Source organism: Embiotoca jacksoni, unplaced genomic scaffold, assembly GCF_022577435.1.
Source record: "Embiotoca jacksoni isolate LCO1_2020_lvr unplaced genomic scaffold, fEmbJac1.0.p SCAF_55, whole genome shotgun sequence".
In the NCBI taxonomy this organism is placed as follows: domain Eukaryota; kingdom Metazoa; phylum Chordata; class Actinopteri; family Embiotocidae; genus Embiotoca; species Embiotoca jacksoni.
The window spans coordinates 406,210-478,298 of NW_027185409.1; the positions used below are offsets into that span (position 1 = coordinate 406,210).

A 72,089-nucleotide genomic window follows, 5' to 3' on the forward strand; every position below is an offset into this window, starting at 1 on the left:
AGGAGGAGGTGAAAAAGATATTCTGAGCAGATATGAAGACTTGAAGTGAAAAATATGAAGATATATGCAAAGGGAGGAGTGAACACGAGGGGAAAGAAGAACAGAAAGAGAAGTGAAGGTTATACTAATGACTGGGAGAGACGGAGGGAAGGAGGAGAAAGAAGAAATCAAAGAAGAAGAAGAGAGGGAGCGAGTGTCGGGGGATGTTTAAAGAAAGATGGTTTGTTATAAGTAAAAAAAAAAAGTAAAATAGAGGACGGTCTCTTTGTATGTGTGTTTGTGACCTTGAGCGACCAAATCAGGAGCCACATGTAATCTGAGGCGTCTTCGAGAAGTGCAGGAAACACACACACACGCACACACACACACACACACACACACACACACACACACACACACACTCTCACACACACACACACACACACACACACACACACACACACACACACACACACACACACACACACACTCTCACACACACACACACACACACACACACACACACACACACACACACACACTCTCACACACACACACACACACACACACACAAACACACAGACGATCTAACGGAGGCGTAAACGGTCTGCAAGGCTCGTTGCACATGAACGGGATTGATCCAATGTTCAGAGCAGCAATCAGATAAGCAGCGGGAGGTGTGTGTGTGTGTGTGTGTGTGTGTGTGTGTGTGTGTGTGTGTGTGTCTCTGTGTGTGTGTGTGTTAACATCAACATTCCCAGCTTGAAAAGAGTGTGTCACGAACATGCAAAGTTCAGTCTATCACAGCGACTCGTGTGTGTGTGTGTGTTTGTGTGTGTGTGTGTGTGTGTGTGTGTGTGTGTGTGTGTGTGTGTGAGTGAATGTGTGTGGTCACATAAACCAACACACACACACACACACACACACACCCCTTTGCCCCAGCTGTGGCCTGACCTTTTCTCTAATTGACTCCAATCAATCGAGCTCCATCCTTTTCTATCACGCCGCTCTAAAAAGGGAGATAATTCTCCTCTTCGCTCGCTGTGTGTCTCAACCAAGCTTTTATCTGCTCTTAAAAAATCTACCGTTCAAGTGCACTTAAAAGAAAAAAAAAACCCCTCCTGATGTGTCAATCTGAAATGTTCTCCGTAGATCTGCAACGTGAACGGACAGTTGTACTTTTCCACTTTTTTGGTAGTTTTGTCAAACAAAATCCAGTTGTGATATATTTTTAAACCTTCCTGTTTCCAAAGTGGTTCATTAGTTCCTCTTCTACAAACGGGAGTGACACTAATTGCTCTACCAAATAAAAGGTTAGTTTTTCATCAATTTAACTTCGCCGGCTATTTTTGTTATCTTCTGAAACATCCTCAAACAGAATTAACTCGGCTCACAAAAACTAAATCTCAACTCAAGGTCTACTTATTCTCCTCGTCGCAACCTTATTTTTTTCTTAGCTAATTACACTTTTATCTTTGATCAGGTTCAGCTTTTTAGCCACTAGCGGCAGTCATTTTAAGCAAAAATAACTAATAACTAATTAATAAACTTATTAATCGCTGAGATGTGTTTCTCAGTGTTACACAGTTTTAGCTGCGAAGCTCCGAAGCCGAAGCAACAAGTTCTTCTTTTACTTACGTTATTTCATGGAGAATTGCTTTTAGGTGCATCACCGCCCCCTCTGACGGGAGTAATGCGTTACAAGCAGACACCGGTAAAACCAGGGGAAAATATTTCAATGACTATTTGAATATTTGAAAATCATAATCTAACCCTGCAATTGATGATACATCCTAATAGTATTGAGTGAATTTGGACATTTTGATTGGATGAAGACTGTTTGATGCGGTGAAAAGGTTGACTAATGAGGAAGTGAATATGGAAGCCAGACATTTTTTGGGAGCTCACGTGGGTCCGGTATCCAATTCTCCTTCATACTGTCATTTTCATTGGTATGGTTCTGGTTTTTCTGTATTATTTGTTTTGCCCACTAGAGATCACCATTGTCCTTTTGGCCACGCCCACCTCACCTGCTCCCAGTCCCCCGATCTGCTCACCTGCAGCCACACTGCCAGTCATCTATCTTACTATATGTACTCCTGTAGTCGGCCACTTACATATATTTCCAGATTTTCATGTTGCACATTGTATTTGCGCCTTCAGAAGTCCTTATCGCCTGCCGTTCTCTCTTGTTTGTGTCAGACCTTATACCTGCATTTTTGGATTCAGTTATTTTTTTTTGTATTTGTTTTGCCTCCCTGGTTTGGTACCTGCAGCTTCTTGTAAGTAAAACTCACCTTCTGTTCAACTTTCTGCCTCACTGGCATGTTAAAATGTAAGAGATGACAAATGTGGCAAGTGACTCAGTGGAGTCCTTCATGTCACTGACTGGTTACAGGTGTGTATATTTAAATATATACACACACACACACAAATGATAAAATAACTTCTCGCTGTGTGAAACTTCATTCATTTTTTTGCCTGCAGTGTTACACGAGAGAAGAGGCTGTTTGACGAATTTCTAACAAAGTCGGATCTCAGCAGAGGATCCTATAGCTCTGTTTGAGAGCTGTAGGGTCTAGTGGTGCAAACACACACACACACACACACACACACACACACACACACACACACACACAGAGACACACACACACACACACACACACACACACACACACACACACACACACACACACACACACACACACACACATATATTAGGAACTCTTAGAGCAACATCCACTGTGGTCCCAAACCCTCCTCTGGTGCTCACACTGGGAGCCACTCGATCCCTGATCAATACTGTACTTTCTGCCTACTATTCTCTTTTACACACACACACACACACACACACACACACACACACACACACACACACACACACACACACACACACACACACACACAAATGTGCCTGTGCTGTATCCAGTGTTAATGGTGGACCTCTGAAACCCTCACCACCCTCCTCTACATCCTCCTCTCCTGTATTTTATCTTCTTCTTCTTCTTCTTCTTCTTCTTCTTCTTCTTCTTCTTCTTCTTCTTCTTCTTCTTCTTCGTCTTGCCTTCCTTCATCTCATCACATGGATGACAACTGACTGTCAAACAATTTCCTCTAAAAGCACAAATACAAGATGTGTGATAGACTTACGTCTTGTGGGACATCCCTCTTTCGGGTCTGTAAGTGTGTGTGTGTGTGTGTGTGTGTGTGTGTGTGTGTGTGTGTGTGTGTGTGTGTGTGTCTGTATTTTGAAAGCCATAAAACACTTATCGTGAACGCTGCCACAGTCCAGGTATGCTGCTGAGCCACGAGGGACGCAACTGATATGTGTGTGTGTGTGTGTGTGTGTGTGTGTGTGTGTGTGTGTGTGTGTCTGTGTGTTTGTTGCGATCAAGAGAGTGTAAACACCCCCTCCTCCCAAAAAAAAAGCATGTGTGAGAAAGTGTGCATGTATATACAGGTACGAATGTGTGTGTGTGTGTGTGTGTGTGTGTGTGTGTGTGTGTGTGTGTGTGTGTGTGTGTAAAAGTGGAAAGAGAGTTAAAACAGGAAAAGGGAGCGCAGAGCAGTTAAGAGTCTCCCCAGTGTGTGTGTGTGTGTGTGTGTGTGTGTGTGTGTGTGTGTGTGTGTGTGTGTGTGTGTGTGTGTGTACGGGTTAGTATAAGGTGGCTGTGATTAATTTCCCTCTGTAGCTGTGGCTCTAATTCCCGGTTGAGGTGGGAATGGTCCCTGAAAGAGTCCCAGTGGAAATCACAGTAGGCAGGCAGGCAGACAGCAGCTCGTAGAAACACTGATGAATTATCCATAGAGAAGAGAGAGAGGGGGGAGGGGGGATGAGGGGGTGAGGATGGTGAGAGAGATAGAAGTGGTGGAAGGTGGAGGAGACAGGAAGGGAGGTGAATGGAAGAAGAAGGAAGGACGGCTGACGGACGGAGGGGAGACGTGAAAGCCACATGTTTTCATCTTCTGGAAAATTCACAGTTTAGTGCCCCTATATATAAATATATATATAAATCTTCAGGTTCCATCTCCACGGTGAATACTCGAAGCTCGTCTCGGAGGAAAGCAAAACAAATCCACACTGAAAATATTTCAGCGCAGGGAGCAAAGGTCAAAGGAAAAAGATATGGACATCTTGGATCTCCGCGGAGGAATCTGCATTGGAAGTCGACGTGTTTTACAACCAGCAGTGGGATGTAGTTGAGTATATTTAAAGAACGTGAGTGCAGTTTTATGGTACTTTTTATGTTTCTTTGTACTTTTTCTCAACTATATTTCCGAAGAAATGACTGTACTCGCTACATTATCCCTTAATCCGTTTTAAATCTTTTAAAAGACCTCCCCGAACTTAATCAGCCCCACAACTGTACGACTCCCAATGAACAACCTTGGGCTCGTTGGATCATTTTGAAACACAGTAAGTCTCCTTCATCCAGCATCACAACGCCTGAGTAAGAAACTGAAAGACTCCTGCACTGTAAATGCCAGTTTGACAACAATGAGTCAATGACACTGGAGCGATTCAAAAGGTCGTGAAAAATTATCGACTGAATTTCAGCCGCTCAACAAATGCAGCAAAGTAGTTCCAGGAGGCCTTTTCATTGAATGTTCCTCTAAAGAGGGCAGCGGCTTGAGTAGTTATAATGGATATAGCTCAGTTCAGGTTGGAAAGGGTTAAACTTGCTTTATTCAGTAGCTTTACTGTTGTTACTAACCATCAAATAGGCCTTTTTTTCACAGTGAACACGTAGACAGGTGTAAAAAGTCGGTTAACATTCGGTTGTTTCCCTTTTAACATGATGGGAAACTGTCACGGGAAACTTTAATAAAATATCATATGTAGATACTTTCAAGTGAGCTCATAAGAAAGATGCATTTTTACAACTTCACCTCCGTTAAAGTAAGCTCCATCTCGTCTAACTACAAATTCAAAACGCTGTTTACAGGTTAATGCATCAGCATCACAGCGGTTTCTGATTCTTACAGCTAACTGTTGTTTCGCCCGATTCTCACCGCTCTCGCTCGGCTTTGACAAAAAAGCTTCCATAAATCCGCTGTTAACTACCAGCTTAAATAACAAACAGTTCATTAGCTTGTTGCTAACTACTGCTGGTGACTAATGAGCTGGTAAACGTGGTTTACTGGAATTTAGTAGCTAAAGAGACATTAGAAAAAAGATTTTTAGTTGGTGGAGACCAAAAACGGAGCTAAAAGAGGAGTGAATATTGGGTTTCTGTGAATATGTACATAAGCAACTTTTGCAAACGCAACTTTACAGGCTTTCAATAGGTCAGTGTTGTGCTTGCTGCTCGTTGTGCACCCCGAACATGGCGAATAATAATAACGGTGCAGCAATATTAATAATGTAACTGCTTTCAGTTCAAAGGAAGACATTTGTCAGTAATGAAGTATTTTTTTATTACTTATTTAACTTAAGCAATGATTAATTCTTCCACTACTTTGTGCAAACAATCGTGTATTAGGCAGTTTTAATAACCAAATGTTTCATATGTTCATCAATTTGTAATTATATATAAGATTTAATAGTGTAAAAGTAATTCTATAGATAGGTATCAATAATGAAATATGTGTATTTGCATTCATTGTTGCAGCACGCTGACGTGAGCATGGCTAACATATCTGATATACATATTTTATCATTTCATAAGGCCTAATTTATGTATTTTTTTTATACCATTCGACGTGAAACTGTAAAATATGTACATTTGGAGATGTACGATGTGCAGTAAGCGTGTTTGTGCGCCTCATAGTGATTTCTCTTTCCTCCGGTTTAATGAACATTAAGCTCAGTCAGGGGAATGTAATTAAACCACGCCGTTGATCTGCAGCGTGAATCATATGAAGTACAACGTGTTTGACCAAGAAACGTCTGCTTGTCGCTCGTCGGGGCGTTCCTCCGTGACCCGGAGTCCTTGGTTTACATTCAGCGCGCTGGTTTTTGCTTCATTATTATTACATTGGAAAGTTACATACAATCGTTCATCGCCGTGATACATTATGGATCCGTAATGACTTCGTTACGAGGGTGTTACCCACACAGTCCCCTCAGAAGCTACTCAGCGGCCTCCAGCTTTTAGACATTGTGCAAATTGCACAGAAGATTATTATATCATGATAATTTTGCCTGTAATGAACTCATAAGCTGCTTTTAATGTCTAATGGCCGGTGCTTAGAGAGAAGGGCGCAGGCATTTACCAAAATACAGGACGTGAGGTATCGTGCTCTGGTTAGAGCTCTGCAGATGTGACAGGAGGAAAGTTTGCCGTTGGGGAGGTTAAAGGCCTGTTTTTAAAACAGAACATGAAGGAAGTGGTGAGTAAAAGGTATGTCGGTGTTTTATTCCAGGACCTCTGTGACAAATGCTTCACCCAAACTATGCCCCTGACACCTCCTTATTTTTGGATTTCGCCACTTTCAGAAGATGGCTTTACTGCCTGCTCAAATCCCCGAGCACAAAACCTCCACCGCCTCAGTTATGTAGATGAGGAGACGTGGCTACAAAGCCACACCACCCCAAACGCAGCTTTACCCCGGATTTACAGCCTCGTTCAGTCGCTCGCTGCACCGACGCCATCTTCATCTCTTCTTCCTCATCTCGTACATCTTCCCGTGGCAGAAAGAACCCCACAAACGATATATAGTCCTTCGAGTATTGCGCCGCGATACTGGGTCAAATGTTAAACTGCCACTGACTGTCTCAGATGGGAATATATGGTACTGGCCCACCAGTGTTCCCAATCTCTGGCCTTCGTACACGGTGAACCTCATTCAACATTCAGAGCTGACTGCAGGCTGGATTTTCTACACGACTGTTGTGAAGAAAGAAGGTCGGTCACTGGTATACACGTATACGTTCGTTTGATGCACGTTAACCTTTTTCCAGAATCAAGATCTCCACACCTTTTCACCGGTCTTGTCGGTACACTGTGTGCTGGACTCCTTCTTCTGTTTCCACTCAGTATTGAGAGCACGCTCCCATAATATCATCTTTCCACTCCAATCAAACTTTAGCACATTTGAATCTCTTTATTCAGCGAGGCGTAGATAACCCGAAAGACTACGTCTGCAAAGAGAAAGTGTGAGCCGTTTCCAAACAAATTAGATAACCCTCTTCTAATCTAACATTGATCTCTCTGTTTTTTCCACTTTTCCTGATACAGCTGTGCTCCTGGGTTCAGGGATTTATTCAACCTCTTAGGCTAATTCTTGCAACACCAATCAAATAATGTAAAAAGAAAAATGCATCATCATCAAGCAAAAGTTGTGCTTCTTTCTTACATTTGCAACTGTCTGTTTGATGACTGATGAATGGAAATCGATTTCCAACCCACAGCTCGCTCTTACAACCATCAGTCACATTAAATGTTTAATTATCATGCTGTTGTGGAAGACGAGTGGATTTCTGTGGCTTGGAGATGGATTTTAACCAGGGTCCAGTTCATCCACTTCATCCGCCGCGCAAACCTCTTCGGCTTCGAACTCTCGGTAAATTAAGAACTAAATCTAAAGGCAGACTCCCCAAACGTTCTGGACTTTGTGTGACAGCGCGCTGAGATTATGATGCAGCTCAGCGCAACTTCAATCAGGAAGCCACCTGTCCTTTCGCCCGTTCATCCTTAATTCTCTCACACTCTCGTCTGCCAGCTTTTTGTCTGTTGGCTTTCTGGCCACGAGATCTGGCCGCGATCTCAGTCGGCCAATTGCGCTGCGTCTGTCAAACTTGAAATATGTCCTCGTCTCTTCTAAATCAAATCTAATCTCGGTGCGTGTTGTTGCTGCGGCCAAAACTTCTTATCCAGGCCCGGTCCACCACGGGGGGATTCTCTCTTAGTCGAGTCCCTCCTGATTGAACTGTGTCTGAGCGCAGTTTGAGAGTAAACTTCGTAAAGACAAAAAGATGACGAGAGTCGGTGGCTTCACTCGGGGGTTGTTTTGATGTTAACCGAATGACGTGTTGCCTTTCAAGAGTTTTATTTTACACCTCGGTTGAGAATCAGAAAGGAAACAGAAACATTTTCAGGCCTGAGTTTTTGGTCTTTATGTGGTCACTGCTTGTCTTTGATTTACAAGTTTCATGCTTCAATTTTAGGCATAAAACGTTGTTGTATGAGATGTCGACGGTTTGTTTGTTCGTGTTTTTGGAGGTTGTGTCAGCGGTCTGTGTTTCTGCTTGTTGCTTGTCCAGGTGAATTTGTGAAAACGTGCGTTTGTAGGTTTTTCTTATGAATCGATAGAATAAAACCACACGATCTTTCCGAGGTTGGCGGTCCAGTCCAGCATATCGCGAAGTTTGAAATTGCTACGGCCTAAAAGTAATGTGTTTTTTTTTATCACATTTGTTTCTACTTGCAGTGGTGCTCATATAAAATGCTCAAAACTCGGCTTTAAAAGCAGCGGTGGAGTAAATGTGGTCCCTCTCCACATCTGTGTCTTCGGGTTTCTGAAAACCCGTCTGCTCTATTTATCTTTGTCTGCCTCTGGATCCCTCTGAGCCGGCATCTCCTGGCTGGATGCTAATAAATTAACACCAATACCCACTCTGCACTGCTCAGGAGTTCCTAAGTACTTCATCACTGAAGTTGCTTCCTTATCCACCTTTTAACGAAAGTGGTTCATCAGGCCCCAAGTTTAACTGGAGTAACTTGTTTCTTTTACTTAATGCTATCTAAAATAGTGCTTTTTTACAAGTCTCTCCTCTCTCTAGTGTTTTAATTGGACGATCGTTGGCCCAGACGTGGTTGTGTCTTCCCGTCACTGCTGTGTTTCTGTCACTCGGCTCGTTTTAACAGTCAGCATACGACTTCTTTTGACTTTGTGGAGGTCAGCTGGTCATTTTACATTCAGCGTCTGATAATTTCCCAAAAAAGTTGAGATATCAGTCCATCTGTTTGGAGTGCCGTCTGTGGATGACAAATTCAAGGATAATCCAGAATAAATTAGTCACTTAAAAAATTAAAAAATTAAAAACTATCTCATTGTACTATTGTACGACTACCAAAACCCATCAGCCTGCTGTCATCCATTACTAACATTAGAATATTTTTCCCATCAATTTGTTCGTTATGTTTTATCCATTTTCTGTGTAAAAGTGTATTCATCATTTCCTATCTGTTTCTACTGAATCTCCTCGTATGGAATTAGTTGCACTCGCCGTGAGTAAATACAAACCAAACTTGGCAAGTTAAGTAGAGATTTCTGCATTAATAAATTAAATATTATTGTACCACAGTTCTCACGTAGAGATGTGTTTTTTTTTTATCAATTATTTACACCCACCATCTGCCAGGGGTAACGAAGCTACTGTGATGCTAATGTTTGGTAATGTAATGTTAGCGTTAGCGCTTGTCTTTTTATCTCTAACTATATAATGTTCGCTAACTGAACTTGCTCGCGTTAATTGCCAGATGGCCGACATACATTTATTTATATGTAAAAGTCCGGTACTTAAGTACGTAATATTGCGGTTATACAACACGTTGCCATCTAAATAAAATATGTAATCAAAATGTATCTAATTCGCTCTTAAAACATGAACTTTTTGTTAGTGCGATCTCCGTTTCCATGGCAACACACGGGGGTAATGACTAACAACTGGAAAACCATCAGTCGCCTCAGTAGAAGCGAATGTAACGTATGCGATGTATACCACTTTGGGAAGTAGTCCGACCCGTAGCAACGACCCCTAGCAACAGAGACGAGATCTAGTTTGGTTTATTGCTTTCTAGAGATCGTTTCTCAAACTGAAGAAATACCACATACAGAAACACTAAACTGCTCAGCGAGCTCAGTCTGGTTGTGACTAAGATATCTGATGAAAAAAGAAATCGATGGACTCGTGTATTTTTAAGATTTGACCACCGTGTCGTGTTAAAACAAGCTGGCCGCCGCTAGGATTTAAAGTGCGTGATTATCCGCGGTGTTACGGTACGGTTCCACAAATACGAACATTATATTGCAAATTATATGAAATTCAATTCCAATTCAATATTCCCATTGAGATGGCGGAGTGATATTTCCAGTGATGAGCAGGGTGTGTTGTCATGGTGATTTGAGCACGTGCCAAACGTTCAGTTGACCAATCAGATCGCTGGGTCGGAGCTACTTGTTGTATAATATAGGTTTAAAATATTGAAAGATTTAATATTTCAGCTTTTTAGAATCTCGACAAGTTGGGACTTTTATTTACATCGTCGGTGGTTATTTGACAAGTGTCTCTAATCGTGCAATCAAATTTAGCAAATCATCATTTTGAACTTGAAATATGAACTTTTGCATGTTACTAAGAATGTAAAAATAACTTTTTTTATTTATACTTTTAAAGATTTATTGTTAAACTTTCTAGTTTATGTCTTGTAATGCTTAAACTTCTCAAAGTGATGTCCCTACAAATTGTCTGTTAGTCCACCGGTCTCTGGACAGTTGTTGGTGTAGTAACAGCTGTGTTTAATTGTGCGAACACCTCCAACTTGAATTTGAAGTTACACCGGGGACCTTGACTCCGCTCAAATACGTCCCTGGTGATTTATAGAAATCCCCTAAACAGCAAGTAATAAAAAAAACGTTACACACGGAAGATCTTTGTGGCCATCAGCCGGACAATTAAAGTTAACGCCATATGTGCACAATTCAACCGGGACCAAGCGCTGTCTCCGTGACACCTGCCACGTAGATGCTGCAACCCTTCTGACAAAAATAGACCCCCAAAAAAAAAAATCACTGTAATCTTCTTATAATGTTCCCCCGGAAACGAATAGCTATAGCTCGCGGGGGTCGATAATATTCTTACAAGGAGCGCGTTGTACTTTATTTTTATCTCCTGCGGTGTCGGTATGGTATTCATACAATATTCCTTCAGGGACTTATGGTGATCAATAGCGAGTTTACGATGACCCGATTGTACTGACGACATGCAGCGGTGGCCTCTGGTTCTCCTGGGGGATCCCCCCCCCCGTCCCCCCTTTCACCCCGTCCCTTCACCCCCCCCCCTCTCCCCCCCCCGCCACAGTAGAGAGACAAAACATGCAGAAATAGCAATATCCTCCAACATCTGACACATTGGATTGGATGTGATTTTCTAGAGTTTCCTCCTCTCGTCCCCAAACACTGGCTCATCGTTCACTGGCTTTAAAGCTCTTACAAACGGGGGGAGGGGGGGGGGGAGCATCATAGGGATATTAATGGAGACACAGATGGAGTCAATTGAGCTTTTAATAGAGCATCCAACCCCCCCCCCCCTCCCCCTCCCCCCTATGGATAAATAATACGTCTGTCAGCGAATTCACATCTTATAGATGATGTTGACCTTTGAGGGAGAAGAAAAAAAAAAATCAGAGTGATGCGGGAGGAATAAGACACGAGTGTCAATAGAAGCAGTAGACAAAGCAGCTTAATCGGAGTGCGACAAAGCGGTGATCAATCACGAGGATGACGATGTGTGCGGAGCCCCCCTCCCTCCCTCCCACCCCTCTCTTCCCCCATGACCTCAGCTGCACTGCAGATAGAGAGGCTGGACGGGCAGCAAGAGCCCTCAGAGACTCTCCTCCTCTTCCTCCTCCTCCTCCTCTTTCTCCTCCTCCTCCTCTTCTCTCTTTTTATCCTCGACTCTTTTGTCTCATCTGTTCTCTCTCTCCCTCCTGGCTGCGTTGTGTCCTCCTCCATCTCTCTCCTATCTCCCCTCTTTCCATTTTGATTACTCTCTGCTGCTTCATCTCTCTGCCATCTCCCCTCTCCTTCCTTTTCTTTCTCCCTTTCCTATATATTTCTGTCTGGTAGCCGCCATCTGTCATCCGTCATCCTCCTCCGTCACCCCCGCCGCTCATTTTCACTCCCTCAATCCAATTCAAGGAGCTTTTATTGGCATCGTAAGATGAATTTTACTGTCTCTCTCTGTCTGTCCTCCTGGAACATTTGTCTTCCTGTTTGCTAATCCTCCACTTTTTAAATGCTGCTCCACAAAACTTGTACGAGTCACGGTCGGTCCAGGGACAGTCTATTACATCAATATGGGAAGTCAAGGACATATATTCTTTATGACCTCACTCATGAAACGCTGCATGGTGGAAGCATGTGAAGGAACTGTCATTGTAATAAAAAACAGCTGAAAAAAGTAGGAGTTCGATGACGGCCCTGATGTGACTTTTATGAATACAGTGACACCGTGTGGAAAAGGCCGGTAACAGATTTAAAAACATCTGTATCGTGAGGATGATAAAATAAGACTTCATTGAGTAAATTTAGTCGTCACAACAGCGTTAAGAATACAGGAAGATGACATTACAAAATACGCATGCAATTAAAAACAATTATTTTTAGAAAACTGTAAAAAAAAAACAATGTATAAATACACACACACAAGAAATACACAAGAAATAAATCATTGCAATAATCATTGCACGTAGGTGATTAAAAAATATATTGTTAATTGTAAATTTTCAGGATATATTGAATATCGGGCAGAAATTACGCATCACTGATAGAGATTTCTTTATGAGTAATGTGCATAGACTGTTTATATTATACAGTATAGTACAGTATAAATGTTCAGAAAAAAAAATATAGTATAAAATGTATGAGGTATATATTTGTGTGCAAACTAGTAACAATATTCTATTAAATATGATATATCATATCATATCATATCATATCATATCATATCATATCATATCATATCATATCATATCATATCATATATACACTGACACCCGACTCAATAAGTAGTGACTGCAAATCTATGTTTAAATAAAGCCAAAATATAGATTCAAACCACTTGAAATTGACCCAAAATGGAAACATGTGTCTGCACACACGCAGTTTCATAAACACGCGTCTTAACATATGTTTGAGTCGTATAAGTGATGTTTTGATGGGCAGAGTAGTGAAGAAGTTTTGAGTTTTATCTTCACGTCTGGCTGATTTGATCCGAAGACCTCCGGGTGTCCCAAAGAGAAGCCCGATGCTCACCCAACCGCATAAAGAAATAACCAAAACTAACCTTAATCTATCATTTGAATATGAACTCCAGATCATTCATGTGTAACTCAGAGGACTCAGATGAAACATCACAAATTCTCTCAGATGTTGTTTCTTGAGGGTGGAGGTGGGTGGGAGGAGGAGGGGGGGGGGGTGATCATATCAAGTGAGGGTCAGATAGGAGTCAACCAATGTGGAAGTACTCCAACCTGAATTTAGCTGGAAACGTGCCTCCCAGACTTTTCTAGTACTTTTCCAAGACAGAAGTCAGCAGTTTGTCAGGGACTTCGCTCCGTATCCAGGAAGTGACGAAGAGGACTCGATGAGGGTCGAAACCAGCCGAGGGAGGTCGTCCCGTCCCTGTTACAAAAAAATAAAAAACAGGAAGAAAAAAAAACAAAAAAAAGTTGGGTGGAAGTGGAGAGATGCGTTCAGTTAGACACCGACAGGTAGAGGTGCACAGGAAGTCGAACGATTGGGCCTTCAAAATAAAGTGGCATTTGCCTTGGCGACGTTTAGACCACGCATAAAGGGAACATTTCTGGGAATAAATGTCAATGAGACGTCTTCTCTCTCAACGACTAGTTTTCTGTCTCCTTGTGGTCATTTTTTTCTTTTACTTTGCACTTCAACTTAATTTATTTATTTATAAATAAAGTATTTACATGTCTTTGCATGATTATTTTGTGTCTGTGTACTGACTTATTGTAGTTTTAGTTTTTCTGGTCATTTTACATCTCCCTATAGTTTTTTGTTTGGCTTGTCTTTTTGGTCATTTTGTGTCTACGGGTCCCTTTGATTTCTCTTTGTAGTTGCTTTATGTCTGTTTGTGGTCTTTCTCACTAAACAATCAATTTCCATCTCTTGTAAGTCATTTTGTGTCCTGTAGTGATCGCTTTTTGTCCTTTAATTGAGCAATCTGTCAAAAACTGAAATTTTGATAGTTTCTTGATACAGGAGGCTAAACAAAACAAACAAACAAACAAACATGTAGCTGTCACAAGGACAGATACAGGAGATCATTCCTGCCGACCGCAATAAGACTGTACAATAACTCACCTCTGGCAAAATCCATCACATAACAATAACACTGTTGACTGTGTTTCTTGGTTGTTTGTATATAAAATATATAGATATATACTCTATATACTGTGCATTTTATATTTTATATTTTTTACTGCTATTTTATTGCTTTTCTGTTATTCTATTATTATCTTATTGCTTCTGTATGCTGCTGTAGCGAATTTTTTTCCCCCTGTCTGTCTATCTTAGTTCCACCTAAAAGGCTTGCTGTTTTCCTCAAGTCTTTTATTTTGAAAGAGTGAACCGGAACCTCCCCCTGCTTGCAGCCCGTCCGTCGTCCCGTCTGTCCGGCTGTGGGGAAGGTCGACAAAACACCGTCCAGAAAAAGCAACCGACGGGGCAAAAACTTCTCACGTGTTTTTCTTTTTTCCCCTCCGCTCTTCTTCAACATCTCCCCGCAAAAAAAACAACAACATTTAAAACAAAACAAAAAAACACCAAAACTTCGGCGCCGACACGGAAGCGCTGCCAACGGAGGGCCGCGAGGGATTTGACTTGTTTGTCCTCGGGAGTAAAAAAAAAAAAAAGAAAAGTTGTTAAACTCCGAGGTGGAAATGGAGAGCCCAGCTGAGTGAGGCTGGAGGCTGGAGGAGGCTGGATTTGGCAAAAAGAACAAGTTGGGAGTCCTGCCCTGCTGCTAGCAGGCTAGTTAGCATGCTAAGACACTCCGCTACCTCGGGTAAGTTCAGAGATTTAAAGAGAACAAAACAAAAGTCTTTTTTTTTACTTTTTAATGTCAGATGAGTGTGAAACTGTCCGGATACAAGACAAATCAACTGAAGTAGACTTCGAGAACACATTAACATGAGTAAGGCCTGCTCTTTTTTCTTCTTCTTCTTCTTCTTTATACATCTAAAACTCAACTAAAGTGTCATTGTGCGTTAAGTTTCCAAAATAAAAGTACTTAATTTTAAACATGTAGGGCATTTGGAACTTTGTTTTGAAGGCTGTTTCCGGTCAATTCTCCCCTCGCGCTAAGTCTTTTAAAACAGAAAACAACTTTTAAACAATAAATCAAGCTGCCTTCCAGCTCGGATATGAGTGACCATCTGGGACAGTCCCGTTATTTGGGTTATTTTTCCCACAATGGGCAAAGCAGTGCCGTGTTTTGTTTTTTTTGGGGCCATTTCAACACATGTCTGGAAGGGCTTTGATCACGTTTCATTTCTTTGGGCTGAAAGTCTCAATATGGCTTCATCACACCGCTTCCACGTTAAAGAGCCGGTGTGGGACTTTAGTGTTTAACAAGACAAGACAAAACAAAACAAACAAAAATAGCTGCTGCAACATAACTCCTGTCATGTGTACAGTTTAAATGTTAATAGACACACAACCCCCCCCCCCACCCCCCCCCACCTAGAGACTTGGATTCATATTTCACTTTTGTGTTTTGCATTTCACAGCCTCCCTCCGCCGCCGCTGCTCTCCAGCCTGTGATTCTCCGGGGGAGCTGCTTTATCTGTGGCAAGACCGCTGCTGACATTGCAGCTTTCCCCCCCCTACCCCCCTCCCCGCCCCCCCCATCCCCCTCCCCCCCTCCTCCCCACCCCGATGGATCGAAGTGTAGTTGAGGATCTTATTTTCCGTGGGAGTTCTGCCTGAGTCCCGAGGATAACTTTGCACCCCGCCCCTCCCCTCTCGCCCCTCCGCCCCCTCCCCCCACCCCCCTTTTCCTCTATCCCACTTAAGCTTTCTTTGTAGAGAGGCTGGATGCCGCGGGGCCAGCCGCTACCCTCCCCAACCCCCCCGAGCAATCTTTTTATTTTTGTGTGTGCCGTGAGCATCCATACTGACTGCGCTCGGGCAATTTTCTCTGCATATGACACCATCTGAGATGGGGTCCTGGTAGGCTTCCTCGAGGGGGGGGCTTGAGGTACCGCCTGCCAGCCGGACCGTGTGCCAGACCTTCTGGTTAAAAGGGACACTTTAACAAAACAAACAAAAACAACAACAAACAATGTCTTTGTGAACTCTTGGGAGTTGTTAAACCGGGCTCGGTCGCGTTGGTGAACTGTGGCTTGCGGACGCCGGCTCGTCGGGACTTCGGGCGTAATCAGCTTCATTCATGAGCCCCGTGCCCGAGTCAGCGTACAGCCTGGATGTTGGACGTCCCGAGTGTGTGGAATCAGCTGTTGTGGTGATGAGGCAGGGCTCCTGGTGGCCTGTGTGGCTGGCTGGGCAGCGGCCCGAGGTGATGTGATGGGGTGCCGTAACAGCAAGGTCCTCCCGGAGCCTCCAGGGGACGTTCAGTTGGACCTCGTCAAAAAGGTCAGTACAAGGGCTGCGTAACCGACGGCGACAGCGTTGGTTAGCGACGCAGACGCGATGCCGTTAAATGCTGCCGTGTACATATTTCATTATAAAAGATATCTTCACCAAGTTCTACAGCTAAGGATTATTTTTTTACCCGTTCATCAATTTAGTCTGTACTTTATTATTTCTGTATTTGTTAACGAGTTAGATTTTTTTCTTTCGTCCCGCCTGTGATTGACGGTGTTCCCGCATTTCCCAGGTCGATCCTCCGCAGCCTCCTCAGACAGATATCTACAAGCACTTCATACGAGGCGACGGCACCGGAAGCAAGGTGGGCGTGGCCGGCGGGAGGGCGGGCGAAAAGGCCGACTTCGCCTCCCCGGCCCAGGCGGCCACGCCCACCGCCTCCGCCCCGCCCCCCAGGGACCCGTCCGACCTGTCGGACCCTCAGCGCAAGAAGGTGGCGAAGTACCGGGCCAAGTTCGACCCCCGGGTCACCGCCAAGTACGACATCAAAGCCCTGATCGGCCGCGGCAGCTTCAGCCGGGTGGTGCGGGTGGAGCACAAGAGCACGCGGCAGCCGTACGCCATCAAGATGATCGAGACGCGCTACCGGGAGGGGCGGGAGGTGTGCGAGTCGGAGCTGTGCGTGCTGCGCCGCGTCCGCCACGCCAACATCATCCAGCTGATGGAGGTGTTCGAGACGGCGGAGCGCGTCTACATGGTGATGGAGCTGGCCACCGGCGGCGAGCTCTTCGACCGCATCATCGCCCGCGGCTCCTTCACGGAGCGCGACGCCACGCGGGTGCTGCAGATGGTGCTGGACGGCGTCAAGTACCTGCACACGCTGGGCATCACCCACCGGGACCTGAAGCCCGAGAACCTGCTCTACTACCACCCGGGCGCCGACTCCAAGATCATCATCACCGACTTCGGCCTGGCCAGCAGCAGGAAGAAGGGCGACGAGTGCCTGATGAAGACCACCTGCGGCACGCCGGAGTACATCGCCCCCGAGATCCTGGTGAGGAAGCCGTACACCAACGCGGTGGACATGTGGGCGCTGGGCGTGATCTCGTACATCCTGCTGAGCGGCACGATGCCCTTCGAGGACGACAACCGCATGAGGCTCTACCGGCAGATCCTGAAGGGGAAGTACAGCTTCTCCGGAGAGGTGAGGAGGTTTTTTCCCGACGCGTTCCTCGCGCCTCCAGATTTCCCGAGAGGTCCACGTGGTCGCAACGCACCTTTTGACCCCTCGGCCGCCATTTTGTTTCCTCGTCCTTAAAGCGCACGCTCGCTGATTTACGCCGCTGACAGAGGCGTCCGTTTCATAGCGTGGGATGTGAAGGGTCGAAATAAGTCCCAGCGAAACTACGTTCTGGTCTGACGTGCGTACGGGCACGTTTCGTAGTTGGAAAAAAAAATTCGATAAAAAAAATGCGAGCCTGCGGTGAGAACGTTTCCCTCTTTTACAGCTGTGATAAATAACCTTCAACGTTTAACAGCTGTAGCCCAGGAAATAATCACAGGCCAGACGTGTGTGTGTGTGTGTGTGTGTGTGTGTGTGTGTGTGTGTGTGGAGGGGGGGTGTGTGTGTGTGTCGTGTCTCCTCTGCTGATTTACCTGCTGTGTGAAGAGGAATCTACAGGGAGACTAGAAATACAGCTGGTTGCCAAGCATACACAAACTCTGTGTGTGTGTGTGTGTGTGTGTGTGTGTGTGTGTGTGTGTGTGTGTGTGTGTGTGTGTGTGTGTAAAAGCACGCAGCCCTGATATTCCCAACTCCCGTCTTATGTAGGGAGTCGAGTTTGACTCGCCTCCGGTCACTAAATGTCTCAGAGAGTCAACAGCAGTTACCAGAAACATTTGCTTTACGGGATGTTTGACCCGTTTTGGAAACCGCGATTCTCTAATTGTTTCCTTTGACGATATCGAAAGGATCAAAAAAACAACCCGCTGACTCGAGTAAAACAAAACAAAAACAAAACAACACGACCCGGTTAAACGTTTTCTTTCTCGCCGGTACAACAAGACGTTGAGCTTCGTGCTTCTGCTGCCATCTTGTGTCCCAACAGGTGAAACTCGGCAAACAAACCATACAAGTTTCAGGAATTGTAATTTGCTTCAGCAGCTTATTTAATTTGCTTATTCAGCAAATATAATAATTCAGAAATAAAAAGTGGATGTCTTTCATGGTTCTATTATATCACAAAAAATATTGGCTTTTATTAGATGTTGCCACGCTGTATTTATTGACATTTGCATAATCCTTTTAACGTATATTGGTAAATTCAGTTGATTTATAAGAAATTATGTACAATTTTTAACTTCATATTTTGTTGGGGATATTTTTGCTGCTAATCACTTTTTGCTGTCTGAAAACACATCTGAACAGGAACTTTTATATAATCAGGGAAAAAAATGTGAATAAGAAAGTTACAATTTTATATTTTAATCAAATTTCTGCTCACTATCAAAAAGAAAAAGTTTATTCTTGTGTGCTTTCTCACTATATTCTTCACACATTGTGAACAGCACATGTTCCAGGTATTATTACAATGTGGTGAAATCAAAGCCAAACAGTGGCCAGTTTATTAGGCACGCCCAGCTAAGACTAACCGTGTAATACAAGAAACCATTAAATTGTTCATTTGACGCCACTATTACGACGTAAGCCTCATCAGATTTAAATAATGTGTGAAGGAAGAGGCTCTTATTGAACATAGAAATTAGATTAGAGTTCACAAAAAAAAACGGTTCAGGTGCAGAAATGACATATAGACAACTAAAATACACAATGACATGACCAATTCTCCTGATGAGATGATGTCATCGTGATGGAAATATGACACTTCTGTTGGTTTCATGCAGCTGTTTTCATATAAATAAATGCAAACAAACCTAATGACTATAAAAAATGATTGATATTGATCATTTCGACGGACCTACTTTCCAAAGACCTTCTCAAAGGCAGAGATTTATAACAGTTATGCGTGTATATATTACTGTTGATGACAGCCTTCCCCCCCCCCCCCCCCCCCCTCACCCCCTCCATGCAGCCGTGGCCCAGCGTGTCCAACCTGGCCAAGGACTTCGTGGAGCGCATCCTGACGGTGGACCCCGGCGAGCGGCTGACGGCCGGCCAGGCCCTGAAGCACCCGTGGGTGGTGAGCATGGCGGCCTCCTCCTCCATGAAGAACCTGCAGCGCTGCATCTCGCAGAACCTGCTGAAGCGGGCGTCGTCGCGCTGCCACAGCACCAAGTCGGCGCAGTCCACGCGCTCCAGCCGCTCCACCAAGTCCAACAAGGCCCGGCGGGTGCGCGAGAAGGAGCTGCGCGAGCTGAACCGCCGCTATCAGCAGCAGTACAACGGCTGAGACGACTTGTCTTTGGTGTGTGTGTGTGTGTGTGTGTGTGTGTGTGTGTGTGTGTGTGTGTGTGTGTGTGTGTGTGTGTGGAAACGACTCTGGAGCTGAAGTTGTGTTTCGAGGCCAAAAATGGCTGCTTTCAAAAACAAGAACGATGACTTGACTGAAAAAGCGGAAGAGTCGCTTGCTGCCTTGGAGACTTTCAAAACAAAAAAAAACTATGAAATTCCTGAACTCCCGATGACACACCCGTAGACTCATGGTCTCTCCATCCGTTCCCTCACCCCCCCCCCCCCTTTTTTCCCCGGATGGTGCCTTCCTCCTCCTTTTTCCTTCGTCGTCCTCCCGATCTCCGTGTCGCTACGTGTTTATTTATTATTGTTGATGATTAGTCTCCATTCAGACGGTCGCTGGTTAATGACCTTCCACAAGGATCTGTTGAACAGAGTTCTGGATACTGAAGTTTCGAAGAGGAGATTCTTCCGATCGGTCGGGGAGGAGGAAACGGACCCCCCCCCCCCCCCTTCCCTCCCTCCCCCACACTCCTCCCCTTCGCTCGTTTCTGATCGAAAAAAACAAACGAAAAAAGTGCTGTGAATTTATTACTTTACTAATTGTACAGACCTTGTCTTTAAAGATGTCGGTTCATCATGTCACGCTGCGACGTAATCGCACCTTTCCAAAAGGCCAAAATGAAGGCGCTTTTTTTTTTAATGTTTTTTTTATTTTTTTGGGTCAATTCTAAGCTAATCATCAAATCTTGCCATTTAAAAAAAAAAAAAAAAAAAATTAGCTCTTATGTCAAAAATATTGTGAAGCTGTTTTAATCTTTTAACATCTTTTTTTAATTAGATAATAATTGGTCACATTCCCTCACGAAGTACCAGCTCTCGAGTCACCGTCGGTTTCTCCTCGGTTACGATGGCACGACTTCTCAAAGCAGCGATGAAGGCAAAGATCTTGGTTACGCAAAGTCGGTCCAGACTGAGCCTTTTTTTTTTAAATTTTTTAAGGTAAATATAAAATGCCAAATTAAAGCAGATTCTACAAAACAAACTAGTTCTTACGTAGAGATTATCGTGGCCGCCCCCTGAAAATGTGCTTTTTTCCCCCATGTTGTCGGAATCATAGATAAAAGTGTTCGTAGCTTCCGGGTCTGAAACATGAGGCCGATGCCGAAGTGCCTTAAGATGCAATACCACCGAGCGCCACTAGAGGTCCTAAGTTTTCCGGCTCCATAGACTCCCGTTCAACTTCTTTTATGAAATAATTTTTTTTAAACACGTTATCTCGGTGTTGTTAGCTAAAGTCGCTCCTTCTTAGTTTTCTGGAGGTCCGTCTGCAAATAATCCCTCATTCATTAGAAAATAAACTTCAAAAAGACCTATTTTTGGGCTCTTTGATTGACAGGTGAAGGTTACAGCTATCGGTGGGCGGGACGTAGTGTCGTCGGGTGTCCGGTCAGATCGAATCCACCCCAGTTCGTCCAAATATGGTCACCTGTGACTCCGAACCACTACGAACTAGCGAGAAGGGGACGGCCACGATCCGAACTCGAAGGCTTCACAAACCGACTGGCGGCGTTTGGTCGGGAATACAAAAAAAAAGAAGTGACAAAACAACCTCGTCGGCCTCCACATATAAACCAACACAGGAATTCAAAAATGGAGCTCAGGAACTCGTATTATTTGTACACTACATTTCTACGTGTTTTGATGTACTGATGTTTCAACAGGGAGGCCAGGCTAACCGAATGTGGCTGTTTCACCTCATTTTCGGACAAAGTCCATTTCTTCCTTTTCACCTGAAACAACGCCGCCGCGTCAACTGACGTCAAACCTCCTTCTCGAAATGCTCTCGAAAAGCCTCCCACTTTCCCTGATGGGATATTCAACAGGCGTTAAGGTGGATTTTTTTTTTCCCACTCTGAAGACTAAAAGAGGAGAAGGGTTCGCATACGGTTGAACAAAATGCTGTTTAATAACCACGTAGTCTTGGAAGACTTTTAGTGACATTTCACTAATTATCTAATAATCGTCTTTCTCTCCGCTTTAAAACTTCGTCAATTCTACTGATTCTGATACAGTAAATTTTTTTTATGTGCGCTTACATAAAGAAAACAAAAGCCAAACCCACAAAAAGGATTTGAAGATATTTCTTTTGCGCCATAAAACTTATTTTTGGACGTTTTGTCACAGGTTGCCACGGTGACTTTTCAAAACAGTCTTAAAACATTTAAACGGCACAATGCAGCTTATTAAATGTTACTAAACCTCTATAAGGTCTCTAAATTTATGATTAGCTGGTGCAACTCCACCCTGATCCCGATCAATCCCTTTGATCCGCGAATATGTTCCGCGAATCATATGCATGATTTTAACTAACGGTACAAAACTGAGCACAATGCAACCATACAGTCTCACACACAAGGCTTCTTTTAATTTGAAAGGATTATTTGTACTTCCTCTTGTAGGTGCACTTAATTGATTCCGAAGCCTCCGTTGTGGACGAACTCGTCAGATCTGCAGTGATCTCGTATCCCGGCAACGTCACCTGTGGACGAACTCATCAAAGCTCCGATGATGATCGGTTGATTAGAAATGATTTATTCCAGCTTGGGTTTTTTTTTCCCCAAAAGTTGCTGAACTTAAATACTGCTAAAAAAATATTGTCCTTTTTTTTTTGTTGTTGCTATGTTTGTATCTGTCGAAGCACTTCATGTACAGACTTTTAATTGATTTTCATTACCTGTTTATTGAATCTGTTCACTGTGTTTTTATGTATTTTGATCTCTTTTTTTTTTTTTTTTTTTTGCTGTGATCTGCCCTGCAGTTAAAAAAAAAATCATGCTGTCGTGAATTTTTTTAATTTTTTTTTTTAATTTTTTTTTTTAACGTGTACTGGAAACCGAATCGAGCCATGTCAGCTGACCTCAGTTTTTTTTTTTTTCTTCCAGGATGCTTTATTTTAATTTTTTTGTCATCTTTCGACTCTTTTTCCAATTTTTTCGTCGACCCTTTCTGTTCTTTGGTCTCGCTGCTGTTTTTCTGTCCTGATTTCTTGCCTCCTGAGAGTAAATTGCTTCTTTTCTAAAAGACCTCTGGTGAGGATTTTTTTTCATCAGAACTGATAACAGGTACACTTAAAAATCTTCACTCTTCACCCAAAATATCTCTCTTTTTTTTTTTGACATCAAATGCAAACTCTGCAGGCTTTAAAGAGAGCATTTCAGACATTTTTTTTTTTTTTTTTTTTTTTTTTTTTTAGTGAGAAAGACATTGTGGTCGCATAAAAAAAATAAAAAATACCATTTTGGGTGAAAAATTCACACGTCCTGCCAAACATCCAGTAGTTAGTTTACTGATTTTTGTCAATAACACGGCATCTATGAAATGTCACGAAAGGTAATCATTTGGACTTGAAGGAGTCAACATCAGTGTTGAGTGCTCATTGTGCGCCACGTTCACTGAATCAGTTCGCTCTGCAGAACATCTGCACATTTGTAAAAGTGTTTCCTGTCATGGTTTTTTGTGATTTTTTTAAATTTTTTATATATATATATATATAAATGCTGTGGTCCTAAATGAAGTAGCTAGCTCAACACTGTTACCTGAAAACAGTCGTTCGTCTTGTGTCGTCGTGTCTAAATGAATAACGCGTTGATTCCTATACCATTAACTCTTTAATTTTTTTAATTTTTTTTTTTTTTAAACGGTGAGTTGTGTGTGCCAATAAAGCACTCGAACCTGAACTGATGGTTTTTTTTTTTTTTTTACTCTTATCCGTGTTTTTCACGGCTCTTTTATTACACTGTGGTGGGAAGTACTGTAAATATCAGCCTCATTTGCTGTTCTGTTTCCTGTCGGTAAACAGCGCCCACTGCTGGCAAACACGCGGCATGGCGGGGAAGGCTGGACCAAAGTGCTGGACTGGAGGCCTGCTGGGTTGCCAGGTTTGATAGACAGCGTCCCACAAAGGTGTCTTTTATTTGGGAAAAGGAATAAGAAAGTGTAGATGGATAGGTTTATTTTTTAATTTTAATAATAGCAGTAATCATAGAGTTGTAAAAGTGGAAAATGATGTTGAATAATTACATCAAAGATAGAACATAAAAAAAAAAACGTGTAGGCTGAAGCCCAAAGCTTATTATAGCAACGCTTGATACTCGACCCAAATTAGTAACGAAACATGACAAATAAGGAACAAAAAAAAACCCAAAATACAATAAAGTAAAACCGCCAGTAAAGTCAGAAAACAGGCAATCAAACAAAGAAAGGTTTAAAGTGAGTTATTTCTCATTGCCAGTCACATTTTATGAACATTTTACTACTTTCATTCAGCTCATTATTAAAACCATACCATAATTTGACCTCTTCACATCTTCCTGCTCTCTCGAGTTTTATCTGTAACATTTTTAAAGGAGTCGGATTAGATGAGTCGTTTATAATCAGCCTTATTAACGATTATTATGTCCCCTTTTTTTTTTTTAATGTTTTTTTTTTGCAGAATAAAGATGGTTTAATCGTCGTCAGGAGCAGGTTGTGGCAGCTGCTGCTGCTCGAGGGGGATAAACTACTCAAACCTGGCAACCCCCCCCCCCCCTTCAGGGGACGTCAGTGGTCTGCGGCTGTGAACGTTCACTGGAGGGTTGTTGTTTTTTTTTGCTGCTTAGCTTTTTGTTCGAGGGACGTCAAAGCGGCAGAACCGAGCAGCCAGCAGAAAAACGACCGACAGCACCGGACATTAAACGGTCCAAACCGACCGGGTCGGAGCGAAGCGGCCGAACTCGGTGAGTTTAACACTCACGTATTCAGCTCACAACCCGCCGAGGAGCACCGCGAAGCTAAAGCAGGCTAGCGGTGGACATGTGATAGACCGCTTCGGCTCCGGGAGGAAAACAAATCTATGAGCGCGTCTGCAAAACACAACAACAACAACAACAACAACACAAACACGGTTTCAGATGGCGAAATGTCGCTTTCGGGATATTTCCTCCTTTTAATTAAGGTCATTTTGAACAACTGTCCTTCTCTGATGCTGTTACCTTTTAGCTTAGCATCTGCTCATGCTCGCCTGTGTTTATGCTCCCAGCTTTGTTTTGTTATCCGGCTTCACGAGAACATCGTTTCCAGGTTCAATATGCAGCATTTAGAGTCGCGGTGTTATTAAATCAGGTAAATGATGTCTGTTTAAGTCATCTTAAACGCTACAGCTTTTTATTCGCTGTCTAATGTAAATTACAGGCATCCCAAGTGTGTGTTTTAGAGAGTTGGGTTTGCTCAAGGAGTCAACCACAGATCTGCATAGTACAATTCAAATAAACTTCAGGAGAGAGGCACATTAAAGACCTGCATACACTCTGTTTCAGACCTTTTTAAATGCCAGTATTCAGGTCAAAGTACACTGTAAATACTCCACTATAAGTAAAAGTACACTGTAAATACTCCACTATGAGTAAAAGTACACTGTAAATACTCCACTATGAGTAAAAGTACACTGTAAATACCCTACTATAAGTAAAAGTACACTGTAAATACTCCACAATGAGTGAAAGTACACTGTAAATACCCTACTATAAGTAAAAGTACACTGTAAATACTCCACTATGAGTAAAAGTACACTGTAAATACTCCACTATAAGTAAACGTACACTGTAAATACTCCACTATGAGTAAAAGTACACTGTAAATACCCTACTATAAGTAAAAGTACACTGTAAATACTCCACAATGAGTGAAAGTACACTGTAAATACCCTACTATAAGTAAAAGTACACTGTAAATACTCCACAATGAGTGAAAGTACACTGTAAATACCCTACTATAAGTAAAAGTACACTGTAAATACTCCACTATGAGTAAAAGTACACTGTAAATACTCCACTATAAGTAAACGTACACTGTAAATACTCCACAATAAGTAAAAGTAATGCACGAAAGTACATAAAAAGGAAGTGTTATCAGCAAAAGTACAAGTACACACACTGTCTGATGTTTTTAGATTAGTAGTGTTGTTGAATTAAGAGTTATTTTCACCACATGTGCGGTTGGTGAGTTTAACTGACATTAATGCATCACATTCTGTAAGATTATCACATGTTTTGTATTAATTTCCGGTCTGTAAGAAGTTCCTCTTGGAGAAAGAAAAAAAAAAGTGAACAAAGAAAATAAAACACAAATACTTTCCGTTTCAATACCAGTACAAATATTTGGTTGTTGTGTTGCCTCCATGTGAAGCTTAATAGATTCCTGCATGTTTATATCAACAAAGCAGCGCTCTTGTCTTTCTCGTATTTTCCCCCTGACTTGCACTGATTGATAACCCTGCTGCGTGTGTGTGTGTGTGTGTGTGTGTGCGTGCGTGTGTGTGTGTGTGTGAGTGTGTGTGTGTGTGTGTTGAGGTTTGATGCCATTTTTTGTGGCTCGTTGTCATGTTGACACAAGTGGTCCCAGCCTGTCTTCTTTTCTTTCTTTCTCTTTTTTTGGGAGCCCGGCCCTAAAAACCAGAGGGACTATTTTTACAACCCTCTGCGTCTCAACCAGTCGTTTACAGCCGAATGTGTGCGTGTTGGTGTTTCTGCAGCTTCGTTGCAGCTTCGCAACGTTTCCTAATGAGGTTTTAGTAGTTTTGAAGCAGCGTGCAGTGTGTAAAGTAGCTTCATCGAGTTAAGGAAATCGGCTAATTTTGGTTGTGTTTTGCTCGGTGTCGCCACCCAGTGGTTCTGTTGAACGGCCGTCGCGCGGTATTTTAGCCGTCGTCCATCTTTTGGTAGTTCAGAGCGGCTTTGTGAGCCGGTAGCGACCACATTTGATCTGATTGGAAGTACTACGTCCCGCCCACCGATAGCCGTAAACCTGACTGCACCACAGGCCTGTCAATCAAACAGACACGCCCAAAAATAAAAACCCACCTCTTTTTGAAGCTTATTTTCTCATAAATTACGGGATTATTTTCAGATGGATCTCCAGAACAACAACAAATAAAGCGACTTTAGCGAATGGCATACAGAAAACTTATTGAATGGAAATTTCATGTGGGAAGTTGAATGGGAGTCTATGGAGACTTTTTTTTGGAGCCGCCCCTCTAGTGGCACCCGGTGGTATTGCAGCTTAAGGCGCTTTGGCATCGGAACCATTTTCCGTTGCCGGAAACTACGAACTCTTTTGTATACAGTCTGTGGTTAGCTCTTAGGGGAAACTCGTCGTTACTTCGGATTTGATAAGGGTTTTTTTATTAAAAGATGGGTGTGATCCCATTATCCTGTTAAAGGTGTGGCAGGTTGTGTTTCTGCAGCGTTTATTTCCCCCCCAAAAAAACGGATACAGAAAAGGAGAAGACGCTCGTTTCTCACCGCTAACTCTCGCAGGAGTCCGTTTTAGTGCAAAGTGGTGCCCATAATTTATATTTTGGGACCAGATCGAGGTGGATATGATCTTTATTGTTCTTGAAACCAATTTGAAAGCAATGCTGTGTGACATTTAGATTAAAAAAAAAAAATAGCTCTATTATCCTTTTACAAATGAAAAACTGAGTTTACACGCAGTAAACACAACTCAATGTTCCCAAACTTGAATTAAAAGTTGTTTTGTTATTACTGTTATTGCGCTTCTGTGGGGTTTTTTTGTGTTATTTTTCTCTATATTGACATTTTGCAATCTTTAGCGAAAATTGAGCCCAAGTTTGTGTTTTATTTATTTAGTCTTGAATAATAAAAGTCATCGCTCATCTGTAAAATATCCTGAAAAAAATCTTTAGCACTTTGGAAGATCCATCGGTCAACATGCCAGATGTATCGTGATAAACTGTACTGGTTTTGTTTTTTTAAGTTGATTTTGCTGTGCTCTGTTCTGAATTCTGGATTTCTGCCATCACACTCGGTTCCATATTTCAAGAGTTTGTGTTTGCAGGGTCACAAAATCAATTCACCCATTAATCTCAAGCGATAGAATTAAAGTTGTAATAGCATTTTTTTTTTTTTTTAATCGCTCCGTGCTGCTCGAAGTCGTTGTTTTTTTTGTATCGCGTTCGTCCATTCAAGCGTCAACAAGCTTTGTTCCCGCTTTTCATTTTGTGTGTTTTTCATCCTGACTTTACAGATAAGAACCGAAAGGATCGCGGAGGAACTCCAGCATCTTTTCTCCATCGCTGCTCCCCACCTTCCTTCCATCCATCCATCCATCCATCCATCCATCCTCAGCTCTTCACGGTCACCCGCCCTCCTCTAAGTCATCGCCATGGAGACGATGTTCCTCGTCTGGCAGTGCCGCTGAGCCGCCGCCGCCGCCGCGCTGGACCACCACCATGGAGAGGAAACGCAGAAAGAAATTAATCTAGCTGCTCGGGCTGTTCGCAGTATGGACTCATTTTCGGAGATGTGGACCTGAAATGCTTCGTCCCTAAACCCCCCCGCCCCCTCCACCCTCCGCCCCCGCCCCTCCCACCCCGAACCCCTGAACCAGGTGTTTAGCTGCTATTTTCAAAAGGGGTCAAACCGATTGGTTCACACCAACTTCACACCTCAAACATGCTCCTGTTTCCCTTGTGGGCGTCCGTGCTTTTGGGGCTGCTGGCGGGCTTCCTGCCCGCCGTAGGGACGGAGCCGGAGGGAGGAGGAGGAGCCAAATCGGACTCTGACCGCCACGCCCCCATCACGGAGCCCCTCCCCCCGCCGTCTGGCTCCAACTGCTCCGAGTTGACCGTCAAACTGGAGTTCTCCTCGAAGGTGGTGGAACACGGTACGAAACTGTTAGAACTGGTTGATATTATTTTTTAGTGTCTTTTTTTAAGATGTACTTAAGTATTTAAAAACATGTCTTGTTATACAACCACAACCTGTAATGTAAAAATGGACGTAGTGTCTGGAAAGTGAAACCAATGGGAAAGTGCCTTAAAGTGCAATACCACCGATGGCCACTTGGGGCCGGCTCCAAAAATACCGTGTAGCTCCAGTAGACTCCCATTCAAAAAGCATCAACTTCTCTCTTAAAATACAAAGTCAGTAAATGTTTTGAACGAGTTGTTGCGGTGTCATTAGATTAATTCCCTCCTTCTGATCAGGGTTGTGATGGTCCTTCGGAAAATATTTCCATCATTAATAAGATATTAGCCTTCAAAGAGAGCTACGTCCAAGTATTGTCATCGCCGGCTCCAAAAAACAAAAAAACAACCAAGACGGCGCCAGACAAAATGCCAGACTGGTGGATTACAAAATGGTCGATTCTTTTCTTATGGAGGATTTAATGAACTTGATGATACCTGTAACTGATAAGACTCCAGGAAGTGATCGCAATCAGCCCTGAAGCAGCGCCAACACACGCTGTAAAACTTCACATTTATCGTCTTTATTACTGCCCTTAAACAAATGGTGATGCAACAAGTTGAATAGTGTCTCCCGTCTTTGTGCTAAGCTCCTCTTACGAACGGTGAGATATTTACAGACCGCTCTTTCCGTCAGTTTATTTGCCGACTCGAGTTCCTCAAACGTCAGAGAAAATCCGAGGGAAGCGTTTGTTTGTTTAAGTTTAACGGTCAAGATGCAGTTAAAAAGAAAAAATGGGACTGAAATTCATTTCATAAGACATTAATTTTGTATTATCCTTGCTGTAGATGTTTGGAGAGACAACAGGTTCACTGGATATTTTCAGATGATAGTGAACCTGAGTAATAAGATTGAGATCAGCTGTTTACATAAAAGATGGTGAGCCGGAAAAAAAGATCCGAGCCCGGACGTCTCTCCTGTACAGACGGGCGAGGCATCCCGAAGGAGTTCCCCTCCGGATGTCGGACTTCATTTTCTCTTATCTCTAAAGGTCGCTCGTATCTGGGATCTAATTATTTTCGCTCACGAGCCGAAGCATCACGAGCGTGACCTCCTGTTGCTTTGAAAACTTTCCCTTCCCGCTCAGCTTCTTCAGAGACGCCATTTTAATATCGTTTATTTTAAGGAATAGAAGTTTGAATGGTTGCAGACCTCGGGACTTATCTGATAAGCATTTGACCATTCGTTACCTCACTTCACATCATAACAGCTGCAGCTGTGTAGTTATCGTGTTAAACTGAGGATGCGACACGCCTCATCCAAGTGTTTTTTTTTTATTTGACCCGACTTGATATTCAGGCCGCATCTTCATATCGCTCTGGCACAAGATTCAACTCCGATATTAAAAACCGGACTCGTTTATCCAGTTTGGAAACCAAACAGGTGTTTTTTTTCCACCAAATCATCTGAATACTTTATATAAAACACCAGATATCAAATCATTCTTAATAACCAACCAGAGTTGAGCTTATGATGTAATACTGTGTTGATTTTTTTTGGGGGGTGGGACATTTTTGCGGATGTGCGGGATGTCGGATTAACAGAGCTTGAACTTTAACCGGTTTCGTGGATCCAACAATAACACGCAGCTTGTTTGTTTTCCGCTGACTCGTCTCTCTCCAGAGTACATCGTGGCGTTTACGGGGTACTTCTCGGCCAAAGCTCGCGGCCTGTACATCCGGAGCGCCCTGCGGAGCGCCGGCTCGGCCGGCTCGGCGCTGCTGGAGTGGCACATCGTTCCCCGGGAGAACCCCGCCTCCGACTTCCCCAGCGACTTCGAGCTGGTGCACATCCGTCAGGCGTCGCCCAGCAGCCTGCTGACCTTGGAGGACCACCCGTACATCAAGAGGGTGACGCCGCAGCGCAAAGTGTTCCGCTCGCTCAAGTACATCCCCTGTAAGTCCGACAATACACCGGCGGTGTTGTTGTTGTTGGTTGTGGCGGGTGAATAATGAGCGCAGTGTTTTCTGGCAGTTTTCTGGCACCTCTGTCCAAAGAAACATAAAACTGTGGAACGAGATACGGGAATCTGGTCGGCCCACAGAAACGTCTCTTTGTTCGGTTCCCAAGATGCATTTCTGTCTCCGCCATGTTTGTGGTGTAGAACAGGATTGTATATCTTACTGTGAGCAACTCCGGAGGTGTGTGTGTGTGTGTGTGTGTGAGTGTGAGTGTGAGTGAGTGTGTGTGTGGTGTCGAGGGAGGTGTCGAGGGAGAGGAAGGACAGAGGGAGTCTGTGTTTGTTCACCCTGGGAGGGAGTAGGTGAGTCAGTGTGGTGGGACTTGCCTGGACTAAGGGAGTGGGTGGTGGTGGTGGGGAGGGGAGGGGGCACGCCCTGAGTCTGGCACTGGATGAAAGACCTCAGTGTGCCCCCCCCTCCCCTCTCCTCCCCCAGCCTGCGTATACACATGCAGTATGAGCGTGGAGTCCAAGTGAACTTGAAAACAGTTTTAAAGTTTCGCTTTCAAGTTTTAAAATCTCAAAGAAAGTAAATATAAAAATCCCCTTTTTTGAAAGAATGGATTGTTCTTGGTTTTTACATATTACAATAGTCATAAAAAATATTTTAAAAAAATCTGTTATTGAAATGCTCATTATCTTTCACACTTTAGGAAGTCGGCAACATTTTAGTGTGCATTATTTGAATTTAAATGACCTGATGTTTGGTTTTTTACACATGAATCATTTTTTTTTTTTTTTTTTTTTTTTTTTTTTTTAGCTTTCATAGATTTTCTGTTTCCTCGGTTCAAGTTTCAAATTCAAATTTTAATCGAAACGCCTGAAGAAGCATTTTGTGCACGTCAGAATTAAGCAGCAGCTTCGCAGCCCAGGCGCTGAAATAATCTAATACAATCAATAAAAAAAAACGTTTGTGGGCTGGGACTGTTTTAATTGGAGATTATTTGCATTGAAAAAATGGAAACAAAAATTGTGTTTTCATCATTTTGGAAAATGTTTTTTTTTTTCTCAGCTTCCTCGTAAGTGTAGATTTTTTTTTTTTTTCTGACTTGCAAAACACCTGAGAACGTCCACATTCACTGTGTTTGAAACCATGACTCAGCTATTTTAGATGCGAGAGAAGACTTTACCTCCGCGCTGTGATTCCTACTTTAAAGGCATCAAAAGCAGCTGCGGAGGCTCATGTTTGCTAATGACCCGATTAGCTTTTCTTTTTTTTTCTGTCCGAGTGAGTCCAATTGTGAAAGGCTTAGATGAGGCTGCTGTGATCGGCCTCACATCTTTAGCTAATAGATGGAAAGAGGACGAGATGTAATGAAGGAAGACTCCGTTTTCATACTGAAATACATAGTTTATGATTTTATAAATAGTTTTGAGTAATGTTTCGGGGCTCGGTTCTGTTTTTATTGTCGTTTCCCTTTTTTCTAATATTTCATTTCGGCGGTTTCTATTAGTGTAATTGTGGATTTTTTTATTCAGTTTATGTTGTGGATTTTTATTATTTCTTGTGCCGAAAAATTCATTTTGCATTTATAAAATTTTTTTGATTAAAGAAGATACAAAAAAAAGTTGTCGCACTGCGAGATATCCGCGATGTTAAACGCTTTTTAATTCCCGGTTTCCCGTCTCCGCAGCGCCCGAGCCGGCCGCGCCCTGCAACGCCACCCAGAAGGTTCAGTCGTGGCAGTCGTCCCGCCCCTTCAGACGATCCAGCCTGTCGCTCGGCTCGGGCTTCTGGCACGCCACCGGACGCCACTCCAGCCGCCGCCTGCTGCGCGCCATCCCCCGCCACGTCGCCCAGATCCTGCAGGCCGACGTCCTCTGGCAGATGGGACACACCGGTGAGGACAACCTTACCGTTTGACGTCTCGGCTGCTTCAAAACATCCCCAATGGAGTTTGGAGTTATAACTGTCTAAACTGTCTTTGTGTGTGTGTGTGTGTGTGTGTGTGTGTGTGTGTGTGTGTGTGTGTGTGTGTGCGCGTGCGCGCGCAGGCTCCGGTGTGAAGGTGGCCGTGTTCGATACGGGCCTGAGCGAGAAGCACCCGCATTTTAAGAACGTGAAGGAAAGAACCAACTGGACCAACGAGAAGACGCTGGACGACGGTGAGGAAGGACGAAGCGGCCGATCTCGGTTTGAGCTTCCTCAGGTGTGGGCGGGCGAGAGGATGATAATTAGATGCTGATTCAGTGTTGTTTTTTTTACAGGCCTGGGTCACGGTACGTTTGTGGCCGGAGTGATAGCCAGTATGAGGGAGTGTCAGGGCTTCGCCCCTGACTCGGAGCTGCACATCTTCAGAGTGTTCACCAACAACCAGGTAGACGTTTCTGCCAGCGTTTATCTGAAAATCCACCAGAATGTCGTCCCTCAATATCCTGCTGCTGTTGTTGTTGGTTTTCGATGGTGAAAATAAACCAGGAGATTTTATCGGTCTCTTCTCACCTCGCAGGTCTCGTACACCTCGTGGTTCCTGGACGCCTTCAACTACGCCATCCTGAAGAAGATCGACGTCCTCAACCTCAGCATCGGGGGCCCCGACTTCATGGACCACCCCTTCGTTGATAAGGTGACAACCCACAAACACGGATGTTTTTTTTTAAAATTTGGCCACACAGGTGGAGGCTGCTGGTGGAACAAACCCACAGATGTTTTCGTTGCTCCCAAACCTGACTGGCCTCGTTTTACTGCTCGATAACTCCGTCGGTTCATCTCTTTCTATCTCTCTTTATTTATTTTCTTTGATTGGCAGGTGTGGGAGCTGACTGCCAACAGAGTCATCATGGTTTCTGCCATCGGCAACGACGGACCTCTTTACGGGTACGTCGAACTCTCGAAGGCATTCATCTTTATAAAAAACTAATTAAAAAAAAAAAAATTTTTTAGAAGGGATACGAAATCTTTTAATTATAGATGATCTTATTTCTGCTGATTCGGCGGATGGTAGAATGATGTTTGCGACACCAGCGGAGATGCAGCAGGTTGGCTACTGAGGTTTTCTTTCGGACATTTGAACGGCTAAATCAAAGTCAACTTTGTCATCAATTCACCAAAGACATGCAGAGAGATTGAAATATTGTTTCTCACAGTCCCACAGGGGTGAAAAATAAAAAGGTGAAACAAGAAAAGTATAAATATGTAACAATAAAAACAGACCACACCCACAGGGAAATATATATATATATATAAACATACATGTATATATAGAGCTGGAAAAGGGGTGTGATGAAGGGAGAGGGGGGGAAGGTTTTATATAGTATAAATTATATATAGGGTAAATAATAATGATAAGAATAATAACTTTATATGTATGTCACCTTTGAGCTGCATTTCTTGTATTAAAGTGCTTTACAGCAAGAAAATGACATACAGTGATTCACACATAAAGGAAGATTTAAAAATATAGAAAAAAAAAGACAAATTTTGACGTATTATTCTTTCTATAATCAGGAAGTTGAATTTCTTGCGTGCTCATCTCTGATCCGACCGTCGTATCTATTGTTAGAAACACTTGAGTTTATTTTCTGAGAGTCTTTTCCCAGTCGTGCCTCTATTACAACAGCTCAGTGTTTTAGCGAGATGCTCAACAGTAGCAGCGTTGTCCTACACTGTGCAGAAGAATGTTAATAGAGAGCAGTGTCCATTGTTTGTCTCCTAATACTGCGTCTAACTTCTTTATGTGGAAATAAAACGGTGAACTGTCCCTTTTTTTTTAAGTCGTGTTAAATTTCAAGCACGTTTGTCTCTCAGGACGCTGAACAACCCGGCGGACCAGATGGATGTGATCGGGGTCGGCGGGATCGACTTCGAGGACAACATCGCCAGGTTTTCCTCCAGGGGCATGACCACATGGGTGTGTTGCTGCAGGAAAACACACACACACACACACACACACACACACACACACACACACACACACACACACACACACACACACACACACCATCATCTCCAGAGACATCTACCCCTGAGATCTGCCCTCTGCTTTATAAGCAACCATAATGTAAGCTCCTGATCCCTCATCCGCATCCCATCAGCCAACTACTACACACACACACACACACACACACACACACACACACACACACACACACACACACACACACACACACACACACACACACACAGCGTTTTTATCAGTCGTCGCCCAGAGCAGACATCTGATTTAGACTTCATTCAGTCGGTGTCTGTCTCGTTTCCTTCAACCCTCGCGCATCAGAAAACGTAAAAGAAAAAGAAAAAATCACCGCTTTTTATTTCTCAGTCTTCTTCTTCTGCTTTAAAAGTTCCAGTTTGCTCGTTGCTGTTTTATTTTATTTTGTTGTGTGTGTTTTAAAATCAGCCCTGATGTTTGAAACAGTCATGGAGTTTTTGGGAGAGTTGCTGTTAAACTCCGCTCTGACCGCAGTGTGACTTCACGGTGTGGGCGTAATGACACCAGCTGAATTTCTGAATTACAGCTTTTGTCCAAAACACAGCCTGTGTGTGTGTGTGTGTGTGTGTGTGTGTGTGTGTGTGTGTGTGTGTATAAATGTATAAGAGAGGCAGAGTATGCAGGTATTTTTGTCTTTTTTTCATACAAGCAAAAACAACAGTTTGGAAAGCAAATTTCTCGCAGTGCGATCTAAAATCAAGTTTGTAAGTAAAAATATATAAATTGAGAATCTAATTATTTGCATCGCAAACAACAAATTTGCTTTTACAGTTTTGGTCACAGAATCAAAACTTTTGCTTTCAAAGACGGGATCGCCACGACAACGTGAAATATAACCAAAGTGAAAGCCGAGTCGTCACTTTTAAAGCATTTCACGAGGAACGAGCGATATAACTCAAACAGACCTCTGACGTAGCTCGACACATCGGGCGGCAGCCGGTCCACCAATAGAAAGTCCCGTCTCCTGCGTATGCCCCGCCCCCTACATCACAGCAAATAATTATATTCTCAGTTTCTATATATTTACTGACAAACTTGATTTTTTTTTTTTGATTGCAGTGTGAGAAGTTTGCTTCCAAACCTTTTTTTTTTTTTGCTTGTATAAATAATAAAGACACCAAAAACTGCCATCATAGCCGATCAGAATCCCTCTCAACCTTTTTTTTTTTTTATAAAACCAAACTCTTGTCTGGATGTCGGTGCAGGAGCTGCCGGGCGGTTACGGCCGAGTGAAGCCCGACATCGTCACCTACGGCTCCGGCGTCAGAGGCTCCGGGATGAAGGAGGGATGCCGCTCTCTGTCCGGCACCAGCGTGGCCTCTCCCGTGGTGGCGGGGGCCGTCACACTCCTGGCCAGGTCCGTTGCACCAGATTCACTTTAAACGTTTGTTCTGGAGTCCGAATTAAAAGTAAATGCAGAAGTTAGCCGCCTCAAAGGACCATTTCTTCTAACTGCTGTTTAAACCGATCGCCGGTCTTCTTCATCACACGGACTTTAAAGAGTGCCGAGTCAGCAGCCACATTCATGTTAAATACATAGAGTTTAAATAAACCTGAATGATTCTTTAAGTCGGACTTAGTGTGAGTAGATCCGGTAGATCTTTTTTCACTGAGGTTAGCTGTTGAGAATCATTTGTGCTGCAGTTATCTGTGATTTAGTTTTTTAGTATTAATGATTTTTTTTTTGTGGGTCAAATCAGAAAAAAAGGCAGAAGACACTTTTAGAAACCCCCAAAAAACGAAGTCTTATAAACTTATAAAAGCACATTTTGAGGCTGGCGATGGGAGTTGCTGACCTCGGGGGGGAAAGACCGACTGTTAAAGTTTATTTGACTTCTGTATCGAAACTTCTTTGTGTTTTTTTGTGTCTGGCCTCTTTGCAGCTGGTAGACATGCAGTCAGGCGGATACTTTGCTGACTCATCTTGAGGTCTTCCAGCTCCGGGAAAGATTTTTTTAAATGTTTTTAAACTGCGTGAGTTAGTTTTGGGTGAAGCGTGGCGCACTCCCATGTCATCGTTCCATTTAGTGCTCCGTAGAGGACACGCGTGTAGTACGACGCCGAACAGCGTGACGCTATAAATCCTCCTGAAATGTGTCTCCGGAGGAAGCGCATTCATGTTCGTTTCTTTTTGTTTTTTTATTCTCAAGTCTGCCGGTGAGAAAGCTCTCCTTGTTTGCCGAGCTGTAACCGAGCCGGTCTGTGAGCTCATGATTAAAGATCACACTGCCCTTGTTGACACCCGGCACCTCGCCCTTCCCCCGGGGGAGGGAGGCGGAGTCACGCACTTCGCTCAAATACTTCCAGCACATCCCTCGTCTATCCTGCTGCGCTTGTTCTCAATTAAAAAGCAATCTGACACCACGTGTACAAAAAGTCTGTCCTCCTTCTCGATGTCTTGTCCCACAGCACCGTCCAGAACCGGGAGCTGGTGAACCCGGCCTCCATGAAGCAGGCGCTCATCGCCTCGGCCCGCAGGCTGCCTGGGGTCAACATGTTCGAGCAGGGCCACGGGAAGCTGGACCTGATCAGGGCCTATCAGATCCTCAACAGCTACAGACCTCAGGCCAGGTACGCCGCTCGACACCGAGCACCGACTCACAGACACTTTGTGGATGAAGAAACCCATGAGATCATGTAAATGTTGTCCTGCGTTCACAAGTAATCACCACAGACTTTATGTAGAAGTGTTCGTAGCTTCCGGCTCTGAAAAATGGTTCCGATGCAGAAGTGTCTTCAGCTGCAATACCAGCGAGTGCCACTAGAGGTCGGCTCCAAAAAGCCTCCGGCTCCATAGACTCCCATTCAACTTCTCTCATCAAATCCAAAGTGAATAAAATGTGTCCATCAGTTATCTCGGTGTTGTTAGCTAAAGTCACTCCTTCTTATTAGTTTTCTGGAGGTCCATCTGAAAATAATCCCTCATTCATTAGAAAAGAAGATTCAAGAAGACCTGTTTTGGGGGGCGTGTCTGTTTGATTGACGGGCCTGCAGTGCAGTCAGGTTACAGCTATCGGTGGGCGGGGACGTGGTATCGTCGGGATCCCAATCAGATCAGTCAGATCCACCCTCCCCCATTTTGTCCAAATATGGTCACTTCCTGCTCCAAACCGCTGCGAACTAGCAAAGATGGCGACGGACAAAATCTGAACTGGAGGTGTTGCGTGAAGTCAACAAACATCCCAAGTCCAACTTTTAAATTTACCAACTTCTATACAAAATACTCGACCAGACCAGAAACACATTGTTGGGACCGTGTTTTTATCGTTTCCATTGTTTCGTTGTTGTCACGACTCTGATCTTGAGTTTCTGAATCTCTAATCTGTAAAAAAAACAAAAACATCTGAGCGTCGTCCAAATTTGTCCCCCCCGTCCGTCTCCTAATCTGTCCCCGTCCGTCCGTCGTCCTAATCTGTCCCCTTGTCCGTCTCCTCCCAGTCTGTCTCCCAGCTACATCGACCTGACCGAGTGTCCGTACATGTGGCCTTACTGCTCGCAGCCCATCTACTACGGAGGCATGCCCACCATCGTCAACGTGACCATCCTCAACGGGATGGGCGTCACCGGCCGGATCGTCGACAAGGTGAGCACAAAAAAAAAAAAAAAAAAAGATCCTCCACATCCAAACTTCTTCCACGTGAGCCCACGAAAGGTTTCCTTCTCGTTACTTTTTTTTAATTTTTTTTCAGCCCATCTGGCAGCCGTACCTCCCCCAGAACGGCGACCACATCGACGTGGCGGTCTCGTACTCCCCGGTGCTGTGGCCGTGGGCCGGCTACCTGGCCGTGTCCATCTCCGTGGCCAAGAAGGCGGCGTCGTGGGAAGGGGTCGCTCAAGGTCACGTGATGGTCACTGTGGCGTCGCCGGCGGAGAACGACGTGAGTCGCCGCAACACCCCGAAACAGCTCAAGAATTTGAGCCGTTTCAACTGTTTTTGTTATTTTAGCTTAATTATTGAAAATTACTTTGAGCTAACTATTTCAACAGTTTATGGATTAATTTAAAATAAATGTTTCAGCCATTATTAGATTACGTTTAATTGTTTCAGCTTCATTCATTTGAACACATTATTATAACTTTTAGCTTTTTATCCACACATTTTATTTATTTCAATTGTTTATACATTTTTTCTGGCTAAATATTTCAGCTATTTATCAAGTAATTGAATCTATTTGTTACTTTTACCTAAATATTCAAATTGTTTATGAATGACTTTTATCCATTTCTGCATCTCCATTAGCTTTTAATACTTTTAGCAAAGTATTATATGACTTCTTCACCTTTCTCCGTCCTCGGCAGTCGGAGGTGGGGGGGGAGCTGACCTCCACCGTCAAGCTGCCCATCAAGGTGAAGATCGTGCCGACTCCCCCGCGCAGTAAGCGGGTGCTGTGGGACCAGTACCACAACCTGCGCTACCCGCCGGGCTACTTCCCCCGAGACAACCTCCGCATGAAGAACGACCCGCTGGACTGGTGCGTCTCTTTTTTTTTTTTTTCCTGACAGTTTGGATGGAAAAATACTTTACTAATCCCACGGTGGGGAAATTTAGTCGTCACGGCGGCGTAGAAACACAGTTAGGGAAAGAAAAAAAAAATTACAAATACATATACGATAAAATAAGAAAAAGTAACGCCAATGAATAAATACACACGAAAAAAATAAATAAATACAACTTGGGATGAAAAGACAGTGTGACATGCAGCTCCAGTATATTAGGCTGGTCGGGACAAACGACCTCATATTCATCACCTTTCTGTTTTTGAACCCGTTTCCCAGGAACGGAGACCACATCCACACCAACTTCAGGGACATGTACCAGCACCTGAGGAGCATGGGCTACTTCGTGGAGGTGCTGGGATCTCCCATCACCTGCTTTGATGCCAGCCAGTACGGTACGGAGCTTCTGAGGCCTAAAAAAAAATCACACAAGAAAACGGTGTCAAGTTTCTACCGATTTGTTTATGAGACCGATGAATTTGTTGCTGTTTTTATTTTTGCCTTCTGCAGGCACGCTGCTGATGGTGGACAGCGAGGAGGAGTATTTTCCCGAAGAGATCACCAAGCTGCGGAGGGACATCGACAACGGCCTGTCGCTCATCGTCTTCAGCGACTGGTACAACACGTCGGTCATGAGGAAGGTGAAGTTCTACGACGAGAACACCAGGTACCCAAAATCTACTCAACAATGTGCTCCTTCTTGGTCGATATTAAAGCAGAAAAACACCACTGAAACCCAATTTATTAGGTCTTATTATGAATGACGGGGTCGTACATATTTAAACATAAAATGCTTTTTATGTTGATGTTAAAGTAATATTTCTTTTTTTAAAGTTTGTGTACTAAAACATCTGCTTTTAAAGGAAATTTGAATTTATTGCATCACACAACACGGACAACTGAAGATTTGTTATTAAGCATTATTTGATGCCTGATGCATCGACATCAACCTCAACATTTAAAATAACTGATGAAGATGGTTGAATATTTTACTTTTGGTCCAAGCAGTTGTTGTTGTTTTCTGTCATTTCCTTCAATTTCTTTTGATTCAAGTTCACTTCAAACGTTTTATACTCCGTTTAAAATCCCATGAAAACTGGGCTTCAGATCTTTCCCTCTTTCTATACTGCTAGATATCCATGACTAAATAAGTGCATTATTTACTTACACTCAGCTAATCTGCTTCAGCAGGACTTCAGATCAGTGAGGGGGGAAAAAAACACCAAATCCCATCATGGAAACGTGTTATTCTGTAGATTATTGTGTAAAACGCATTCAGCACAAAACTGGCTCCGACTCGAGAAGCTTCACTTTTCCAAAGAAAACTCATGACAATCTTTTTTTTTTTTCTTTTTTTTTGTAAGTGGTATCGCAGCTCCGCAGCAGAACTCAGTAATTCTGCTCTTGTTGTTTCTGCCACCACTTCAATCATTAAAACAGCCATTAACCTCGCAAATGCTTTCACCAGGAGCTCCATCATGTATCGATCACAGCGTCATAAACCACGTCTCTTTATTTATGCCGCCGTACATCACGACTTCTCCGCGGAGATAACAATTACTCACAGCTCCGTTCACAATCCCCGCACAAGCTGTCAGGGGGATTAAAAAAAAGCCTTAAACGCAGTTAAATATAGTCTTTTGTGGCTTCTAAATATTATGCTGAGTAATTCACTTTTAATTGAATGGGCGGCGGTTCATTTGTGGGCTTTTCATTCGCAGCTGCCTTTTTCTGGACAGAACTGAATTCGAAAACTACAATGTGCCGCTATTATGAAGGTTTCTTTTTTGTTTTGTTTTGTTGCCTTCATTGTGTTCAAAGGATTTATTTAAAAGTTGCCATTTTATTCTTTAGAGACCTGCTGACATCTTTGAAGCATTTTGAGACCGATTTTGTTGGATTTGTATCTCAAGTCGCTGCCGTTAAAGTCTCTGTTTCCTTATTTTCTGCAGTCAAACCTGAAATGAAAGTTTGTGTAGCCTTCTGAAAATGTTTATTTTAAAGTGTATTTATATTCCTCTTAATGAAGTGGATGTGATATTTTTTTCTGGCCTGCAGGCAGTGGTGGATGCCGGACACAGGGGGCGCTAACGTACCGGCTCTGAACGACCTGATCTCCGTGTGGGGGATGGCGTTCAGCGACGGGCTGTACGAGGGAGACTTCAGCTTGGCTGATCATGACAGTAAGACGCACACTTCTTTTATTTTGAAACTGACATCATTCCTCTGCTCACGTTCAGGTTTTTTTTTTGTTTTTTTTTTCACAAAATAAAGATTTTGTTGTTGTTGTCTCTTTTCCTCTTAGTGTACTACGCCTCAGGCTGCAGCATTGCCCGTTTCCCAGAGGACGGGATAGTGATTGCCAAGAACCTGAAGGACCAAGGTACAACCCCCCCCACCCCCCCCACACACACACCCCAACACAGAGAGCTGAACCCAGCTTAGTGTATCACAGCGCTGGCCGGCAGCCACGCAGGCAAACTTTTTAATCCATGTGTCCTTAGTTCAGATGTAACACTACTACTCTTTGTGTGTGTGTGTGTGTGTGTGTGTGTGTGTGTGTGTGTGTCTCTCTCCCAGGTCTGGAAGTGTTGAAGCAGGAGACGGCGGTGGTGGAGGGTGTTCCCATCCTCGGACTGTACCAAACGCCGTCGGACGGGGGAGGTCGCATCGCTCTGTACGGAGACTCCAACTGCATCGACGACAGCCACCGACAGAAAGGTGACGGCCGTTCACGTCGAAAAGCTCCGACGACCTCCCTCGGCAACGCTCTCCGCTAACGTTCCCGCGTGTTTTTTGGGGGTTTTCAGACTGTTTCTGGCTGCTCGACGCCCTGCTGCAGTACACGTCCTACAGCATGACCCCGCCGAGTCTGAGCCACTCCCACAGCAGAGTGGCTCCTCCCACGGGCACCGAGCGCCCGCTGCCACAGAGGCTGGAAGGTGAGGAGGGAGCTTACGCAACTATACCAGCCGCGGATGTTTTGTACTACCAGGGGGGACGTATTAAAGTATTAAGATTACTCGGACTAAGAGTTCCTAATAGTGACAAAAGTGGAAGGAAATTATTCGAATTGTGACATTTTTGAAGAATATCCCCTTAAAGTTAAAACTAGATTAACATAGAAAGTATTCACAAAACATCTTCACCTTTATTTATTCCACTCAACGACTTTAGCTAACAACACCGAGATAACTGATGGAGACATTTTATCGACTGAGAATTTCATGAGAAGTTGAATGGGAGTCTACGGAGGCTTTTCGGAGCCGCCTCTAGTGGCACTCGGTGGTATTGCAGCTTAAGACACTTCTGTAATCGGCCTCATTTTTCAGACCCGGAATCTACGAACACTTCTACAAACAGTCTGCGGTCTTATAATTCCTCCCTTTCTTCCAGGCAACCATCTCTACCGCTACTCCAAGGTTCTCGAGGCTCACCTGGGAGACCCTAAGCCCCGCCCCCTCCCGGCCTGCCCCCACCTGTCTTGGGCAAAGCCGCAGCCCGTCAATGAGACGGCGCCCAGGTAGACAAAAACACTCGTCTCCTCGGTCGTTCAAGTCTTTGTACTACACGTCACTCAAACATCGAATTGAGTGCTACGATGAAGTGTTTTTTTCTGTTTTTTTGTCCTCCCTGTCGTGCTCTCAGTAACCTGTGGAAACACCAGAAGCTTCTCTCCGTGGATCTGGACAAGGTGGCTCTGCCCAACGTGAGGGCGTACCGGCCCCAGGTCCGACCTCTGTCTCCGGGGGAGAGCGGGGCCTGGGACATCCCCGGAGGTAACGGAAAACCTTCAGAGCTTCTGCGGTGGAAATGGTTTTAATACGAGACGTGTCTCTTAATATGAAATATGGGACGATACAATTTTTTCTTTTATCCAAGTAGCTGCTTATTACAAATAAAAATGAGAGAGCAGCTTAATTTCATTCTGTCGTCATTTTGTCTCATTACCGTCGTTTTTTTTTTTGTTACTGTTTATATCTTGTGAACAACTTTCGAGGCTGGCAGCTGTCACCATTTTTGTGTACGGTAACCATGGTTACAGGGCCAGGTTTACTAGTCCGACGCGGGCCCGTCGCAGTTATTGCACAACGGCGTCGTCGCAACAGCTGCATGAAACTTTAACAAAGACGTCATATTTCCATGTTTTAGGTTTGACTTTGATAATATTCGACCAATCACGAGCGTCCGTTGATGTTTAACGTCGTGGATCAAATACCACAGCCCCAAAAGAAAATGTTCATTATTATTGTGTATACTATAATAGTGGCATAAAACTAGAAACAATTAAACAAGTCAATTACAATTAATTATGTGATAATTAATGTACAACCACTTTTAGGGATAATGCCCGGCCGCTACAACCAGGAAGTGGGCCAGACCATCCCGGTGTTCGCCTTCCTGGGAGCGATGGTCGTCCTGTCCTTCTTCGTGGTGCAGCTCACGAAGGCCAAGAGCAAACCCAAGCGCAGGAAACCGCGCATCAAGCGGCCGACGTACCTCCAGCAGCAGCAGCAGCAGCAGACCACCACCACCACGACGGGGGGGAAGAACCCGACGGTCTGACGGCCGATCTGCCGCTCGGAAATACTGAGACGCTGTGAAACGGACGACTTGTGTTGACGTCGGAGGTTTTGTAAGTAAAACGGACTCCAGCGAAGTCTCTTTTTTTTTTTTTTTTTTTTTTTAACTGCCGGACACGAGCGTCCTCCAGGACGCCTCCAGGACGCCGAAGCAGTTTTTGTGCCTCTTGTCTGTCGAAGGTGTGTGTGTGTGTGTGTGTGTGTGTGTGTGTGTGTGTGTGTGTGTGTGTGTGCGTGTGTGTGTGTGTGTGTGTGTGGACCAATGAACAGTATTAAATGTAAAAAAGAAAAAAAAAACACACACACACCCCACCTGCTCCAGACAACGTGTTGCTCCTCCTCTTCCTCCTCTTCCTCCTCCTCCTCGACCAAACAGTTTCTTTACGAATGAAACGTGTGACTTTTATATTTATTAAATTTGTTCGTACCCTAAAACACACACACACACATATACACACTCAGAAGCTCACATGAACACACAAAGTCAAATGTTCAGTATAAAGTTTACACACACACACACACACACACACACACACACGATCATGCAGATGTTTCCAGTACGAGGACCGCCGGATCATCGAGTTGTCTGTCCCTGGTTTTTGTACGTCGCCGCCCGTCTCGTGTCTTTTCATTGTTTTTATACTTTATATAATGAATGAATGAACTCTGGCCAGGCGTCCCGATGATGTCATCCTTCGTGATCTCTCGCGGCCAACCAAGTAGCATTGACAGACTTGTTCAGATATATTCCATCAATTAAAAAATAAAACATAATCAAAGTGATCCGATTGACTTGTTCTTTTAAATCGGTTTATTAAAAATGAACTGTTATTGTGGTCGGTTTTCCCGTAAAAGCCGCCAGACTCTGAGATTACCCACAATGCACCTCAACGGCGTTGAGCTTCTGGCCTGCCAATCAGAAGTGAGGAGAGGACCGGAAAACTCTTGGAAGGTTGGTGCTAGATTGGATCAGCCGGAAGGAGGGCATGCTGTAGTGTGATTGGTTGTTTCACTGTCAATCAACTGGTCCCGAAGCCTGAACTTTCATTGGTACGCTACAAATAAAAGATGGATGGAATTGAACCCTCCCACAACCTCTTAACAGCCAATCACAAGCAGAGCCTCCCTCCCGCCGAACTTTGCAGGACTTTTTAAAGAGTATGATTGTCATGAAATGTGTTGGTTCTTTGACCCATTCCAGCTGTATTACTATAATATGCACTGCTGCCTGTAGGAGCCGATAGAAACTCTTCCATTAGTTCACAGACAGCTCAGGTCTCGCAGCATCATGAATTCTCTTTTTCTTCAAGCAGCTGTTTTTCTTTTTTTCTTATTTTGTCCCCCTCTGAATAAAGTCTACGAGTTATTCCAATAATCGTAAGTTTTATATCAATATTTGTGAGCACAAACGCATCTCCCATCACTAAAAACGGGGAAAAAAAGACCGTGTCAGCAGTTTCATGTTAAAAGGCAACACCTGCAGGCGACGTGAACATCTTTAAATGGTCTCGGAGAACACGATCGGATCAAATCTCCAGTGGGAATAAATACATTAAGGAATAAATGGGAATTGCTTAGTCGGCATCACACTTTTAATCTTTATATATATTTTTTTGCACGTTAGTCCGTCGCTGCTTTTGTGACAAAAGAGGCGATGAAACCTTGACGAAACATTTCACTACGAGCTCGTCAGAGTAAAATGATGAATAAAGAGTGACGTAAGTGAGGTAATTCCTTTTTCCTTCTGCAGGGAAATTAAAAAACAACAAAACATTTAGTCTTTTTATTTCTGTGCCAAACTGTTGAGAAGAAATAATTGCATTCCTTTGAGTCGTAATCGTAGATTGAACGGACTAATTCCATCCCACTCGAGGGGGGTTTAGTTCTGGTTCTGGGCTGAATTCAGTGATGCAGGTTGATTTCATCCAAGATGATGTGCGCCGGTGTGCTCGGGGGAGGGGGAGGTGGGGAAGGAGGGGTGAGGGGGGGGCGGGTCTGAGCTTTGGCTCCTTATCCGAGCCTAATAGGCCAGATCAGCCTGTGAATCTGTCACCCGTCTTCTTGGATGACGGGCCCCCACCGGACGACTAATCTCCCTCGGTACCTTGGGAAACTGGGGGAAATGACCCCGGAGTCGACTAGCTGCGCTAACGAGATTTGGGAAAAGCCGGCGGCGAGCGGAGGTCACATGCCCTCTTCCCTCCGCGGTTCCCAGATGCCGGTGGACTTCCTGTCGGGCCGATCAGGTCGCCCCGCTTCACATCCCGGTCAGGCAGTTGAAAGAGACGCGGCGGCGGCGGCGGCTCTGAGCCGAGTTCTCAACACCACACTGATCCGTGGGTTCCTCCCTCGTCACCCGTCCCAGCGGGCCGTTAACGCTCCGCCGGCCCACCTCTGTCTGCCGGCTAACGTCTCTCCCCACACGTCCTCTCAGCAGGACTCCCGTCTGTCACTTCAACTTTGATTTTAGTTTTGGAAAATATATATTTTAAATGAGTCATGTGACTGAAGTTCCCACGAGTTGGAATCAAGTTACATTTCAAGTCATGAATTTTAATGCCAATTAAACTTTGACTTAAAAACAAAAAAAACAAAACAACAGTCTTTTGGACTTCATCTTTTTGTTTTGAAATGATTTACATGTCCAAAGATTAAGAATGATTTATGACATGAGGCTCGGAGCAGCGGGGTCGTATTCACCGTGTTCACGAGAAGAGTCCGTATGAACGGCGCCCTCTTGTGGTATCCAGGACGTTGGACCGAAGCCTGTAATGCACCCATCAGCCCACTAGAGGGCGTTTTGCCTCCGCTAAAGTAAAGTGCCTGAGGTTTGACACCAAAACACCCACGTGGTTCGGTTCAGAAATATATCATGGTTTCAGTTGAAATATGTAGTTTTACATACGTTGCATTATAAAAAAAAATTAAAACGTACTCACGAAACAAACTCCAATATAAATGTTGAAAGTCTCCCGTGTTTGTTGCATCCAACCAACCCTCCTATCCTTGTCTCCACTTGGATTTTTATCACTTTTAATACTTCGTCACGTGACCGCCCTTCTTCGACCCCGGTCACGTATAAGCGTGTAGTTTTCACGCCCAGTCGAGGCAAAACGTGACACTGACACGTTTTTCTCTGATGAACCAACGGCTGTAAATCAACCCGTTGGTATAAAATCTAGGCTGCAGAAATCAGATGGCAAAAAACATGTGGTGAATATTTTTCAGCAACACTGCAGATGCTTTGACATAGAGCACTTTCAGTGTAGTAAATGTGTTTTGCATCACCCCCCCCCCTCGCCCCTCCACCCTCATCCCCCACAGCTTTTCTGCGCTCTTGTAATTGCAGCTCGTGCCTGTGATGACTAAGCTGTGTAAGGACCCCCATTAACGCAGCTCATCTTCCTCATTATCTCCGAGCGCGGTCCTGGTGTTGGACTCGCAGAGAATTTGCGAGATTAATTTGCTTTCTCCTCCGCTTCCCTTTTTAAATTGTAAACACGAGGGTTTGTCCACGCAAATCAACAAACTGCCGCCTGCTTCAGTCTGTCTCTTCTTGTTCTTCCTCTCAGTCACCACGCTGGCTGCAACCCGCCGGGTGAAATCCGTTACCCTCCAATTTCACCACAGGAAATTGGTTTGTGTAGCTTTTTTCTTTTTTTAAAATGAAATGAAAAGTCAGAAACTCAATTTTCACAAGTGAAATAAAATGATGTACGTTTCAGAGGACCTCAAACTGCAAACCAATTTCGTGAATGAAATTTTCCAGTTGATGTGGTCGTGCTTCTTCTGCTGGACACTTGTAGACCCTTCGGAGATGTTTACTTCTCCTTCCAGGCCGGACGAGCTGCAGCCGAGCGGCAACCAGCAGTGATGTCACCCGTTTGGTTTGTGAACGGCCGTTGTGAAGCCTCGAGTTCGGATATCGGCCGGCGCCATCATATCACAGACTGTATACAAAAGTGGAGTGCAGCTTCCGCCGTCTGAAAAATGAGGCCGATGCAGAGGAGGCTTTTTGGGGCGACATCTAGTGGCAGTCGGTGGTACTGCAGATTAAGGCGCCTCCGCATAGGCCTCATTTTTCAGACCCACGTCCACTTTTATATACAGTGAAAAGGCTGCAGCAGGATGAGTTGTAGACACGATCAGGCGGGAATCCAAAGACGATGAGAGTTTTTACAGGAAGAGGGAAGACGGAGGAAGTGGCAGGAAAAATAAAGGTGTAGCGACTCCTACCGCCGATAAACAACACGGAACAAGAACAGAAAGGCCAGATTCATTGACTATAATCCGGTTTAACATGTTTTATAACCTAAAGCATAATCAGATTGGTTTAATCGCAGCTTAGACCAGAACTGTTAAAAACATTTTTTTCATATCCGCATTTCAAGACCACCTCGGCTTGCTTTCACTGCATGTGATGTCCAGACCGGCGGGGCGGGACACGAGAATCTGACCCCACAGAGGCCTCCTCACACCTTTCCTCCTCCTCGTCCTCCTCCTCCTCCTCGTCCTCGTCCTCCTTCTTCTCCTCCTCCTCCTTCTCCTCCTCCTCCTCCTCCTCCTCCTCCTCCTTCCTCCAATTCCCTGCAGTCTCGTTGCTCTCATTGAGTCGCGTCTGTCTTTTTAACAGACAGCCCGGAGAACATTTTAAACGCGTCTCTGACGCTGCTTTTATCCGGCTTCCCCTTCAGTCATGGAGCTTTCACATTCCTGCTCCCCACATTTTCTTCTCCCTCATTTACTGACATCACCGCATTTGACAGTGAGCCAGGAAACACACACACACACACACACACACACACACACACACACACACACACACACACACACACACACATGTCTCTTTGTGGGTATACTCAGGATAATGAACAAAGGTGCCAACCTTGACTTTTATTCTTCATAATTAGTAAAGGAAAGTTGGCCACATTCAGCTCCGACTACGAACACCACCCTCCGTCTTTTCCTGCCTTACAAGAGTGTGTTGACCCGTGTAACTGATGGTGCTCACTCTTAAAACGTATTATTTTATTGTCAGGACATTTAGGATGAGACATCCTCTGAAAAAATGTACAGTAATATTTGTTTCGAATAAATAAAAAAAGTAAACATAAATTATAGTGTAAACGCTTTATAAATCTCTGAGACAGATTAAATATTGGTGCACATTTCTTACTATTAATAAGCAAAACAGACAGAATATAATTCACTAATTCAGTGATTAAAAGTTTCAATTGTGGTTATTGTAGGAAATGTCACCTTTCAGGCTACAAAATGATTATTAAAAAAGTTGTTTTTACTTTTTTTCTTGTGATATACAAACTAATTTGAACAAAACAAATTCAGTCACAGAGTATTGATGAGCTTTTAATAGATTCATTAAAGTGTGTGATTCCTAGATTTTCCAAAGTTGTGACTAATTTAATAATCATCATCATTATTATTATTACAAAATTTAAATAAAAAAAGGACTAACAATCAAATAAGCTAAATAAACAAATACATGCGTCATGATAAATATAAAACAGCCCACGACACCTTCTGACCACTGCATCAAAAGTTGAAGAGTAAAAGTTTCCGAGCAGCCCCTGAAGGCAGCAGCGGCGGCACCTCCATCAGACCCACCCTTCCCCCCTCCCTCCACCCGGCTCACCTCGCTCGGTGGGCGGCTGCGGCCCTCAGAGCGCAGCGGCGCTCGCGGAGCAGCAGAGAGCTGACGGAGCGACCATCCACCTGTCCGCGTCCCGCTGCGAAAGCCTCGCGCCGGTCAGAGCGATGGAGGAGCTGGCCAGAGAGAGCATCAGCCTGCTGACTTCGGCCTCGGCCTCGGCCAACCCCCCGCTGCACGTGGGGCCCCGGCTCGGCTCCATGGGGGCCATTTTCATCATGCTGAAGTCCGCCCTGGGCGCCGGGCTCCTCAACTTCCCCTGGGCCTTCGAGAGAGCCGGAGGGATCCGCAGCGCGATCTCCGTGGAGCTGGTGGGCATTTATTCGTTTATTTACTTATTCTGACGTCATAAAAAAAAATATGAAGTCTTTCTGCTTTTCTGACTTCTGGCATCTCAAACTGCTTCTTCAAAGCTTCGTTATCAGCATATTTATTGATATTGGGAGTTTATTTCTGAGGATATGAATCTTCTGTCCTGACAGCTGAGCTCCTCTGAGATCAGTTGGGCAGATTGTGATCTGTTCCACCTGACAGGAGAGGTCACGTTTGACTTAACCTCTCCACTTTTGGCTGCACTTTCTCCTTATCGGCCCGACTTTGTTTTTTTTTCTTCCACTTCTCACATCTTCTTTTTCCAGTCCGTCGCTCACACGGCTGCAGTGCAACTTTTTTTTGAATCCTGAGAAAAATGGAAGTGATTCTGCGAAGAGTCACCGTGAATTCCTGTTCCACTTGTTCTCCTCAGATCAAACCGGTGTTGGATGGAAAATATAAATCACGGCGTTATTCTCCGGCTGTCCCCGGCTGCCCTCCTTTTCTAACTTTGACAGTCTTTGTGGATAAATCACCAGCCAGTGAAAGATGGTAGAGGATCTGTTACTTTCTTCTCTGAAAAAAAAAGAAGAAAAAAGATTGAGTTTCTGTGTCCTCTGTTTGCCTTTAATGTCGGCAGGACCATCTGTTTTCTGCCTGCTCCTCAGACGCGTCCTCCAGTTTCAAAGTTGGATTCAAATCTTGCCCTGAAACAAAGTTTTTGTCGCACAAAAACCTTTAAAATATATTTCAGTGACGATTTTGATTTTATTTAAAGCTGCATTAATTCATTTTCGGCCACCAGGGGGCAGAAAAAAAGCATTAAATAGCAAGATTTCAGATAATAAAACTTTTTTTTTTTTTTTAAATGGGCAATGCATCAGCAAACATGCTTAGCCTGCAGGAGGCGTTTAGGGAACGTCGGTAAATAGTAGCACCTACTGTTATTCTACGTGCAAGAAATTGTAGTCTGTTTGTGAGGCGTTTAGGGGACGTCTGTAAATAGTAGCATCTACTGATAGTCTAAGGGAAGTCCGTAAATTGTATCATCGACTGACCGTCTGTATTTGAGGCGTTTAGGGGACGTCTGTAAATTGTGACATCTACTGATTGTCTGTAAATTGATAGGTGTGGGTGTGAGACGTTTAGGGAACATCTGTAAATATTAGCATTTTCTCTTAGTCTGCATGTTTTTATTTTTTTTATCTCCTCTGGGAAACGTTTTAAGTTTTTTTTTATATTCTTTTTTTTTTCCATTGGTGTCATTTTTCATTTGAATCCAGTAAGTATTTTTAAAATTTTTTTTATTAAGTAGACTTAACGTCCAACATTCATCCATGTGTTTCCCATCACAGCCGTTTGCTGTAATTTACATGAAGATTAATTAAAAAAAAGTGAATTCTTGCCCAGAAACAAGTAAAAACAGAAATGTTTTTACAAATAGGCAAACAAATCTGTAATCTGAGTCCAGATGACCGATTTTCTTTGACCTTCCTCAGATCTCGCTCGTCTTCCTGGTCAGCGGCCTGATCATCCTGGGCTACTCGTCGTCCATCAGCGGCCAGTGCACCTACCAGGCGGTGGTGAAGGAGGTGTGCGGGCCGTCCATCGGGCAGCTGTGCGAGGTCTGCTTCGTCTTCAACCTCTTCATGATCTCCGTGGCCTTCCTGGTCATCCTGGACGACCAGCTGGAGAAGTGTGAGTCGGCTTTTTTTTTTTTTAATTTACAGAAAGGCGGAAATCTATAAATGACGGCAAAAAACAAATTTGTTACGTGTGTTTTGATTATATTTGATAGAGTTTAACACGTCTTAATCTGCCTTCGTATAAATTGAGAGTTATGGAATAGTGTCAGGAAAACGAATTATTTTCGGTTGTAAACCGGCTGAACTTTGTAATAAAATCTGGATTGCTGGACTTTACGTCGGGTTCTCCTGAGGCCGGTTTTACAGCTGTAGTTTGCCACGTTTGCATTTTTTTTTCTTTGCATTTTTCTGGATTCCCCGGTTTCACGTCGCATCTTTGTGCGTCCGTCAGTGAGCGACTCCTTCTACGAGGTGGTCACCGGTTTGCCGAAGTCAGAGATGCCGTACCACTTCTACACGGACCAGCGCTTCGCCCTGCTGCTGCTCTGCGTCTTCCTCATCCTGCCGCTGTCCGTCTCCAAAGAGATCAGCATCCAGAAATACATCAGGTCAGGTGTCGCACCGTGTGGTGGCAGGCTTTTAGTTTTTCATTTTTCATTTACATTGTTGTTCTTTTGACAGATAACACCGCAAGTCCTGTAAGAGAGCACGATATACATGATGCATTATACCTATAATATATATATACATATATATATATAAGTCGTTTTTAAAATCTTAAAAACACGAGTTATATCTTTGTTCATCGGATATCTTTGTTCATCGGATGTCTTTGTTCATCGGATATCTTTGTTCATCAGATAGATATCTTTGTTCATCAGATATCTTTGTTCCAACCAGACTGAGCTGGCGGGGCAGTTTAGTGTTTCTATGTTCTGTATCTCTAGAAAGCAATAAAAACGTACGAAAAACGACCTGGTCTCTGTTGCTAGGGGTCGTTGCTAAGGGTCCCCCCCCCAGTGATAAACATTGCATACACGACATTCTCCTCTACTGAATGGTATTATTACACTGAGAGTTACAGTGTCGACTTATAACTGTGTGACCTTCGGTGCGTTTGATTTGAAACCAGATGTTGATGAACGACCGGCTGCCCGTGACCTCATCCATCGTGCTTGACCTTGAGGGAGAGGGGAGGGGAGGGAGGCGGAGGGGGGAGAAAGGGGGAGAAAGGGGGGAGTCGGGGTTTCGGTTCATCTGTTTCATCCATTTCACTTTAACTTTAAATGTCCCGGCGTCTGTCTCGATGTCCGTCTGAAGCCGGCGTTTTGTCTCCTTCGTCCTCCCTGCAGCGTCCTGGGAACTCTGGCTGCGACCTACCTGACCGTCGCCATCATCATCAGATACCACAGCACGCCGTCGGCTCTGGTCCACGACACGCCTCTCTACAGCAGCGGGTACGTACGAGTGTGTGTGTGTGTGTGTGTGTGTGTGTGTGTGTGTGTGTGTGAGGGACAAACGATGGGACCCTGGGCTCCAAATAATCTATTTGCTCCACTGGTCACAAAACGTGAAGTCAGACTTGGACTTGAGATAAACTGTCTCCGCTGGTTGAGTTATCGTTGCCGTGGTGAACTCGCTCGTGTTCAGCCGTGCAGTTTGTTTTATTTATTTTTTTACAAACCGTTTTGTAGAAAATGTCGGTTGTGTTGTTTTTAGTGGACCGGTTCGCCAAACATTTACGCTTTTCGGTTCAGGTACGTTTACTTTTTTTTTAAAAAATTCTGGCTAATAAGGAACATAAAGTTTCTTTATTGTCAAATCTTAATAAAGAAAAAAACTGATGACGTAATTGTGTTATTTCTGTTTGCTGCTGATAAAGAGACATTTTTCTATTTGTGTTGCCTGAGTTTGAGTCTGAATCCGCTTCACTGTGAACACAAGCTTTTGCCGTCTGTTGTTTGCACGACTGACGAATCTTATTTTCACAGCTCGGCGGTTACAAAATAGGATTTTAATGCGGCTTTTCTTTTTTCTTTTCTTTTTTTTTTTCGGAACAGCTTCGGTCTTCTAGGTCGTCTTTTCTGTCTCGTTAATTCTTTTTTAAACCAGAGCATGTGCCCGTTATTGAGGTTGCTTCCAGGTAAACGCGGCTTTCATAAAGTGTCCTCCATAAATCTGCGGTGAATCCGGGCCACCGGGCCGGAGGCGCCGTCTTCTCCTTGAACCCTCCGGCGTCGCCTTTTTCAGACGCTGCGCTCCGATCATCGACTTTCACCAGCTGATGGATGAATTCTGGAGTGAAGCGTCTCTAAATCTACTCCTTCTTCTTCTTCTTTTTCTTCTTCTTCCTCCCCCTCTTCTTCTTCTTCTTCTTCTTCTTCTTCTTCTTCTTTTTCTTCTTCTTCCTCCCCCTCTTTTTCTTCTTTTTCTTCCTCCTCCTCCTCTTCCTCCTGCTCCTCCTCCTCGTCTTCTTCTTCTCCTCGTGGTGTTTTGTTAACTGTCAGAAAACTGACTGTCCTCCTGTCTGGTGTGCAGGATGAGTTCCTGGGCCTCCATGTTCAGCGTCATCCCGACCATCTGCTTCGCTTTCCAAGTGAGTGCAACTATTTGAAATGTTGTCCTTTTTTTCTTTTTTTTTCACGTACGACCGAGCGAGACTTGGTTAACGTGTTTTCTTGCGTTGTGAAGTTGCTGCTGTCTGCAGACGAGGAATCATCTACGTGATTTGACCTTGAAGCTGCAGCGCGACTTTAGATTCAAACCGTTGCTAAACAAGTTGATTAAACCTTTTTGCTGCCGTTTAAGTCTCTCCGTATTATTTTTATATTTTTTTGCGGCCAAAAAGAAACGTAGACATTTCTTTCAATAAGCAACAAGTCAACTTCAACTGACTAACAGGAAGATATTTTAAATCCTCTAATCTGTTCGGTGATGAATCAGAAGGTATTTAGTATATAAGTACTCTCTAAAAAGTGAAGCGCACCTTTCAAACAGGCGACTGATGGATCATGACATCATCTGACGACTCCCGTCACTTGACATTTTTCCCCCTCCGGCCCTCATTCGCTCAATCTGAAGAGCGTAACAGAAGGCGTCGACAAAACGTTAAATCAAGAAGTTCACCCGAATCACAGCTTGTGTTTTTCATTCTTAGACATAGTTTGGGTTTCAGGATTTGCTTCTAAAACAATTTGAGGTAAAGCAGGAAACACGTCTTTCCATAAAAAGAAAGCGACAGATGCTGCTTTTAGTTTTTTTCCTCCGCTGACTTTGTTTAACCGGCGGAGTTGAAGGTCAGCGGCGCCGGATCTCGCTGAGCTCGGCGGGGAAGCGAGCTTTTTCATATTTAATCGCAGGGTAGAAAAAAAACATCATTGTGTCAATCTGAAGCAGGGCAGACTGATGTGTCACTTCCTAGGTTGCCAAGGCAACTCCCCCCCCCCACCCCCCCAACAAACCCTCCAAAGGCAGATCTGGCGAGATCTAATAAAAAAGAGGGGAAAGTGCAAAAAAAAAGAAAAAGAAAAGGGGATTGATGCATGTCCTCTCGAACACACGAACACACACACACACACACACACACACACACACACACACACGCTGCCTCGGGGGAGTGATTGCAGTGTGAAGGGTGCTGAAAGGAAAGCTGACAAGACCCTGAAAGGAGAGGAGGGGGCGGGAGAGGGGAAACGAGATTTTTTTTTTTTTTTTTTTGAAACGGTTCAATGGCAGCCGGGATCAAGTGGGGACAACATCCTGAAATCTGCGATGGTTTAACTCCAAGCTCCGTTCATTCGATTCCTGAGGCCGCTCAGTTCATCCCACCGGCTGATAATAACGCCTTTGGAATCCTCGATGGGGGAAAAAAAAAAAAAAAAAAAAAATCCAATGTTTGGCTTTAGTTTCTCTCTCTGGTGTTTGTTGCAGTGCCACGAGGCGTCCATCGCCATCTACAGCAGCATGGAGAACCAGCGGCTCTCCCACTGGGTCCTCATCTCCGTGGTGTCCATGTTGTGCTGCCTCGTCATTTACTCCCTCACAGGTCCGTCCATTTCCTCCGGCTGCCCGTCCATCTCACCTCACAGTTTACCTGCTTTTTTTTTTTTTTTTGCTATTACTACTATTTCATTTTTAGCTCCAGTTATTTATGAATGCAAATCATTCAACAATAAAAGCACCAAAATATCTCTGTGGAAAACATCATCAGAGCCCATATTTAAAAAAAAAAAGAAAGGCCAGGCTAATAATTCCCACACGTTTGTAAGAGCTTGAGATTTAAGAAAGAATTTATTTGACCTCCAAAACATGTACGGAAATGTGGAGAAATTCACTGAAGTCTTTACTTTATTCAATGAAGATTATTATACAGAAATTCCACATTACAAATCTTTGATTATGTTTTGAATTACACGAGTTTTAGGGACACAGCTCCACTGTAAAAAAAAAAAAAAAAAAGGAAAGGTGTGTCTCTGTTTCAGGGGTTTATGGGTACCTGACGTTCGGAAACAACGTGAAGGCCGACATTTTGATGTCCTACAGGGCCAACGACGTCCTGATGCTCATCGCCAGGCTGCTGTTCGCCATCTCCATCATCACCGTCTTTCCCATCATCCTGCTGCTGGGCAGGTGAGCCGCGAGCCGCTTCCATCTTCTTCATTCTTCTCACTTTAACTGAAACCATTCGCAGTCATCTGAGATGTGAAGTTTTCCCACGGTGGTTTCATGGCAAAGGTTCCCGAACACCAGTGTTTGTTTCAAATCTGCCGTTCTGCACCGACCGGAAATAACCTCCACCCGCCGAAATATCTGCAGCTTTATTTATTTTACCCAGAAATCAACGTGTTTTCTGTTTGAACACGCTCAATAAACACTCTGATTCTTCTGTCCGGCAGCAGTTGGTGGAAAAATAAACACTTTTTTGTGTTCAGGAACATCTGCAAGCTTCCTCAGACGCTTTTAGTTTGAAAATTCTTTACGTCGGTAGGCCCCGCCCCCTTTCCTCTACATAGCCAAGACTAGTGTCTGATGTTTCACGCTTCTTTTTTTGGACTCCTTTGAGTGCATCATCCTGGAAAACAACAGAAAGAGTTGTAACCTTTGGGAATGCGTGTCAAACTAACTTCTGCTCATCAGATCGGTGCTCATGGACCCCCTGCTGAGCTGGCGGCGGCGGCGGCGGCGGCGGCGCAGCGACCCGAGGACGAGGCGGGCTTCGAAAACCGGGGCCGCTACATCGTGACGGTCCTGTGGATATCCGTGACGCTGCTCATCGCCGTGTTCGTGCCCGACATCAGCAAAGTCATCGGCGTCATCGGAGGGATCAGCGCCTTCTTCATCTTCATCTTCCCAGGTAGCGCCCTCGTCACCACCCACCAAATGTAAATCACCAAAATGTTGCCGACGTCCCCGCTAACGCCGGCGTCCGTGTTTGAACAGGACTCTGTCTGATGTTTGCCATGCAGTCTGAGCCCGTATCCTGGAAGACCAGGTGAGGGAAAAAAAAATCATTTAAATGTTAATGTAATACAAATAAACGTCCCGGTGACAACTCAATGAAGAGACAAAGAACGAAGCGAGTTGCAGAAGTGAAGTGAAACTTCCTCCGTTTGTCTGAATATTCATGTCAACAGTAATAATAAATACATGAAATAAGTCATCAAAACAAAACATGTAAATTAAAATAAACGTTAAAATCCAAACAACACAATGATCATATAAAACAACCATAAAACAGATGACATTAATAAAAAGTTACAGTTACATGTTTTAAAAAAGAGGTTTAAAAGTTGTTATAAGTTGACCATTTTAATTTAAAAGCTCCATCTTCAGTGAAACACCTGAACAACAAGAAAAGGGTTTCACTTTTTTTATTCAGCGAACAACCCAAAAGTTTATAAAAGTGTTCGTAGCTCCGGGCTCTAAAAAATGAGGCGGAAGCAATTTTAAGCTGCAATACCAGCGAGGGCCACTAGAGGTCGGCTCCAAAAAGCCTCCGGCTCCATAGACTCCCATTCAACTTCTCTCATCAAATCCAAAGTGAATAAAATGTGTCCATCAGTTATCTCGGTGTTGTTAGCTAAAGTCACTCCTTCTTATTAGTTTTCTGGAGGTCCATCTGAAAATAATCCCTCATTCATTAGAAAAGAAGATTCAAGAAGACCTGTTTTTGGGGGCGTGTCTGTTTGATTGACAGGCCTGTGGTGCAGTCAGGTTACAGCTACCGGCGGGCGGGTGACGTAGAATCGACTGAAACACCATCAGTAAAGAATATTTCAATCTGTGTGGCAAACGGCTTCAAATAAAGGATCATTTATTTTACGGGTCAGAACATGAATTCAGACCCGTTAATGTGTCTTCAAAATCGAAGGCCTGCCTCCATCGTTGTCCCTCAGCGTCTCACCTTCACCTCTCCTCCCCCAGAGTGGTCCTCACGGCGTGGGGGGCCGTGACCCTCATCTGCGGCACCTTCATCTTCGGCCAGAGCAGCACCCTCGCCGTCATGGAGATGCTCGGAAGGATCTGACTCCTCGCTGATTCGGCGTTTTTTGTGTGGGTTTTTTTTTTGGTGTTTTTTTTTACAGAGACAGTAGCGACTGAATCCTCCCTCCCTCCCACCTTCCCTCCCCTCCCTCTTTCCTTCCCTCCCTCTTTCCTTCCCTCCCTCCCTCCCTCCATCTTTAAGGGATGTTACTTTCAGATGGCTTGGCTGCTTCTAGTTTCTGTCTGACATCACACTGACGTCCTCAGGTTTTTTTTCCTGCAGTTTTGTCGATCTTCATCGGTTCACGTCCTGCGTTTCATTTCTTGGTGTACGTTAACCAAACATTAAAGCTCACTGCTATTTTTAAGATGTTATTTATCTATTTTTATTCATTTTAATTGGTAACCAAGGCAACCTGCGACCCTTCCTTTACATGGCACACTGATAGTCCTGCAGAGAGAGTTTCTGTTGTTTCGACTTTATTTTTAGAATATTATCATATAAAGACACAGAAAAAGCAGAAAGAGTGAAAAAAAAAACGCGTTGGTAAAATTAATAGAACTTCTATTAAACCTTTAAAAGTGATTTCAAACAGACGTTTTGATGTACGACTCTGACGCTGGTAAATAATAACAAACCAAACGTCTCTGACTGGAGAAGCTATCAGGATAAAATTCATGTTAATCTGTGTGATGAATGAAGGAAATTATTCTGCTGCAACATCTGTGATGACACCAGCGATAATAATTCAAATCCCTGATGGGAAATTTGATTAATTTCCAGTCGGACGCTCAGAGCGGAATTACGTTTTCTGAGTCGTACTTCAGCGAGATGAGGATTTTCTTTTTTGAGAGTAAAACCAAAAATATGAAATTGTTAACTTGAAAGACAAACGTGGTGCCAGTATACCAGGGAAGCTTCATGCTCTCCTTTTTATGATAAAGCTCTTTGATAATTTACCCCGTTTGCATGTTTCCACTGGAGGATGTCACGAGAAAAAGACCCGACTGAATATTTCCAGGACTGGTTTGTTTTCTACTGCGGAGCCGTAAAGCGCTGAGCGGACAAAGATAACGAGGAGGAGGAGAATTTGATGTTTCTGTAAATAGGTCATCTATTTTGTATGTTTTAAAGAAGAAAAAAAAAAAGGTTCATTCTTAAATTTGGATGAGTTAGATGTGAAAAGTAGTCGTATTAAAAGTCAATATTAGGAGAAGGAAAAGATAACTGAATAAAATCATTTTTATATGAAATCCTGTGAATCTGTTTCGCGAGCGCTGCGTCTTAACCGTTAACACCTTTACTTGCAAGAATGATACGATTTAATAGCACTTTTTTTTTTGGTGGACATATTCTATTGACTTTTTTTCCACTTTATGGATGACATACTATAGTTTGACTTATTTTCCGATTTTCTTTAGACAACATGCTATAGTATGACTTTTTTTTATCATATTTTTGACATGCTATAGTATGACTTTTTTTTATCATATTTTTGACATGCTATAGTATGACTTTTTTACCATATTTTTAACGACATGCTATAGTATGACTTTTTTACCATATTTTTAACGACATGCTATAGTATGACTTTTTTACCATATTTTTAACGACATGCTATAGTATGACTTTTTTATCATATTTTTGACGACATGCTATAGTATGACATTTTTTATCATATTTTAGACAACATGCTATAGTATGACTTTTTTATCATATTTTGGACGACATGCTATAGTATGACTTTTTTTTTAATCATATTTTAGACATGTTATTGTATGACTTTTTTTTATCATATTTTAGACGACATGCTATAGTATGACTTTTTTTTTTATCATATTTTAGACGACATGCTATAGTATGACTTTTTTGTAATCATATTTTAGACGACATGCTATAGTATGACTTTTTTTTTTTTATCATATTTTAGACGACATGCTATAGTATGACTTTTTTTTATCATATTTTAGACGACATGCTATAGTATGACTTTTTTTTATCATATTTTAGACGACATGCTATAGTATGACTTTTTTTGAAATCATATTTTAGACATGTTATAGTATGACTTTTTTTTATCATATTTTTGACGACATGCTATAGTATGACTTTTTTTTTATCATATTTTTAACGACATGCTATAGTATGACTTTTTTTATCATATTTTAGACGACATGCTATAGTATGACTTTTTTATCATATTTTTGACGACATGCTATGGTATGACTTTTTTTTATCATATTTTAGACATGTTATAGTATGACTTTTTTATCATATTTTTGACGACATGCTATGGTATGACTTTTTTTTATCATATTTTTGACGACATACTATAGTATGACTTTTTTTTATCATTTTTTAGACGACATGCTATAGTATGACTTTTTTTTATCATATTTTTGACGACATGCTATAGTATGACTTTTTTTTTATCATATTTTAGACGACATGCTATAGTATGACTTTTTTATCATATTTTAGACATGTTATAGTATGACTTTTTTTTTTTTTTTATCATATTTTGGACGACATGCTATAGTATGACTTTTTTTTATCATATTTTTGACGACATGCTATAGTATGACTTTTTTATCATATTTTAGATGACATGCTACAGTATGACTTTTTTATCATATTTTAGATGACATGCTACAGTATGACTTTTTTTTTTTATCATATTTTAGACGACATGCTATAGTATGACTTGTTTTTATCATATTTTAGACGACATGCTATAGTATGACTTTTTTATCATATTTTTGACGACATGCGATAGTATGACTTTTTTTTATCATATTTTTGACGACATGCTATAGTATGACTTTTTTATCATATTTTAGATGACATGCTACAGTATGACTTTTTTTTTATCATATTTTTGACGACATGCTATAGTATGACTTTTTTTTTTTATCATATTTTAGACGACATGCTATAGTATGACTTTTTTTATCATATTTTAGACATGTTATAGTATGACTTTTTTTTTTATCATATTTTGGACGACATGCTATAGTATGACTTTTTTATCATATTTTTGACGACATGCTATAGTATGACTTTTTTATCATATTTTTGACGACATGCGATAGTATGACTTTTTTTTATCATATTTTTGACGACATGCTATAGTATGACTTTTTTATCATATTTTTGACGACATGCTATAGTATGACTTTTTTTTATCATATTTTAGATGACATGCTATAGTATGACTTTTTTATCATATTTTAGACGACATGCTATAGTATGACTTTTTTATCATATTTTTGACGACATGCGATAGTATGACTTTTTTTAATCATATTTTTGACGACATGCTATAGTATGACTTTTTTTTATCATATTTTAGATGACATGCTATAGTATGACTTTTTTTTATCATATTTTTGACGACATGCTATAGTATGACTTTTTTTATCATATTTTAGACGACATGCTATAGTATGACTTTTTTTTATAATATTTTTGACGACATGCTATAGTATGACTTTTTTTTTATCATATTTTTGACGACATGCTATAGTATGACTTTTTTATCATATTTTAGATGACATGCTACAGTATGACTTGTTTTTATCATATTTTAGACGACATGCTATAGTATGACATTTTTTTTATCATATTTTGGACGACATGCTATAGTATGACTTTTTTATCATATTTTTGACGACATGCGATAGTATGACTTTTTTTAATCATATTTTAGACATGCTATAGTATGACTTTTTTTTATCATATTTTTGACGACATACTATAGTATGACTTTTTTTTATCATATTTTAGACGACATGCTATAGTATGACTTTTTTTTATAATATTTTTGACGACATGCTATAGTATGACTTTTTTTATCATATTTTTGACGACATGCGATAGTATGAACTTTTTTTAATCATATTTTAGACATGCTATAGTATGACTTTTTTTTATCATATTTTTGACGACATACTATAGTATGACTTTTTTTTATCATATTTTAGACGACATGCTATAGTATGACTTTTTTTTATAATATTTTGACGATATGCTATAGTATGACTTTTTTTATCATATTTTAGACGACATGCTATAGTATGACTTTTTTATCATATTTTTGACGACATGCTATAGTATGACTTTTTTTATCATATTTTAGATGACATGCTACAGTATGACTTTTTTATCATATTTTTGACGACATGCGATAGTATGACTTTTTTTAATCATATTTTAGACATGCTATAGTATGACTTTTTTTTATCATATTTTTGACGACATACTATAGTATGACTTTTTTTTATCATATTTTAGACGACATGCTATAGTATGACTTTTTTAAATCATATTTTAGACGACATGCTATAGTATGACTTTTTTATCATATTTTTGACGACATGCTATGGTATGACTTTTTTTTATCATATTTTAGACATGTTATAGTATGACTTTTTTATCATATTTTTGACGACATGCTATGGTATGACTTTTTTTTATCATATTTTGACGACATACTATAGTATGACTTTTTTTTATCATTTTTTAGACGACATGCTATAGTATGACTTTTTTTTATCATATTTTTGACGACATGCTATAGTATGACTTTTTTTTTATCATATTTTAGACGACATGCTATAGTATGACTTTTTTATCATATTTTAGACATGTTATAGTATGACTTTTTTTTTTTTTTTATCATATTTTGGACGACATGCTATAGTATGACTTTTTTTTATCATATTTTTGACGACATGCTATAGTATGACTTTTTTATCATATTTTAGATGACATGCTACAGTATGACTTTTTTATCATATTTTAGATGACATGCTACAGTATGACTTTTTTTTTTTATCATATTTTAGACGACATGCTATAGTATGACTTGTTTTTATCATATTTTAGACGACATGCTATAGTATGACTTTTTTATCATATTTTTGACGACATGCGATAGTATGACTTTTTTTTATAATATTTTTGACGACATGCTATAGTATGACTTTTTTTATCATATTTTTGACGACATGCGATAGTATGACTTTTTTTAATCATATTTTAGACATGCTATAGTATGACTTTTTTTTATCATATTTTTGACGACATACTATAGTATGACTTTTTTTTATCATATTTTAGACGACATGCTATAGTATGACTTTTTTTTATAATATTTTTGACGATATGCTATAGTATGACTTTTTTTATCATATTTTAGACGACATGCTATAGTATGACTTTTTTATCATATTTTTGACGACATGCTATAGTATGACTTTTTTTATCATATTTTAGATGACATGCTACAGTATGACTTTTTTATCATATTTTTGACGACATGCGATAGTATGACTTTTTTTAATCATATTTTAGACATGCTATAGTATGACTTTTTTTTATCATATTTTTGACGACATACTATAGTATGACTTTTTTTTATCATATTTTAGACGACATGCTATAGTATGACTTTTTTAAATCATATTTTAGACGACATGCTATAGTATGACTTTTTTATCATATTTTTGACGACATGCTATGGTATGACTTTTTTTTATCATATTTTAGACATGTTATAGTATGACTTTTTTATCATATTTTTGACAACATGCTATGGTATGACTTTTTTTTATCATATTTTTGACGACATACTATAGTATGACTTTTTTTTATCATTTTTTAGACGACATGCTATAGTATGACTTTTTTTTATCATATTTTTGACGACATGCTATAGTATGACTTTTTTTTTATCATATTTTAGACGACATGCTATAGTATGACTTTTTTATCATATTTTAGACATGTTATAGTATGACTTTTTTTTTTTTTTTTATCATATTTTGGACGACATGCTATAGTATGACTTTTTTTTATCATATTTTTGACGACATGCTATAGTATGACTTTTTTATCATATTTTAGATGACATGCTACAGTATGACTTTTTTATCATATTTTAGATGACATGCTACAGTATGACTTTTTTTTTTATCATATTTTAGACGACATGCTATAGTATGACTTGTTTTTATCATATTTTAGACGACATGCTATAGTATGACTTTTTTATCATATTTTTGACGACATGCGATAGTATGACTTTTTTTTATCATATTTTTGACGACATGCTATAGTATGACTTTTTTATCATATTTTAGATGACATGCTACAGTATGACTTTTTTTTTATCATATTTTTGACGACATGCTATAGTATGACTTTTTTTTTTATCATATTTTAGACGACATGCTATAGTATGACTTTTTTATCATATTTTAGACATGTTATAGTATGACTTTTTTTTTTTATCATATTTTGGACGACATGCTATAGTATGACTTTTTTATCATATTTTTGACGACATGCTATAGTATGACTTTTTTATCATATTTTTGACGACATGCGATAGTATGACTTTTTTTTATCATATTTTTGACGACATGCTATAGTATGACTTTTTTATCATATTTTTGACGACATGCTATAGTATGACTTTTTTTTATCATATTTTAGATGACATGCTATAGTATGACTTTTTTATCATATTTTAGACGACATGCTATAGTATGACTTTTTTATCATATTTTTGACGACATGCGATAGTATGACTTTTTTTAATCATATTTTTGACGACATGCTATAGTATGACTTTTTTTTATCATATTTTAGATGACATGCTATAGTATGACTTTTTTTTATCATATTTTTGACGACATGCTATAGTATGACTTTTTTTATCATATTTTAGACGACATGCTATAGTATGACTTTTTTTTATAATATTTTTGACGACATGCTATAGTATGACTTTTTTTTTATCATATTTTTGACGACATGCTATAGTATGACTTTTTTATCATATTTTAGATGACATGCTACAGTATGACTTGTTTTTATCATATTTTAGACGACATGCTATAGTATGACATTTTTTTTATCATATTTTGGACGACATGCTATAGTATGACTTTTTTATCATATTTTTGACGACATGCGATAGTATGACTTTTTTTAATCATATTTTAGACATGCTATAGTATGACTTTTTTTTATCATATTTTTGACGACATACTATAGTATGACTTTTTTTTATCATATTTTAGACGACATGCTATAGTATGACTTTTTTTTTATAATATTTTTGACGACATGCTATAGTATGACTTTTTTTATCATATTTTTGACGACATGCGATAGTATGACTTTTTTTAATCATATTTTAGACATGCTATAGTATGACTTTTTTTTATCATATTTTTGACGACATACTATAGTATGACTTTTTTTTATCATATTTTAGACGACATGCTATAGTATGACTTTTTTTTATAATATTTTTGACGATATGCTATAGTATGACTTTTTTTATCATATTTTAGACGACATGCTATAGTATGACTTTTTTATCATATTTTTGACGACATGCTATAGTATGACTTTTTTTTATCATATTTTAGATGACATGCTACAGTATGACTTTTTTATCATATTTTTGACGACATGCGATAGTATGACTTTTTTTAATCATATTTTAGACATGCTATAGTATGACTTTTTTTTATCATATTTTTGACGACATACTATAGTATGACTTTTTTTTATCATATTTTAGACGACATGCTATAGTATGACTTTTTTAAATCATATTTTAGACGACATGCTATAGTATGACTTTTTTTTATCATATTTTAGACGACATGCTATAGTATGACTTTTTTATCATATTTTTGACGACATGCTATAGTATGACTTTTTTATCATATTTTAGATGACATGCTATAGTATGACTTTTTTATCATATTTTTGACGACATGCGATAGTATGACTTTTTTTAATCATATTTTAGACAACATGCTATAGTATGACTTTTTTTTTTTAATCATATTTTAGGGTGGCACGGTGGTGCAGTGGTTAGCATTGTCGCCTCACAGCAAAAAGGTTCCGGGTTCGAATCCGGTCCTGGGCCTTTCTGTGCGGAGTTTGTATGTTCTCCCTGTGCTTGCGTGGGTTCTCTCCGGGTTCTCCTGCTTCCTCCCATCATCCAAAAAAAAAAAACATGCACCTCAGGTCAGGTTACCTGGCGCTGTGCTAGTGGCAGCCTGCTGCAGCAGCTCCCCCCTGAGAGCCCCCCTGCTGTAGTGAAGAAATTTCCCCTCGGGGATTAATAAAGTATATAAAATAAAAAAAATTTTTAGACGACATGCTATAGTATGACTTTTTTTTGTCATATTTTTAACGACATGCTATAGTATGACTTTTTTTTTTTATCATATTTTAGACGACATGCTTTTTTACCATATTTTTAACGACATGCTATAGTATGACTTTTTTTTATCATATTTTTGACGACATGCTATAGTATGACTTTTTTTTATCATATTTTTGACGACATGCTATAGTATGACTTTTTTTTTATCATATTTTAGACGACATGCTATAGTATGACTTTTTTTATCATATTTTTGACGACATGCTATAGTATGACTTTTTTATCATATTTTAGATGACATGCTATAGTATGACTTTTTTATCATATTTTAGACGACATGCTATAGTATGACTTTTTTATCATATTTTTGACGACATGCTATAGTATGACTTTTTTTAATCATATTTTAGACAACATGCTATAGTATGACTTTTTTTTTTTTATCATATTTTAGGGCGGCACGGTGGTGCAGTGGTTAGCATTGTCGCCTCACAGCAAAAAGGTTCCGGGTTCGAATCCGGTCCTGGGCCTTTCTGTGCGGAGTTTGTATGTTCTCCCTGTGCTTGCGTGGGTTCTCTCCGGGTTCTCCTGCTTCCTCCCATCATCCAAAAAAAAAAAACATGCACCTCAGGTCAGGTTACCTGGCGCTGTGCTAGTGGCAGCCTGCTGCAGCAGCTCCCCCCTGAGAGCCCCCCTGCTGTAGTGAAGAAATTTCCCCTCGGGGATTAATAAAGTATATAAAATAAAAAAATTTTTTAGACGACATGCTATAGTATGACTTTTTTTTATCATATTTTTAACGACATGCTATAGTATGACTTTTTTATCATATTTTAGATGACATGCTACAGTATGACTTTTTTTTATCATATTTTAGACGACATGTTATAGTTTGACTTTTTTATCATATTTTTGACGACATGCTATAGTATGACTTTTTTATCATATTTTAGACGACATGCTATAGTATGACTTTTTTATCATATTTTTGACGACATGCGATAGTATGACTTTTTTATCATATTTTAGACGACATGCTATAGTATGACTTTTTTATCATATTTTAGACGACATGCTATAGTATGACTTTTTTATCATATTTTAGACGACATGCTATAGTATGACTTTTTTATCATATTTTAGACGACATGCTATAGTATGACTTTTTTATCATATTTTTGACGACATGCTATAGTATGACTTTTTTTTTATCATATTTTAGATGACATGCTATAGTATGACTTTTTTTTTATCATATTTTAGATGACATGCTATAGTATGACTTTTTTATCATATTTTAGACGACATGCTATAGTATGACTTTTTTATCATATTTTTGACGACATGCTATAGTATGACTTTTTTTTTATCATATTTTAGATGACATGCTATAGTATGACTTTTTTATCATATTTTAGACGACATGCTATAGTATGACTTTTTTATCATATTTTAGACGACATGCTATAGTATGACTTTTTTATCATATTTTTGACGACATGCTATAGTATGACTTTTTTTTTATCATATTTTAGATGACATGCTATAGTATGACTTTTTTATCATATTTTTGACGACATGCTATAGTATGACTTTTTTTTTATCATATTTTAGATGACATGCTATAGTATGACTTTTTTATCATATTTTAGATGACATGCTATAGTATGACTTTTTTATCATATTTTAGACGACATGCTATAGTATGACTTTTTTATCATATTTTAGACGACATGCTATAGTATGACTTTTTTATCATATTTTAGATGACATGCTATAGTATGACTTTTTTATCATATTTTTGACGACATGCTATAGTATGACTTTTTTATCATATTTTAGATGACATGCTATAGTATGACTTTTTTATCATATTTTAGACGACATGCTATAGTATGACTTTTTTATCATATTTTAGATGACATGCTATAGTATGACTTTTTTATCATATTTTAGATGACATGCTACAGTATGACTTTTTTTTATCATATTTTAGACGACATGCTATAGTATGACTTTTTTTTATCATATTTTAGACGACATGCTATAGTATGACTTTTTTTTTATCATATTTTAGATGACATGCTATAGTATGACTTTTTTATCATATTTTTGACGACATGCTATAGTATGACTTTTTTATCATATTTTAGATGACATGCTACAGTATGACTTTTTTTTATCATATTTTAGACGACATGCTATAGTATGACTTTTTTTTATAATATTTTTGACGACATGCTATAGTATGACTTTTTTTTTAATCATATTTTAGACGACATGCTATAGTATGACTTTTTTTATCATATTTTAGATGACATGCTACAGTATGACTTTTTTTTATCATATTTTTGACGACATGCTATAGTATGACTTTTTTATCATATTTTAGACAACATGCTATAGTATGACTTTTTTTTTTTAATCATATTTTAGGGTGGCACGGTGGTGCAGTGGTTAGCATTGTCGCCTCACAGCAAAAAGGTTCCGGGTTCGAATCCGGTCCTGGGCCTTTCTGTGCGGAGTTTGTATGTTCTCCCTGTGCTTGCGTGGGTTCTTTCCGGGTTCTCCTGCTTCCTCCCATCATCCAAAAAAAAAAAACATGCACCTCAGGTCAGGTTACCTGGCGCTGTGCTAGTGGCAGCCTGCTGCAGCAGCTCCCCCCTGAGAGCCCCCCTGCTGTAGTGAAGAAATTTCCCCTCGGGGATTAATAAAGTGTATAAAATAAAAAAAAATTTTAGACGACATGCTACAGTATGACTTTTTTTTTATCATATTTTAGACGACATGCTATAGTATGACTTGTTTTTATCATATTTTAGACGACATGCTATAGTATGACTTTTTTATCATATTTTTGACGACATGCTATAGTATGACTTTTTTATCATATTTTTGACGACATGCTACAGTATGACTTTTTTTTTTTCATATTTTAGACGACATGCTATAGTATGACTTTTTTATCATATTTTTGACGACATGCTACAGTATGACTTTTTTATCATATTTTAGACAACATGCTATAGTATGACTTTTTTACCATATTTTTAACGACATGCTATAGTATGACTTTTTTTTATCATATTTTAGACGACATGCTATAGTATGACTTTTTTTTATCATATTTTTGACGACATGCTATAGTATGACTTTTTTATCATATTTTTGACGACATGCTACAGTATGACTTTTTTATCATATTTTAGACAACATGCTATAGTATGACTTTTTTACCATATTTTTAACGACATGCTATAGTATGACTTTTTTTTATCATATTTTAGACGACATGCTATAGTATGACTTTTTTATCATATTTTAGACGACATGCTATAGTATGACTTTTTTTTATCATATTTTAGACGACATGCTATAGTATGACTTTTTTTTATCATATTTTAGACGACATGCTATAGTATGACTTTTTTTTATCATATTTTTGACGACATGCTATAGTATGACTTTTTTATCATATTTTAGACATGTTATGGTATGACTTTTTTTTTAATCATATTTTAGACGACATGCTATAGTATGACTTTTTTTTATCATATTTTAGACGACATGCTATAGTATGACTTTTTTTTATCATATTTTGGACGACATGCTATAGTGTGACTTTTTTTTATCATATTTTAGACATGTTATTGTACGACTTTTTTTTTATCATATTTTAGACATGTTATGGTATGACTTTTTTTTTAATCATATTTTAGACGACATGCTATAGTATGACTTTTTTTTATCATATTTTAGACGACATGCTATAGTATGACTTTTTTTTATCATATTTTTGACGACATGCTATAGTATGACTTTTTTACCATATTTTTAACGACATGCTATAGTATGACTTTTTTTTATCATATTTTAGACGACATGCTATAGTATGACTTTTTTTTATCATATTTTTGACGACATGCTATAGTATGACTTTTTTACCATATTTTTAACGACATGCTATAGTATGACTTTTTTTTATCATATTTTAGACAACATGCTATAGTATGACTTTTTTACCATATTTTTAACGACATGCTATAGTATGACTTTTTTTTATCATATTTTAGACGACATGCTATAGTATGACTTTTTTATCATATTTTAGAAGACATGCTATAGTATGACTTTTTTATCATATTTTAGACAACATGCTATAGTATGACTTTTTTACCATATTTTTAACGACATGCTATAGTATGACTTTTTTTTATCATATTTTAGACGACATGCTATAGTATGACTTTTTTATCATATTTTAGACGACATGCTATAGTATGACTTTTTTTTATCATATTTTAGACGACATGCTATAGTATGACTTTTTTTTATCATATTTTAGACGACATGCTATAGTATGACTTTTTTTTATCATATTTTTGACGACATGCTATAGTATGACTTTTTTATCATATTTTAGACATGTTATGGTATGACTTTTTTTTTAATCATATTTTAGACGACATGCTATAGTATGACTTTTTTTTATCATATTTTAGACGACATGCTATAGTATGACTTTTTTTTATCATATTTTGGACGACATGCTATAGTGTGACTTTTTTTTATCATATTTTAGACATGTTATTGTACGACTTTTTTTTTATCATATTTTAGACATGTTATGGTATGACTTTTTTTTTAATCATATTTTAGACGACATGCTATAGTATGACTTTTTTTTATCATATTTTAGACGACATGCTATAGTATGACTTTTTTTTATCATATTTTTGACGACATGCTATAGTATGACTTTTTTACCATATTTTTAACGACATGCTATAGTATGACTTTTTTTTATCATATTTTAGACGACATGCTATAGTATGACTTTTTTTTATCATATTTTTGACGACATGCTATAGTATGACTTTTTTACCATATTTTTAACGACATGCTATAGTATGACTTTTTTTTATCATATTTTAGACAACATGCTATAGTATGACTTTTTTACCATATTTTTAACGACATGCTATAGTATGACTTTTTTTTATCATATTTTAGACGACATGCTATAGTATGACTTTTTTATCATATTTTAGAAGACATGCTATAGTATGACTTTTTTATCATATTTTAGACAACATGCTATAGTATGACTTTTTTACCATATTTTTAACGACATGCTATAGTATGACTTTTTTTTATCATATTTTAGACGACATGCTATAGTATGACTTTTTTATCATATTTTAGACGACATGCTATAGTATGACTTTTTTTTATCATATTTTAGACGACATGCTATAGTATGACTTTTTTTTATCATATTTTAGACGACATGCTATAGTATGACTTTTTTTTATCATATTTTTGACGACATGCTATAGTATGACTTTTTTATCATATTTTAGACATGTTATGGTATGACTTTTTTTTTAATCATATTTTAGACGACATGCTATAGTATGACTTTTTTTTATCATATTTTAGACGACATGCTATAGTATGACTTTTTTATCATATTTTAGACAACATGCTATAGTATGACTTTTTTACCATATTTTTAACGACATGCTATAGTATGACTTTTTTTTATCATATTTTAGACGACATGCTATAGTATGACTTTTTTATCATATTTTAGACGACATGCTATAGTATGACTTTTTTTTATCATATTTTAGACGACATGCTATAGTATGACTTTTTTTTATCATATTTTAGACGACATGCTATAGTATGACTTTTTTTTATCATATTTTTGACGACATGCTATAGTATGACTTTTTTATCATATTTTAGACATGTTATGGTATGACTTTTTTTTTAATCATATTTTAGACGACATGCTATAGTATGACTTTTTTTTATCATATTTTAGACGACATGCTATAGTATGACTTTTTTTTATCATATTTTGGACGACATGCTATAGTGTGACTTTTTTTTATCATATTTTAGACATGTTATTGTACGACTTTTTTTTTTATCATATTTTAGACATGTTATGGTATGACTTTTTTTTTAATCATATTTTAGACGACATGCTATAGTATGACTTTTTTTTATCATATTTTAGACGACATGCTATAGTATGACTTTTTTTTATCATATTTTTGACGACATGCTATAGTATGACTTTTTTACCATATTTTTAACGACATGCTATAGTATGACTTTTTTTTATCATATTTTAGACGACATGCTATAGTATGACTTTTTTTTATCATATTTTTGACGACATGCTATAGTATGACTTTTTTACCATATTTTTAACGACATGCTATAGTATGACTTTTTTACCATATTTTTAACGACATGCTATAGTATGACTTTTTTTTTTAATCATATTTTAGACATGCTATAGTGTGACTTTTTTTTTTATCATATTTTAGACATGCTATAGTATGACTTTTTTTTTTATCATATT

General features: G+C 40.7%; 3 protein-coding genes across 3 annotated transcripts; all 3 read left to right on the forward strand.

Moving 5' to 3' along the window:
• Positions 1–14,251: 14,251 nt before the first annotated feature.
• On the forward strand, positions 14,252–23,424 carry pskh1 (protein serine kinase H1). Its single transcript, XM_069172808.1, has 4 exons — positions 14,252–14,731; positions 15,456–16,320; positions 16,565–17,476; positions 19,365–23,424. Exons 2-4 carry the CDS (start codon positions 16,252–16,254, stop codon positions 19,680–19,682), a joined length of 1,299 nt encoding a protein of 432 aa, XP_069028909.1. The 5' UTR covers positions 14,252–14,731; positions 15,456–16,251; the 3' UTR covers positions 19,683–23,424.
• An 879-nt stretch (positions 23,425–24,303) lies between these two features.
• mbtps1 (membrane-bound transcription factor peptidase, site 1) lies at positions 24,304–44,246 on the forward strand. Its single transcript, XM_069172795.1, has 23 exons — positions 24,304–24,462; positions 27,770–28,408; positions 30,115–30,387; positions 32,086–32,292; positions 32,447–32,557; positions 32,660–32,769; positions 32,902–33,018; positions 33,202–33,269; positions 34,200–34,302; positions 35,589–35,740; positions 36,793–36,954; positions 37,822–37,966; positions 38,073–38,261; positions 38,683–38,855; positions 39,160–39,275; positions 39,391–39,547; positions 40,939–41,063; positions 41,186–41,263; positions 41,461–41,601; positions 41,691–41,822; positions 42,277–42,403; positions 42,529–42,659; positions 43,223–44,246. Exons 2-23 carry the CDS (start codon positions 28,198–28,200, stop codon positions 43,444–43,446), a joined length of 3,252 nt encoding a protein of 1,083 aa, XP_069028896.1. The 5' UTR covers positions 24,304–24,462; positions 27,770–28,197; the 3' UTR covers positions 43,447–44,246.
• A 4,992-nt stretch (positions 44,247–49,238) lies between these two features.
• Positions 49,239–57,574, forward strand: slc38a8a (solute carrier family 38 member 8a). The gene is given in 11 exon segments (XM_069172809.1): positions 49,239–49,442; positions 50,943–51,141; positions 51,481–51,637; positions 52,382–52,486; positions 53,568–53,625; positions 54,960–55,074; positions 55,511–55,658; positions 56,166–56,223; positions 56,226–56,382; positions 56,469–56,520; positions 57,453–57,574. Coding segments are annotated over 11 exon segments (1,356 nt in total). The 3' UTR covers positions 57,556–57,574.
• The last annotated feature ends 14,515 nt before the right edge of the window (positions 57,575–72,089 follow it).

Bases quoted from the DNA above. Each gene is read 5' to 3' on its own strand.
- mbtps1 (XM_069172795.1), top strand. From the start codon at position 28,198: ATGCTCCTGTTTCCCTTGTGGGCGTCCGTGCTTTTGGGGCTGCTGGCG. The intron at 33,019-33,201 runs GTGACAACCCAC...TTTGATTGGCAG, and splicing joins ACCACCCCTTCGTTGATAAG to GTGTGGGAGCTGACTGCCAA. The intron at 33,270-34,199 runs GTACGTCGAACT...TTTGTCTCTCAG, and splicing joins AACGACGGACCTCTTTACGG to GACGCTGAACAACCCGGCGG.
- pskh1 (XM_069172808.1), top strand. From the start codon at position 16,252: ATGGGGTGCCGTAACAGCAAGGTCCTCCCGGAGCCTCCAGGGGACGTT. The intron at 16,321-16,564 runs GTCAGTACAAGG...CGCATTTCCCAG, and splicing joins AGTTGGACCTCGTCAAAAAG to GTCGATCCTCCGCAGCCTCC. The intron at 17,477-19,364 runs GTGAGGAGGTTT...CCCTCCATGCAG, and splicing joins AGTACAGCTTCTCCGGAGAG to CCGTGGCCCAGCGTGTCCAA.